This window comes from Eulemur rufifrons, chromosome 8 (assembly GCF_041146395.1).
Source record: "Eulemur rufifrons isolate Redbay chromosome 8, OSU_ERuf_1, whole genome shotgun sequence".
Taxonomy (NCBI): domain Eukaryota; kingdom Metazoa; phylum Chordata; class Mammalia; order Primates; family Lemuridae; genus Eulemur; species Eulemur rufifrons.
This window is the reverse complement of record NC_090990.1, coordinates 114601221-114673309: the sequence shown is the minus strand read 5'-3', so window position 1 is coordinate 114673309 and position 72089 is coordinate 114601221. Positions and strand designations below refer to the sequence as shown.

General features: G+C 39.5%; 3 protein-coding genes across 6 annotated transcripts in view; 1 reads left to right on the top strand and 2 right to left on the bottom strand.

Annotated features, from left to right (window-relative positions):
• Nucleotides 1–19633: 19633 nt before the first annotated feature.
• On the top strand, nucleotides 19634–27030 carry RBM15 (RNA binding motif protein 15). 3 transcript variants are annotated; one of them, XM_069479014.1, is made up of 2 exons: nucleotides 19634–22528; nucleotides 26621–27030. In XM_069479014.1, exons 1-2 carry the CDS (start codon nucleotides 19663–19665, stop codon nucleotides 26641–26643), a joined length of 2889 nt encoding a protein of 962 aa, XP_069335115.1. In that variant the 5' UTR covers nucleotides 19634–19662; the 3' UTR covers nucleotides 26644–27030. The 3 variants fall into 3 exon arrangements, with proteins under 3 accessions (XP_069335115.1, XP_069335113.1, XP_069335114.1); XM_069479012.1 differs by having other exon boundaries at nucleotides 19663–22532; XM_069479013.1 differs by lacking the exon at nucleotides 26621–27030 and adding an exon at nucleotides 25860–26215 and having other exon boundaries at nucleotides 19663–22528.
• A 13933-nt stretch (nucleotides 27031–40963) lies between these two features.
• On the bottom strand, nucleotides 40964–62292 carry SLC16A4 (solute carrier family 16 member 4). Its single transcript, XM_069479010.1, is given in 8 exon segments — nucleotides 40964–41016; nucleotides 41019–41066; nucleotides 48056–48149; nucleotides 49914–50125; nucleotides 54164–54325; nucleotides 54485–54628; nucleotides 55713–55845; nucleotides 62206–62292. Coding segments are annotated over 8 exon segments (933 nt in total).
• Nucleotides 62293–70079: 7787 nt separating this feature from the next.
• Nucleotides 70080–72089, bottom strand: part of LAMTOR5 (late endosomal/lysosomal adaptor, MAPK and MTOR activator 5) — a 4526-nt gene continuing 2516 nt past the window's right edge. For both annotated transcript variants that reach the window (XM_069479008.1, XM_069479009.1), the window contains exons 3-4: nucleotides 71929–72046; nucleotides 70080–70178 (exon numbers count right to left, since the gene is read on the bottom strand). In XM_069479008.1, the coding sequence (XP_069335109.1) occupies nucleotides 70118–70178; nucleotides 71929–72046 (179 nt within the window). In that variant the 3' untranslated portion in view covers nucleotides 70080–70117. The remainder of the gene's footprint in view (nucleotides 70179–71928; nucleotides 72047–72089) is intronic.

The window sequence follows — 72089 nt, the reverse complement described above, 5'->3', positions numbered from 1 at the left end:
ATTATTTACCTACTCCTAGGAGAAGCCCTAAATAACACAATGGGATCATTCTTTAATCACCATTTGCACAGTGTTTTAGAGTTAGAATTTATAAATCTCCTTCATAAGCACTATCTCAGTGAGTGAAAGTGTTTTTATTACAATTTCAGGGATGAGGAAAGTGAAGCCTCAGAGAGGAAAAATGCTTTGCAGGTGACCATAGAGGAAGCAAGAGGTAGCTGGCCCTCAGATCTGCCCTTTTGATCTCAACGTCTGCCATCCTCTCTACAAAAGCATTGCAGCTTCTGCCTCTTGAGAATATGAAAAGAGAATAAGGCAGAGAACAAGTATTGAGCACTTACTGTATGCCAGACACTGTTCTAAGAGCTTAATATGTCTTAACTTAACGTTCAAAATGACCATGTAAGGTCTGTCCTATTGTCATTATAATTCCCACTTTCTTTTTCAGAGTCAGTAAGTCCAAAATCCAGCACACTAACCCACCCATGCGATTCAGCTCCAGAACTGGCCCCTAGCTGCACCACCATGGCTCCCATGCTTGCTGAGCTTAAGCATACATCTTTGCATCTCTTCTTGCCTCTCATTCACCTGACCAATGATGCTACGGAGAAAGTTAAAGGAGAGTTCCCTAGGGGTGGCAGTGGGAGACCTTCCTTCAAAGGCAGCTTGGTGTGATGGTCAAGATCCCAGAGGCTGGTTCAAATTCTGGCTCTGCCACCTTCCAGCTGAGTAACCTTGGCAAAGTTCAACCTCTCTCCCCGCCTCAGTTTCACTCTGTATATAATGGGAGTTTCACTAGCACTTATCTCATTGGGTTTCTGTGAATTCTGAGTTAACATTTTTGTAAAGTGCTTAAAGAAGTGAATTTTTATTGTTAAATTTGGACCTTGAGCTGTTTGAGGTGACTGGGGAAAAGTCTGGAGGGCAGGTCAAAGCAGGGGCCAACCTGTGGGAACACGGAGGGAAAGAGTCCTGGAGCGCAGATGAAGAATGGGCTTGTGGGAGGTAGGGGATGGAGGAGAGAGGAACTGATGGAGGACCTAAATGACTTGTGGTGGGACCTGACGTTTTTGTGGATTCTCAGTTTCTCTGGATTAAAAGGATCTTGGGTCATCTAATCCAACCAGGCCATGGAGCAGGCAGGAGTCTCCAGTCTCAGCCAGAGGCCCTAGAAGACCAAAAATTCCTGCTTCCTAAGACCAGGGACACACTGCATTAAAATAAGTGACATTTGGGGGGCTGGAGTTGAGGCAGGTTCTCTTTGGCCTCTTGAAGAAATTGACAGCAGGGATATAGGGTCCAGATGCCTTTACACCTGACCTAAATTTGGTTTCATATTCTGTTCTCAGGAACAATACAAATCTGCAGCAGAATGTATGAGTTCCAAGCTGATGGCACATTGATAATGATAGCTAACATTTATGAGGGATCCTCATGCACTAGACACAATTCTGAGCACTCACTTGTATTAACACATTTAATCTTTACATCATTGCTTTAATAGTATTAGCCCCACTTACCCAGGAGGAAATGGACACACTGAGAGGTTAAGGCACTTGGCCACCATCATGCAGCAGATCGTGAATCAAGTCAGAGGGTGAGAACCCGATGCTCTGGCTCCAGGACCAGTATTCTTAACCACGATGGAAAACCAGTCATTACTTTCATCTCAAAAATAATTGAAATCATGTAGTTAAAAATCTTAATTTTGTCTGAATATTTACCTGGATCTGTAGAGGTTTTAGAGAAGCAGGTTTATCTCATAGCTTACAGCAGCATTTTCTCAGAACCAAGTGGGGCCATCAGTAGCATCCTGCATTCCTCCAGCAGGTATCTGGGTGCTTGTTCCATGCTAGGCATGGTATTAGGCCCTGGGGATGTTGCACAGAGTGACACAGACGCAGTCACGCCCCCATAGAGTTCTACAGTCTGGCGGGGCAGAGATACTAGGCAAATAGTCACACCAATATATGATCCATACCACCCTGAGTGCTGAGAAGGAAAAGCCCAAAATGCTCTGAGAGAGTACATGATGGGCAGCAGAAACTGCTCTAGACCGAGGGGAGGCAGGGGAGGAGGGAGGACATGGGTTGGGAAAAATTTTGCCTCCACGTATGTAAATGAAAGCTTTTCTTATGAAAGAACATGTTTTTCTAAGGTTATTTCTGTGTTAGTGTAAGTAATAAACACAGACTCAAACTTTGCTCAGGCGTTCAATACTTAGACACAGAAAAGCTTCACGAAGAATCTTCTGAGACTCCATAGTCCCTGAATTAAGAGGTGAAAAATGCTTCTCTGGTGTCCAGAGTGAGCTGGCATGAGGAATCTTCATTGATCCTAGGACCCTCCAGTGTCATGATCTCCTTTATAGAAGTGACAATTCCTACACATTTATGGCACACTCCAGTATTCAGTAGCAGAGTGATGTTAGGAGCCTTGGTTCTGGAGTCAGACTGACACATGGGGTAAGTTATGTAATTCCCATAGGCCTCGGTTTCTACTCTATCAAATGGGTTAATAATAGCATCTGCTTTTAGGTTAATGTGAAACGCAAATGAGATAACACACATGAAGCATCTGAGAATCATGCTGGACACAGCAAGTGTTCAATGTTAGCTTGTGTAGCCTCCAACTTTGGCCATGAAAAGTTAGGGCAGTGACATGAGTCTGTATTTATCTCAAGATATAACACAGAATTTCATTTCTTTCTTTGTAAACCATTGCTAAAGTTGTTTCCACGCTTTGGTTTCCTTCTTTTCTTCCTTTCCTATTTACCTATCTGTTTACATCACTTAACTCTATAAACCTTCAGAGAAAAAGGTCACACCATATAAAATTGCTTGGTGTTTCCTATATGAAAAGAGAAGGAGAATATGGAAATTGAATTCTGTTCATTATTCCCAATGGTTATTTAAAAAATTTACCCAGAAGGAGAAACAGAAGTCTAAATATAAAAATCATGTAGAAATTTCCATTTAGGGAGCCCCAAGTGCTTTATTCTGAAGGTATTATTATGATTGTGGAAGCTATTGTTAAATTTCAGACACTGTGGGGTGGCAGGAAAACCCCCAGGTGAATTTTGCCCACAACCACTCTGGGGCCCAGGGGAGGGGGGTGCCCATGAGTGGCCTTCAGAGACCAACCACACACTAAAGCTGCCTCAGGGGTGGCTCCAGGCAGTGCACTTCAGAAATGCCTTTGCCTCTCCCCAAAGCAGTGATCAATCTATAAAGAGAAAGATGATCCTATGGGGGATTCCTGCCTAGGTGTGCCCTGGGTGTATAAAAGTGGTATCCAGGGTCCTGATCCTCTGAGGGCAGGAAAATAGCTCCTGCTCCCACGGTCTCTAAGAGGACACACTACCACTTATCTCTCACCCTCAACAATGGCTGGAATGCTGCCTCTCCAGGCAAAAATAATTGCTCACCATAATTATACTTGGCATTTGGGCAACATTTTATAGCCACTAATTAGTTAAATGCATGCAGCACCCTGTGAGACCAAGAAGGATCCTGGCTCTGCTTTGTTGAGGGGAAAGATGGGGTGGGTGGTAGGCCGGCAGGTACAGCCCAAATCAGAGAGACCCTGCTCCTGGCCCTAGACCAGGCACAGCAAGCTCTGGGCAGGAGAAATGGGTTTTAGCTTTCTTTTCCCTCAGAAGACAATGAGATGATGGTTCCCTAAACCATTTCTTCTGCTACAGTAATGTAAATAAAAGCAGTACACTCTGAGCAATCTCTACATCAATTGGAAGCCCCGATTAACTGACTGCCAAGCACCTATTGAGCTCTACCTGTGCTAAACATAGTGGGGAAAAGGCATGCCTCCATTCCTTCCCTCAAGGAGCACATAACCTAGCTGGGCTGGGGTGAAGCAAAATAACATACATGAAATAAACAAAGGGTAAGTTAAAGTGGAAAGAGCGACGTGCAACGGAGTTTTCTGAAGATGGAATGAAGGAAGAACTTGTTGCTGGGAGTGCTGGGAGTGGACAACCTGCAGTTGTCACCTGCTCAGGGATTTCCTCAACTGCAGAGAATTCCTTGCCCAAGCTCATGCTCCTTTCCACGGTGGCCCATCTAATGACTGGAAAATGCAGAAATATAAAGGCTCAGTCATCTCAGCTTATCTTGGGACAACTCTGAAGGGTTGTCCCCATGGGGTTGGCTGAGGCTGTTGTTGGATCTATATTGTAGCTCTACCTTTTCTCCTTCCCTATTCTGGACCCTTTCCTTCCTTTCCACAAGTGTCCTTCTCAAAGTCACTCCTTAAGAAGCATATCTTGCATGCTAAGTTCTGCCTCAGAATTCACTTTCCAGGGAACGCAATATTAGAAAGTTAGATAAGTGGACTTCCATTAGGGGCCCACTCCAGAAAATGGGATGTTGGATTTGGAAAAGACTAATCAGGCTTGGGTATATAAAACAGGTGGGAGCAAGGGAGAGGATGGAGGCAAGAAGATCAGCTGGGAGGCCAAGAGATGAGGAGGGGCTGGACCAGGGTGATGGCAGGGGATGAAGAGAATCCATGAGCCAATATGAAAGAAGAAGAAAAGATAGGACTTGTTAGTAGATTATTTTCAGAGAAGAGTCAAAGATAAAAAGGTTTTAGTCTATTTTTAAAAGTTATTGCCTAACAAAATAATCTTATTAGGATGGAAGGTTGTTGTGATAAATGCTGTTTTAGACTTGAATTTGAGTTGACAATAAGATTTCCAAGAGGAGATATCTTGTGGGCAGATGTATATACAAAAGAAATCAGTTTGGGAGCCTATCAGATTTGTTTTTTAATTTTCCAAAGATGGCCACAATGTCCTCCATCCCACATGCTCTTGTACATTGTGAACTGGCCACTGCCTTCATCGAAAAGTGTAATCTAATTCCCCTCCCCTTGAATTTGGACAGTTTTTGACTGCTTCAGCTATTAATAATGGAGTATAGTAGAAGAGATGTTGTGTGATTTCTCAGGCTAAATCAGAAAAAGCCATGCAACTTCTGCCTGGTTCTTTTGGAATGAAACCATACGCCCTGTAAGAAGTCTGACCACCCTCAGGCTACTCTGCTGGAGAGGCCAAGTGTAGCAGATAACAGTTGGGATCAACTGCCAATCATGTGAAATAACTGCCTTGGATATTCAGCCCAGATAAGATGACTAAAGCCCCAGCCAACATCTGACTGCAACAATGTGGGAGATCTCATGTATGAACCACCCAGCAGAGCCCTTCCCAGATTCCTGACCCAGAGTTGTTTTAAGCCACTCAGCACTGGGGCAAATTCATTATATAGCAACAGTAAGGGTAAAAAGGTTATTAGCAGAGAAGAGAATAGAACCTCATCATTGTGTCCTGCACAATAACTTTCTATTCTCCAGTCCTGTTCTACGTCCCTCCCTTGCCTCACCTGCCCTCCCCCATCACCATCTATCTTCCGCATAGCTGCCAGGGATCCTTCTTAAGTACTTCCCAGCTAATCTGATCAAATCACTCCCTTCTGGAAAATCTTCCATGGTTCCAAATTGCCTGCAAAGGTCCTCAGATTTCAGTATACATTATATGCGATGGTTAATTACGTGTGCCAACTTAAGGGTGCCCAGGCATTTGGTCAAACATTATTCCAGGTGGGTCTGTGAGGGTGTTTCTGTATGATATCGCCCTTTGAATTGGTAGACTAAGTAAAGGAGATTGTTCTCCCTGATGTGTGTGGGCCCCATCCAATCAATTGAAGACCTCAATAAAACAAAAAGGCTGAGTAAGAGGGAACTCCTCCTGCTTAACTGTTTGAGCTGGGATGTTGGTCTTTTCCCATGTTCAGACTTGAACTAAAAAATTGGTTCTTCTTGGGTCTCAAGCCTACTGGCTTTCAGAGTGAAATGAACATCATGGGCTCTCCTAGGTCTCAAGTTTGCTGACTGCAGATCTTGGGATCTCTCAGCCTCCATAATAGCAGGGGCCAATTCCTTATAATAAATTACACACACATACACAGTCATGAGCTGAATTGTGATGTTTTGGTCAACAATGAACCACATATATGGTGATGGTCCCATAAGATTAAAATACTGTATTTTTACTGTACCCTTTTTGTTAGATACACAAATACATTGTGTTACAATTGCCTACAGTATTCAGTACAGTAACATGCTGTAAAGATTTGTATCCTTGCCGGGCATGGTGGCTCACGCCTGTAATCCTAGCACTCTGGGAGGACAAGGCGGGAGGATTATTTGAGCTCAGGAGTTCGAGACCAGCCTGAGCAAGAGCGAGACCCCATCTCTACTAAAAATAGAAAGAAATTAGCTGGACAACTAAAAATATATATAAAAAAAATTAGCTGGGCATGGTGGCACATGCCTGTAGTCCCAGCTACTTGGGAGGCTGAGGCAGAAGGATTGCTTGAGCCCAGGAGTCTGAGGCTGCTATGAGCTAGGCTGACGCGATGGCACTGTAGTCCAGGCAACAGAGTGAGGCTCTGTCTCAAAAAACAAAAACAAAACAAAATAAAAAAAGACAAAAGATTTGTATCCCAGGAGCAATAAGCTGTACCATACAGCTCATGTGTGTAGTAAGCTATACCATCTAGGTTTGTGTAAGTCCACTCTATGGTGTTCACACGATGATGAAATTGCCTAAGGACAATTTTTCAGAACATATTCCCATCAGTAAGTGATGCATCACTGTGTGTATGTATATGTATATATACATATATGTATATATGTGTGTATATATACATACATATACAAAATATATCTCCCATTGGTTGTTTCTCTGAAGAACCCTGACTAATACAGGTGGGGTCCAGGAATTTGCTTTTTCTTTTTTGAGACAGAGTCTCACTCTGTTGCCTGGGCTAGAGTGCCATGGCGTCAGTCTAGCTCACAGCAACCTCAAACTCCTGGGCTCAAGCGATCCTCCTGCCTCAGCCTCCCGAGCAGCTGGGACGACAGGCATGCACCACCATGCCTGGCTAATTTTTTTCTATATATATTTTTAGCTGTCCAGATCATTTCTTTCTATTTTTAGTAGAGATGGGGTCTCGTTCTTGCTCAGGTTGGTCTTGAACTCCTGACCTAGAGCGATCCTCCCACCTTGGCCTCCCAGAGTGCTAGGATTACAGGTGTGAGCCACCATGTCCGGCCCCAGAAATTTGCTTTTTAAAACAAGATCCCCAGGTGATTTTGATTTTGGTTCTGACACTGGTCGACAAATATTAACCTACAGAATGCAGTCCTTTACAACCCAATATTCTACTCCTTCTTTTGTTAAAAATAAAAAACTCATCATCACCCTCAGGAGAACAATGGATTTGCAGAACCTCTGTACCGTCTATATTTATCAGCCAGCTCTCCTAGTTTGCTTTAATTTCTGTAATTTGTATTATGAAAACAATTTTATTCTCATTCTTGATAAGTGTATAAAATCAAATCTATAAATTAATATTTTATGTAATGTGGTTTCAAATATGCATGTGCATAAAATTTATAAATTAAATAGCAACAGTAGGAAAAATATATTTTTCAGGAAAATGTTATTTCCATCACTACCCTCCCTTCCAAGCCCCCAGAGAATCAAATACTCTTCCCTGCTGTGTTGGAAACTACTACTTTAGCCAGTGAGGGCTCTGTAACAATTCCATTGGTGCTATTCTTTCTGCCTGGAAGGTGTTTTGTTCCTTTGACAAACATTTACTGAAAATTTAGCACAGGCTAGGCACAATGGTATGCAACATACCCCTTCCCCCATAGAGAAGTAATTGATTCTTTCTCTGAGGGCTACAGGTCCTGAGTGCACAATTCTATAAAAGCCTCACCACTCCATGATAAAGTTAGCTGTCTCCTTCACTAGACTACAGCTCCTTAGGTCAGGGACTACATCTTGTTCACCTTTGTGTGCCAGTCAGTGGCCTAGGGCCTGATTCCAGGTATCAACTCAATTAATGTTGATGAATGAGTTAATAAACCAATGATGATAGCCCAGTGTCTGGCACATCACAGATGATCAATAAATATTGGTTGAAATGAAATTGAATTGAAAGTGCAGGTCACAGAAATGAGGGCAGAATTTCAAGAAGGAGAGGTTTGTAAACACTGTCAAAAAGATACCAAAAGATCAAGGAGAGTGGGCACTGGGGGAAAAAAGAGAAAAAGAAAACACTGAATTTGACAAAACAGAAGTTAATGTTTAATCCTAGAATTAATAGCAATTGACAAAATGCTTATCACAAAACCAACAAGTGAAGATCAGTAATTACCCTGAGTGTTTGTGGTACCTCTTTAAATCCAGTTGCTGAGTAAATTCCTTTGAACTGCAGGTTAATTATGCTACATTCTTCACTACCTAGCCAGTTAAATAAAATGCCTACACATTGGCTATCAACATTTAAAGATCTTCCACTCACACTTGAATTTTAGATTTAACCACACAATTGCCATTTCCATGAAAAGATGTGACTAAGGTGTCATTACCCCAGATACTCTCTCCCTCCATTCATTCAACAAACAAGTATTTATTGCATTACAAACTGTGCTGAGTAGAGTCCGTTCTTCAGCTAATGGTGCAACTTTCTATTTGTAGAGCTTGTTTGTGCTTTGTGGCTCCATTTTTGAAATCTTAAATCCTAGACTTGCCTGGATTTCCAGGGCAGCTTAACTTCTGGGAAATTCCTCTTAGGAAACATTTAGAACTCTTCCTGCTATTTGCTGCTTCCAGAAATAGCACTAGCATGGGCATCCAGGGAATCCCCCTTGAGTAGAGATGCTGCCCAGAGTATGTCCTGGGGAACCCTGGTTTACATCCTGTGGTCAAATCAGTTGAGGACTTCTTTACTCCAGGATTTGCCTGTCTTTTTGTAAAGGTGGAGAGCTCACTAGGTGCTCACGGCATGAGTAGCGAAAGAATCCTCACACAAAGATTAAGATATAAAGAAGTAAAAAGTTTATTTTACTTTATTGAGAAAGAAAGAATGGGAGAGAAAGAGAAAAGGGAAATGGCACGATACTGAGAGAAAGTAGGGAGGGGTGTCAGCAGCTGAGGAAAAGCGGCTCAGGCTACTAAAGGGTAAAAATGGCTTTTTTTTTTCTTGCTGCAGACTGATAACAGGAGGCAGTGGGGTACCCTTTCTTCCTCTTTTTCCTGTTCCAGAGACTCTCTTATCTCTGGAATGTAGTCAGCCTGGTCTGATGAATGTAAAGGAGAATTTACACTTTTCTTTTGTCTGCTCACCTCCTTTTAGTTGCTGTGTAAACACTCTCAGCAGGTAATTAGTTAAGCTTAAAAGACAGGTAATTACGCTGCTGGTGGGACTGCAAACTAGTACAACCTCTACGGAAAGTAGTACGGAGATATCTCAAAGAACTAAAAACAGAAATATCATTTGATCCAGCAATCTCACTACGAGGCATCTACCTAAAGGAAAGAAAGTCATTTTATAATAAAGACATCTGCAGTTGAATGGTTATGGCAGCACAATTCACAATTGTAAAGATGTGGAAACAACCCAAGTGCCCATCAATACATGAGTGGATTAATAAAATGTGGCATATGTGTACCATGGAGTATTACTCAACCATAAAAAACAATGGCAAACTAGGACCTCTTGTATTATTCTGGATAGAGCCAGAGCCCATTCTTCGAAGTGAAGTAGCACAAGAATGGAAAAACAAGAACCACATGTACTCATCATCAAGTTGGTACTAACTGATCAACACTTAGGTGCACAAATGGAAGCAATATTCATCAGGTGCTGGGCAGGTAAGATGGGGTGGAGAGGATGGGTAAATTCCTAACTAATGGGTGTGGTGTGGACTATATGGGGGATGGGCACCCTTGCAGCTCTGGCATGGACGATGCAAAGGCAATATATGTAACCAAAATGTTTGTACCCCCATAATATTCTGAAATTAAAAAAAAAGAAAAAAAAGAAAAGACAGGTAATTAATCTTGAAAACAGCAATGGAGGGAAGTTAAGGCAAGGTCCCCTTCAATCAATCTTGCAGACAGCAAGTTACATAGTTATTTTCTCTGTCAGATAATTCATTAGCAAAGCCATCCTTTCACTTTTCTCTGCAAAGATTCATGGGGGTAGGGATGGCGGCTTGGGTAACATGGTTCAAAGTGTTTTCCAAACTCACTTAACTTTTTTTCTTGGGTTCATTTTATAGGATATTGGGAAATATTGACATAGATTATGTTCATTCATTTACTCAACAAAAGTTTCTGCATGCCAATTATGTGCCTGGCAGTGTGCTGAGAACTGTGGTAAAAAGGTGACTAACCAGACATACAGTCCTGTCTTTATGAAGACCTGGGGGGAGATAGACATGAATCAAGTGGACTAAACTGTAAGTCAAATAATCACAACAAAGGTAAAACTGTAAGTGTGAAGGTTCAAGAAGAGGCACATCCCATAGCCAAATGAGAGCCTATAATAGGAGGTTTCAGTCTGGTCAGGGAAAGCTGCCCTGAGGAGGTGAACTGGAGCTGATCTGAAGCATGAGTAGTTCACATGTGGAGGACGGTGGAGAAGAGCACTTGCTCCTAGATGGGAGGGAGCTCCTAGATAGACAGAAAAGCCAGTGGAAGGATGGGGAACAAAATGAGGCTAGAATGTTGGGAAAGGCTATGCCATATAGGGCCTTACCGGCCATGTTGGGAATTTTTGTCTTTACCTGAGGAGCAATGGTGCCATCAGTTGCGTGTTTTTGAAAGATCATTCTAACTGCAGAATGGAGAACTGATTGGAGGTGGCCCAGAGTGAACCTAGGTAAGCTGTTTAGAAGGCCATTAAAGTGGTTCAGGATGATGGTAACTTCCTGGCCCACAATGATGGTGGTGGAAGAGATGCTAAAAATAATTCATTCTCATGTGCCAAGATCAAGTCTCTCTTCTCATATAAAGCAGCTGAACTCACCCAGAGCTGGCTTTGTAAGAATTTATACTTCACCAAAAATCTCCCCTTCATACCTGAAGGATTGGGGGTGGGGTGAGGAAGGCAGTGGTCTGCTCTCACCTCAGTTCATTCAAACAAAGCATTGTGTAGAAATGCTTTGAATTAATTGTTTTGGAAGGCTGGATTTCCTCAAAGCTGGTCTCTTCTAGCTAATAGTGGGCTCACAGAGATAACTTGTGAGATCTCAGTAGTTGATTGCATTTGTGTAATAGACTGTGCTAAACACCCCAGCAAATATCTGCATCTGCCACTTTTGGTCCAGTGGAAACACAGTTGGTGACAGAGGATTCATATTCCATCAACTCCATAACAATATGTTTTTATAGGTGGTGAAATGTGAGATGTGGGAGATAGGAAGACTACATAGAATATACCCTCACGAGCTCTTTAAACTGGAATTTCCAGCAGACACTAGGAATAGCAAGAGGATTTTGCCTAATACCCAACAAAGAGCCACAAATCAGCCTTTTCCTGTCTCTGACTTTAGAAGCTTTGTCCAATAAGTGAGAGTCCCTGAATCCCCATCTCCTTTTCAAGACACCTAAGTTTTGCCTCTAAACTGCCTACAATCAAATGCAATATTAATACTCTCTTGTGGTTGCTATAAACTATTGAGGTTAAAGCAGGCAAATATTAACATAGTCACTATATATTTCCTTGTTACATTTAGTGACCTGAGGAATTGCCTGAATCACTTGTTAGCAAATTTTCCCTGTTAAAGTATTGTGCCTGTTCACAGCAAAGAAGGGGAGAATGGCAACCTGTAGTGTCACCCATAATATGTAAGGATGACTTAAAATCAAATGCTTTGCTGGTTGTGGGGGACCCTCCATCGTATTATTCTTAAATATTTACAAAGTATATTAGATTTCTGAGTCTCAGTTTCTTTATCTGAAAAAAGGGGGATTATAAGCCTACCTATCTCCTGGCATTGTTGTGAGGGTAAAGTAAGTTAATGTTAGGAAAGCTTTAGCAGAGTGTCTGACACGTAGTATGTGCTCACTAAAGGCTGGCTTTTATTTTTATTATCTACTGGTGAATAAATCATGTAATAAGACTTATTTGTTCACATCTCTACTTGTGGGAAGGAGAGCCTGCTGCTGAAGAGCCATGTCATTTCTAACAACCTGGTCACAAGGGATACAGTGGAAAGTATCCCATGGTGGTAGTCTGTGGACCTGAGTTCTGTTCCAGGCCTTGAAAATTATGTGCCAAATTGGAAAAGTCACAGAACATAGAATTACAGGAATTTATGGGGGTAGATTCTGTCTATAGAACTTAGGACTTCAAAATGGTGCTACTGCTCTTTTCCTGTTGACTCTATTGCCTCCTTTAAAAACAAAGCAAACAAATAAATATCACCACCACCAATAACTGTAATTAGCCTCTCTTAGTTTCCTAATCTGCAATTATGATAATCATATTAACTCCTATGATTATGAGAACCAAATTAGATAATGTAAGTGAAATTATGAAATGACATGTTTTAGTTGAATCCTACTAAGTACCACGAGCTTTACATGCATTGTGCCATGCAATTCACCTAGTGGATAGTTGTAGAAGAAACTGCTAGTTGGGCCCAATGTCTGCTCTCTCCCTCTTTTCCTTAGAAACAAGACCTCTCTGCTTTTCAGCTGGGCTAAATTAAAAATACACCTCCCGAGCCTCTCTTGCAGCTAAGTGTGACTAGTATCTCCATTTTGGCTTATGAGTAAAAGTGGAACGCTGCTGTTCTTCTCTTCTTCCTTGTTGGCTGACTGGAATGCTTATAATGGCTGGAACTTGAGAAACATAAGAATTGCAGACCAACAAAAGAGAAGAGAATGATCCATTCCTTCAAAGTTTTCTGAATGATTTAGGGGAAGTTACAGATATCCCTTTACCTTTAAATATTTTAGCATATGTCTCTGAGATCAAAGGCATTTTCTTAATAACCACAGTATAATGATCAAAATCAGGAACTATAATATTAACACATTACTATTAACTAATTCACGATACATATTCAAATTTCATTAATTATCCCAGTACAGGATGAGCATCCATGATCCAAAAATATGAAATTCAAAGTGCTCCAAAATCCTAAACTTTTTGAGTACCGACATGATGCTACAAATAGAAAATTCCACACTTAAGTACTTAACACAAACTTTGTTTCATGCACAAAATTACTTAAAATATTGTATAAAATTACCTTTAGGCTATAAGGTATATATAAAATACAAATGAATTTTGTGTTTAGATCTGGATTCCATGCCCAAGATATCCCATTATGTATACACAAATATTCCAAAATCTGAAAAAAATCCAAAATCCAAAACACTTCTGGTCCCACACATTTCAGATAAGGGATGCTCAACCTGTTTTGTCCTTTATAGCTTCTTTCCCTATCTAGGATATAATGTAGCATCATGCATTGATTTTATTGACATGTCTCTTTAGTTTCTTTTACTTTGGAAGAAATTCAACATCTATTTATGATTAAAAACTTCTCAGCAAACTAGGAATAAAGTGAATTTCCTTAATATAAAGGTAATAAAAAACATGAAATAAATATCATTTTAAATGGAGAAACATTAAAAGCATTCCCTTTACAATTAAGCACAGGCCTGGCACAGTAGCTCATGCCTGTAATCCCAACACTTCGGGAGGCCAAGGCAGGAGGATCTCCTGAAACCAGTTCAAGGTTACAGTGAGCTATTATCTGGCCACTGCATTCCAGCCTGAGCTATCGAGTGAGAACTTGTCTCCAAAAAAAATTTAAAATAAAAAGTAAACTAATAATATAAGAGTGCTCATTACTATTCTTTCTATTTAACATTATATCAAAGATTCTAGTTATCACAATAAGACCAGGAAAAAAAATCATAAGGATTGGAAAGGAAGAAATACTCTTATTATTTATAGATGATATTATTGTCTACATAGAAATCTAAAAGGGATCTATACACTAAATCAGGATAAATAGAAAAATTTATCAAGTGGCTGCATTTTGAATCACTGACAACAGACAAATAAAAAGCATAACTGAAGAAAATGGACACTATTAACAACAGTAATAAACCATAATAAAAGCATGCAAGAGTACTGATAAAAGTATAAAAACTTTGCTGAAGACAATTAAATAAAAACATACTGCTATTCACTGAGAGGAAGACCTTGTGTAAGGAAAAAGACTTTTTTAAATAATACTTTTTAAAAAGGAAGGCTTTTTTATAATTTATAAGAAAAAATAAAAGTTTAATAAAGGCAAATACTGGTGGCAGGGTTGGAGGAAGTGATGAGGATTCCTTAAACAAGATACAAAAAGTGCTAACCATAAAAGGTTGATAAATTCAATCTTATTTAAATTAAGAACTTCTAAATATTAAAAATCAGCTTAAATTAAGTGAAAAGATAAGCCACAAGTAGAAAAAGATATTTGCCACACATACATCCTACAAAGAAATAGAATCAAGAATATATGGAAAACTCCTACATATATAAGAAAGATACAACTTAATAGATGAGCAAAAGAGATGAATAGCTCATAGATGAAGAAACATATATGGCCAGTAAACTTATAAAGAGATATGCAAATTTACGAGTACTCACACAAATAAAACATCGAAACCATAGTGGGATTCTGTATTTACACCATTTGTTTGGTTAAAAAAAAGGTATAAAATGCCAGTGACATGGATCAATAAGATCTCTTATACTTTGCTGGTGAGATTGTAAATTGCTAAAAACTACTTTAGAAAACAATTTCATATTATCTTGTTAAATTGAACGTTCAACATAACCTTTAATCCAGTAATTCCACTCCTAGGTATTCCTTACCCTCCACCTCTCCATCCTATGCCAGACAAAGTCTTCCATGTATGCCTCAGGACACATGAATAAGAATCTTCATAGTAGCACTGTTCATAATGGCACAAAAAGTAGAAATTATTTATATGCCCATCAAAGAAAGAATATATATATAAATGATGGTCTATTCAATATAATGGAGATTTTACAGCAATGGAAATAAACTATGTATAAGCTATGTATGATAGCATGGAAGAATCATAGTAATACATGGTAATATACAGAATGAAAAATGCAAATCTCAGAAGATTACATGTACATAAAACATATAGTATGTTATTCAAATATAAGTTCATATAATGTTAAAAACAAGTGAAACTAAAATAATATACTTTTAAGGTATGTGTGTGTATATGTGTGTAGGCACACACACACATATACATTCTTTAAAATTCCTTTAAAAAATTCTTTAAAGTCTTTAAAAAAGCAAGGATTGCTAAATATTAGATTCAGGATATCTACAATGGTGGGCAGTGTACAAGACAGAGGAGCAGCATTTAGGTAGAGGTAAATTATTGGTAATTTCTATTTCTTTGAGTGCTGGATTGAGTGCTAGGTTCATGAGTATTCACTATGTCATTAATAAATAATGAAAAGTTGAAAGGCCCAAAGACAGACCATTGATGATTGTATGACATGAACTAAGGATTATAATTAAGCTAATTCTATGTACCCAAGTTCAAAGAGAAAATATATTAGTGATAACAAACATTTATATTGTGCTTACCAGTGCCTGACACTATTCTAAGCTTGTGGTATGTTTTTTTTTTTAAATTTTAATTATTTGTTTTTCTCTTTTTAATAAGGCACCTTCCAGCGGAGCATGGCCTTGTTATATGTTTTAACCCATTTCATTCTTCCAGTGAAAAGATTCTATGATTATTCCCATTTTATAGAAAAGAAAACCAAAGTCCCAAAGAGGTTAAGAGGAACTCCTGAGCCCCAGAGCAGAGCGGGGATTTTACCCCAGCCTGGCTGGTTCCAGAGCATGTACTTTTATTCACTACCCTATAAGGTGTCTATGTAAATGAAAGAGATAATTATATTAGGACTTAGTCAAGTAGAATTTAGAGTGCTTTCTATAACAATATTAAAGGAGAAACTATATGTGCAGCTTTTTAAGTATACTAATAACCACTGAATTGTATATTATAAATGGGTGAACTTTAGGGTATATAAATTATATCTTAATAAAGCCGTTTTAGAAAAACGCACCAACCACAAACAAATAAGTGACTTTAGAATGCAAACTGGGTCCCAAATGATTGTTTGCTATTTTAGGGATTTAATATATGTCTATGGGTAAAATACACACTTTTTATTTAAGCCAAACTAAATAAACCTCACTGTTAAGAGACCACTCACTTTATGAAGGGAGATGAAATAGAAAATTTTCTTTCTTTTTTTTTTTTTTTTACAAGTACTAGGAGCAGCAGAGAAGCCAGAAAATTTTAATCTACTATTATGGGTGGGAAAAATTTTCAATTCCCAGCTTTAGCGTTTTTGCATCTGCCAGGAAACCAAATGACTCTCAGCTCCCAAGATAAATTTCATATTGCAATCATAATTGTCTGCATGTGTATTGAGGATACACAAACAACAAAACCTAGGAAAGAAGAGAGTGGAAAGAGGACATCTGATTGAAACATACTGATATTTTTTTAATTGTGCAGTTTTCTTCCATGTGTATAATTTTTACTTTTTCCTTTTAAACCTAAAACTGATTTTAAAGGAGATGGAAAAAAAAGCACCTCATATATTAATAGAAAGCTAGTCGTGAGTACTGGGCTGTGTCCTCAGGGTCTTTAAGTTGTACAGCTCCAAGGGGCCACCACTGATGCCAACAGGGGCTATGCCAGGTTTTTCTCAAAACTACTTCTTGGTTTTTGGCAGGGCACTAAAGGAGAGATTGATAACATACTTCCATGATGCTCAGAGAATGTTGGTAGCTTAACTTTGTTTTCATGACCACTGAAAGATCCTCCTCACCCAGGTCGGCTGTCCTCATAAATCTGGCCATTGAACACAAGAAGACTAGATGAAAATGTGGATTATACCTCAACAACTCCATCACCTACACCAAAAGAAAGGTTGTAAGTCTTGGCCCTCTAAACCATGGGTCACTTTTATCCACTTTTACCCGTGCCCTCTCTAAAGCACATGTGTAAACACAGGCTGATAAAACCTAAGCAACTTCATGCTTTAAAGAACACAAAGGACAACAAAATTAATAACTATTTTAACCACAGCATGGATCCAACATACTGTCATTATTCAGTTCTGTTATGAACACACACACGTATCACAGGCTACATTTTGGCTCTGTTCCTGGCAATGGAATCTAGGCCTTTCCCATATAATCATTAAACTTACTAGTCTTCTTGGCTTGAGCTAGGCTACCAGTCCCCCTAAGCAAGCCTTCCTACTACAGCCAGCTGTGGGCAGTAGCTTCCATCAAGCTCCTGGGTATTTCAAGTGGCAAGCCACTAAGCCTGGCATGCCTCAAGCATTGCCACATGTACTGCTACCCGTTCAGCTCCCCGAATTCTCTCCCACAATCCCTATTATGAAGTTTGAGAAAATATACTGATTTGGTCTTATCTTTTTCTTTGATCAGTGAGTCACCTAAGCAAATCAATTTAGGGCAAAAATAGTCATTCTGGAGCCTGGTTTATCTGGATTGGCTACTGCATTGAGTAAGATAATCAGATAATGGCTTAACTTCAATTTCCCTTTGTGTTGTATTAGTACAACCTTGAAAAAGATTAAAAACTCCTATGTAAAGCTTTTTCTTTATTTTGTGCTTTTACAAATAATGTGTTTGTGTGTTTTTATCCCCAATATCCAGATTTGTATCTTTAAATACCATTTCCCAGGCCGGGCGCGGTGGCTCAGGCCTGTAATCCTAGCACTCTGGGAGGCCGAGGTGAGCGGATTTGAGCTCAGGAGTTCGAAACCAGCCTGAGGAAGAGGGAGACCCCCCATCTCTACTAAAAATAGAAAAAATTAGCTTGGCGTGGTGGTACACACAACTACAGTCCTAGCTACTTGGGAGACTGAGGCAAGAGAATAGCTTGAGTGCAGCAGTTTGAGGTTGCTGTGAGCTGGGCTGACGCCACGGCACTCTAGCCTGGGCAACAGAGTGAGACTCTGTCTCAATTAAAAAAAAAAAGTCTTCAAAACGGTTTCAGTTTTGGGGACATTATTGTTACCTTGAAAAACGTCATGTTTAAAAACACCTCACATCCTCTACTGTAGACTGGATCTTGAGAAATGTGGTTGAGGACAGGATCAATGCAAGAATCCTCATAAACTCTGTCCCTGCCAGGCCGGGATACTTAAGAAAGCGTAACTTCTGACCAACTCAGCATTACCTCCCTTCACAAGACGGTGAGCGCCAGGGCATAGGCTGTACCAGTCTAAACTCAATCATGGAAAGAATTAAAGTTGAGTTTCGAAGCGGATAATGATTGAAGGATCCAAACGAGGTGGACTGAGAGAAGCAACAAGACGGCTGTACTATAGGTTCTAATATAGAATACCTGGGACGTCAGGGGGTACAAGAAGCCACACACAAAAAAGTGACATATCTGCATGGAGCGTAAATTTCACTTATTTTCAGGGTAGAAGCATTACATATAAAAATAAACAGCTATATTACTCGACAACACAATAAAAAATCAACCGGACTCGCAACATGAAACAGGCCGCCCTAAGACACGTCCGCAGCGGCTGGACAGTTCCGGCCACGCCCGCGGGCCGCAAGACTGGGAGCATTGGTCACTCCCCTCGGTTACCCGGGGTCCTTGGGCGGGAACAGAAGCACCCGGGAGAGCCAGACTCCCTCGTAAGGGCTGTCTTCGCTGCGCTGCTTCCTAGCACTCGGGGTCCACCGCCCCAGAGAGTCAGAGTAACCTGGGGCTTTGTGAGCCCCGAAATCCCGGCCCCGCCGGCCCCAGTGACCGCGGGTGGCGCTTTCTTGGGCACAGGGGGTGGGGCTCTTTCAGGCTGTGCACGCAGCGGCCAGAGGTACTAAGATGGTGTCTGCTGGGCGCCCCGGGACGGCTTCCTGAGGAATTCAACGGCCCGACAGCCGAGGGCTAGCCCAGCCTTTGGTCCGGCACTGTAGGACGGTGGGCAGACCAGAAGTTTCCAGCTCCAAGACCCGAAGCACAGCCAAGTACGCCACGGGACCAAACAAATGTTGGAAGGGAGAACGCCGAAAGCGCAGGGAGGCGGAGCAGGCTTACGGTCACCCTCTCGCGACATCTAACTGTTGTCGCAAAGCAAGCGCGTGTTCTAGTCTTTCACCTTCAGGCAGCCTCCTCAGTATATGGGAAGCGAATGATGGACAGTCATCTCAGCCTATCAACATCCTTGTTAACACCCAATCAGATTCAAATTTCATTTAGCCGCCGCAGGAGTTGGGAGAAGGGGGTCGAAAGAGGGAGCACTACCTTTCTCGCGAGATTACGGTGAGCCGGCCTCTCAGGAAAAAACGCCAGAACGGATGGCTCAACTTCCCAAATAGTGGTTTAAAGGACGGGGTCACAAGCCAATGAAAGGGATGCGGAGGTGGGATCGCTGCTTTCACCGCGCAAGAAGTACCGTTACAGGGCAGACTTTTTGTCCAATCAACGCCTCCAGATCTTGGGTCAGGTGACTGTAGAGTGCGAGGGGCGGAGCTACAGCCTGGCGCGAGAAACCGTTAAGATAGACAACGAATGTAACCAATAAGGTACTCTGACTCGGGCGTTGGGAACCCAATAACAGTGGTTGGGCGGGCCCCTTCCCGGAGCGCGGGGAGCTGTGAAGACAGACAAATGGTTTTCCCAATCAGACTGTAGAAGACAGAGCTAATAGACCAATGAGGAGTGCGGGGCGGGATCCTTTGCCGCGGCGGAGTCCAAGATGGCGGCGTGCGGTTCCGCTGTGTGAAACGAGCGCGGGGCGGCGGGTTAATCAGCTCCGCGGAGACGACCTCCTACGACCCGCAACAATGAAGGGAAAAGAGCGCTCGCCAGTGAAGGCCAAACGTTCCCGTGGTGGTGAGGACTCTATTTCCCGCGGGGAGCGGAGCAAGAAGTTAGGGGGCTCTGGTGGCAGCAATGGGAGCAGCAGCGGAAAGACCGACAGCGGCGGCGGGTCGCGGCGGAGTCTACATCTGGACAAGTCCAGCAGCCGAGGTGGCAGCCGCGAGTATGACACTGGTGGGGGCAGCTCCAGTAGCCGCTTGCATAGTTACAGCTCCCCAAGCACCAAAAATTCCTCGGGCGGGGGCGAGTCGCGCAGCAGCTCCCGGGGTGGAGGCGGGGAGTCACGTTCCTCAGGGGCCGCCTCCTCAGCTCCAGGCGGCGGGGATGGCGGGGAATACAAGACCCTGAAGATAAGCGAGTTGGGTTCCCAGCTAAGTGACGAGGCGGTGGAGGACGGACTGTTTCACGAGTTCAAACGCTTCGGTGATGTGAGTGTCAAAATAAGCCATCTCTCGGGTTCTGGCAGCGGGGATGAGCGGGTAGCTTTTGTGAACTTCCGGCGGCCAGAGGACGCGCGGGCGGCCAAGCATGCCAGAGGCCGCCTGGTGCTCTATGACCGGCCTCTGAAGATAGAAGCTGTGTATGTGAGCCGGCGTCGCAGCCGCTCCCCTTTAGACAAAGATACTTATCCTCCGTCAACCAGCGTGGTCGGTGCCTCAGTAGGCGGTCACCGGCACCCTCCTGGGGGTGGCGGAGGCCAGAGATCACTTTCCCCTGGTGGCGCTGCCTTGGGATACAGAGACTACCGGTTGCAGCAGTTGGCTCTTGGCCGCCTGCCCCCTCCTCCTCCGCCACCATTGCCCCGAGAGCTAGAGAGAGAACGAGACTATCCGTTCTATGAGAGAGTGTGCCCAGCGTACAGTCTTGAGCCAAGGGTGGGAGCTGGGGCCGGTGCTGCTCCTTTTAGAGAAGTGGATGAGATTTCACCCGAAGATGATCAGCGAGCTAACCGGACGCTTTTCTTGGGCAACCTAGACATCACTGTGACAGAGAGCGATCTAAGAAGGGCTTTTGATCGCTTTGGAGTCATCACAGAAGTAGACATCAAGAGGCCTACTCGCGGCCAGACTAGTACTTATGGCTTTCTCAAGTTTGAGAACCTAGATATGTCTCACCGGGCCAAACTAGCCATGTCTGGCAAAATTATAATTCGGAATCCTATCAAAATTGGCTATGGTAAAGCTACACCCACCACCCGCCTCTGGGTAGGTGGCCTAGGACCTTGGGTGCCTCTTGCTGCCCTGGCACGAGAGTTTGACCGATTTGGCACCATACGCACCATCGACTACCGAAAAGGTGATAGCTGGGCATATATCCAGTATGAAAGCCTGGATGCAGCTCATGCTGCCTGGACCCATATGAGGGGCTTCCCACTTGGTGGTCCAGATCGACGCCTTAGAGTAGATTTTGCAGATACAGAACATCGTTACCAGCAGCAATACCTGCAGCCTCTGCCTTTGACTCATTATGAACTGGTGACAGATGCTTTCGGACATCGGGCACCAGACCCTTTGAGGGGTGCGCGGGATAGGACACCACCTTTACTATACAGAGATCGTGATAGGGACCTTTATCCTGACTCTGATTGGGTGCCGCCCCCACCCCCAGTCCGAGAACGCAGCACTCGGACTGCAGCTACTGCTGTGCCTGCTTATGAGCCACTGGATAGCCTGGATCGCAGGAGGGATGGCTGGTCCTTGGACCGGGACAGAGGTGACCGAGATCTTCCCAGCAGCAGAGACCAGCCTAGGAAGCGAAGGCTGCCTGAGGAGGGTGGAGGACGGCATCTGGATAGGTCCCCTGAAAGCGACCGCCCACGAAAACGTCACTGTGCTCCTTCTCCTGACCGCAGTCCAGAATTGAGCAGTAGCAGGGATCGTTACAACAGCGACAACGATCGATCTTCGCGTCTTCTTCTCTTGGAAAGGCCCTCTCCAATCAGAGACCGGCGAGGTAGTTTGGAGAAGAGCCAGGGTGACAAGCGAGACCGTAAAAACTCTGCATCAGCTGAACGGGATAGGAAGCACAGGACAACTGCTCCCACTGAGGGAAAAAGCCCTCTGAAGAAAGAAGACCGATCTGATGGGAGTGCACCTAGCACCAGCACTGCTTCATCTAAACTGAAGTCCCCTTCCCAGAAGCAGGATGGGGGAACAGCCCCAGCAGCAACAGCCTCTCCCAAACTCTGTTTGGCCTGGCAAGGCATGCTTCTACTGAAGAACAGCAACTTTCCTTCTAATATGCATCTGTTGCAGGGTGACCTCCAAGTGGCTAGTAGTCTTCTTGTAGAGGGTTCAACTGGAGGCAAAGTGGCCCAGCTCAAGATCACTCAGCGTCTTCGTTTGGACCAGCCCAAGTTGGATGAAGTAACTCGACGCATCAAAGTGGCAGGGCCCAATGGTTATGCCATTCTTCTAGCTGTGCCTGGAAGTTCTGACAGCCGGTCCTCCTCTTCCTCGGTTACATCAGACACTGCCACCTCTACTCAGAGGCCGCTTAGGAACCTTGTGTCCTATTTAAAGCAAAAGCAGGCAGCCGGCGTGATCAGCCTCCCTGTGGGGGGCAACAAAGACAAGGAAAACACCGGTGTCCTTCATGCCTTCCCACCTTGTGAGTTCTCCCAGCAGTTCCTGGATTCCCCTGCCAAGGCACTGGCCAAATCTGAAGAAGATTACCTGGTCATGATCATTGTCCGTGGTGCGTCCTAAAGTCCATGTGTAACTTGTATTTACTACTTTGACATGGTTCCTGTTTTGTGATATGTAATGGGATACAGCATCAGATGAAATTTTCTTTTTAATTAGTTGTTTAGTTGTAGCTTTTTCTTTTTTATATTTTTGTAAACCTCTTTAAATAGCAGTCAGGACAGTTTAGCTATTAAATAAAAGGGATGCCCCGCAGGCAGGTGGATTTGCTTTAATTAGGAGTTCCTACCCTTATTAGTAACTTTTTTCCTCTTTTTCTTCAGTTTTTTTTTTTTTTAACCTGAGCTTCAAAAAAAAATCCTCGAAGTTACAAAACTAAAATTTTGAAGTCAGAATCTGGAGAAAAGAGTCAAGTGTGTAAAAATGGTGATGTCCACCTAAAAATGGCTTAATTGGTGTGTAGGTAAATAATTCTTGTACCAGAAATGTTATTTGTGTGACTAAAATTTGATCAGGGATCTCAAAAGTATATGCTGGTAAATTGTATAGCAGTGTAATTATTTTAATCAGGTATTTGAGTATTTCTCTTAGGATACAGTTTATTCCCAGAGTTTGCTTTAACATGCATTTTTTTTTTCTTTTTAATCATTAGTTCTTGAGTTCTGTATCCCATATATGCACTTTTGGTTTGTAGCTGTAACTGTTGAGTAAAAATTGAGGACTGTGTTACAAACCATATGTCTTACGCTTACACTAGTATGCAAGAAGTGAGTAGGTGCTTTTAAAATCAGAATTCTTTGGTCAGTTATTGGTGCGTGGTGGTGTTTTTACTGACTTTTTCAGAGCGGTGTAGCAGATACAGTTCTCATTTAATTGTGCATATTTCAAAACTAAGTGTTCATCAAAGATGAGTTTTTGTATCCATTCAAATTTCTGGTTTCAATAATAGAAAGAAGAGTTGTCTGCAGGCTCATAAGTCATCTTTTGTTTCAGTGGGCATTAATCAGCCATATCTGGATTGCAGAATTTTTTTTAAAGTCATCAGAAAATGCCTTTGACATACTCCTTTAAAATTTTGCTTGTATTTTTATATCTAAACAGTAATGGTGACATTACATTATTGAAAACGTTTTGAATTATCTTTGAAATTTCGTGTTCAATATTTTCACTAGTGTCCAGCCACAGAGAATTGAAATGTCAGTGTAGGGAAGCTGTTTTTTTATTGTTTTGTTTTCCCAGACACCTGGAATTAATACAAGATCATTTAACACACCTTCAGTGTTTTTTTCCAAAGCTGACAATGATAATGACTTTTGCTTCTCAGCAGGGCTTCTACAGCTTAATAGTGATGGATGATTTCTTGCTTTTTGTTTTTTCACCTACTCCTACACCCCCACTTGTAGTTTGTCAGGTCTTTAGTAGTAAGTATATTTTTCTCCCTTGGGTTTTTGGTTTTGTTTTTTTCCACCCTCACACAGTTTGATCTCCCTTGATTTAAACGCTGAGGACTTCACCTAAGGCCCTTGATATTTAATTATGATAATATGATTAGAAACTTTAGGACCTTCTGGATCATGGTCATGTTTCTATTCTGTGAAAGTGACTTATTCGAAGCCTGGCAGAACCCAGCTGTTTTCTTTCTGTTATCAAAGCTGGTGGTTTTGAAATAGCACCAATAATAACCCAGGGAAATGTCATATAATTTTTATATTCCATTATGACAGGTGTCTAATGCATGTCAGCACGAAAGCCTCATCACTGCTGTGTCATCCCTTTGGGTTTTTGCTGTGCATTTATAAGTTTGGAGGTTTTTGTGGGGTTTTTGTTTGTTTTTAAACTGGAAAAACTAGCTATTTTGAGAGAAGGAAGGTACTGGCCTATGAGCACAAAGGTCATGGATGTGCCTGTAAGGGAAAATACCTGAAATCCTACAATTAAGACTTGATGCTTTTTGCTTTCAAAAAGCAGTGCTTGGCATAAGAGTAGACACCTGTTCAGAAACTAATGCAAGTGTAGAGTCTATGCATACATGGGCTCAAAGTACAATTTGTCACTAGATATTTTTCCAGTTTAAATAATTTCACTAACCATTAACTTTTGAATATCTTTTGATAAGATGGTTGGACAAATGATTTTGCTCTTTCGGAGAGTGAAGTCCATGATATCTAATTTTACGATAATCCAAAATGTGTGTGGTTTTTCCCTTTTTTCTTTTCCTTTTTTTTAAAATTCGTGTGACAGCTTACTGAAGAGTACTGTGGTTTTTGCTCCATGTTTGTTTGAATCCTTATCTGACATTGCTTTATTTGTTAGATCTGGGCAATTTGTGCTTCTATGTTTTTGAAACAATGGCTTGTTACCATTTCTAAATGTGTGTATTATAAAAAAACTAATTATGTTTAGTTTGGTGCTTACCTACAGAGTGCCATCGTCCAGATGAATTTCTTATATGTGTTGCCCGTTCTATTGTGCGGGTTCATAGTATCCATAAAGTGTCTACTTAAGCCTTCAGAATATGAATGAAAGCGAAAGTCTAAAACTGGTTCTAATTCTCATTGGCCAGAATCCCAACATTGGGTGTTCTTTGTAACAACCAATTTTTTTTCTATCTTTTCTCTTTAATTATTTTAATATAGTTGATTTTTCTGGAACATAGTTAAAATGAATGGGAAGAAAATTTCTTCAGTATATCATTTAATGACTTATTAAGTATTATTGGTAAAAACAAGATAATTAAGACTTTTAGATCACAACTTTCAAAGTTTATGGAAAAGCAAGCAATCACTCAGCACCTAGCCAATAAATAGTTCCACTTAATTTTTTGGTATTATTTTGTTGATAGTAACTGGGATTCCCAGAAAGAATTTTCCACACGAAAATTTAAATTCCTGGTTTAAGATGTGTACTTTGACTCTCAACTGAGAGTGGATAGAGTTTTTCTTCAAACGATTACATGTTAAAATGTCCTCCTCTGGCTGTTATAAGCTTTTGTCACATTTTGAAGGTAAAATATACTCTGGCCCTTCTTGACTCACTTAGATCATTTGAGGTACAGTAGTGAAAGTCAGATGTTTGGTGGTTGCTTTCAGGGTCAGACATTGTTTAGGTTTATTTAAGAACTAGATTATGAGCAAGTTTTCACTGATAATGCTTTTTTTTTTTTTAAATTTAAGTCCACTTGGTTTAGACAGTGAAATTGCTCAGTATGCAGGTACAGCTTGAACTGCAGTTTGTGTCCATGTAAGAACCATTCACCAAAAACTCTGTGGTAACAATTAGGAAATCCTCTTGAGAAGAGGGCCTTAATGACCTTTTATGTGAAAAAATTTCCTGCAGAGAATTTCTGGACTTTTTTTTTTTTTTTTTTTCTCTCTCTGCCACAGTGTTTGGTTTTGAGATAGGAGTTAGGTATGAGAACAAGAAGAGATGACAAGTGGAGCTGACCCTGTTATAGTGGTTATGGTGGTGTCCCTAAAGGGAGAAAATGGTTTCAGTTAACCACAGTGAAATGTTAAGCTTAATGAAGAGTTCTATATGAATGATCTAAACAGAGTTAAAAAGTGAGAATCCTGAAGTGTTCTTTGGCTGTTTAGCAATTATTTGTATGAGTGTTTTCTTAAAATAACGGCTGCTGTCTTTGGTAACACAGATGAAGGTGGATTTTTAAACGACTTTGTATCTTGACCCCTTTCTACAATAATAGTTGCTCCATGTAAGTTACAGAATGACAATAGATGGGGTAAAAGTTCGACTAAACGTCACCTTTTTATGGTTTCACTTTTTAAGTTATATTTAGAATATATCGATAGATTATAAATTGAATGTGAACTTGCTTTTTTTGAATTTTTTTGACATGTTTTACTCAGTTAAATGAGTATAAAGGATATTTTCAGTCCTATAATCCTCAATTGCAGTCTTTAAAAAAACCCCACCATATTGTTCTACTTGTTATTTGTCCATTCATATAGTAAATTCATTTGAAGGTTTGTGCCAGTGGGTATTATTGGTGCTTTTTGAAGTCGAGGTGGACTATTCAGGAAGGTCTTGTTAATGTTATGTTCATCTAAAATGGCATAGGGGAAATATATATATTTTTAATATTGTAAACATTTGTACTGAATAACCTTTTTTTCCCCCCCGCAAGCAAAACTGGTGAACAGCGGATGAAGATTTGGAATGCAAAGCTATAATGGACCTTTTTGAAGAGAAGTTGTGGCTTATGTGGAGTTTACATGGGCCGCTGATGGAAGAAAGCTAATCTGTTTAGTATTTGTGCATTTTACTAAAATGGCAGCTTAAAGTTGTGTATCTGCTATTGTGATGCCAATGCCGGTGTTTTAAGTGGAAAAAAATGACCTCTTTGCTTTGTGCTGTGTACACAAGATTTCTGGAAAAGTTAAAGAAAAACCCTTTTTATGGCTCACACAGCTTAAAAGTAGCTGTCACTCAAACATGCGCTCACAGTTGAGCTGCTTTTGTTTTATTCTAAATAAATTGTTTCTTTTGAGGAAAATGTTTTTCTGCCTGGAAGTGAATTGACGGCAAACCTTTGACCCCTTTGTTTGCAGCTGAGGGGGTACTTGCTGCTGCTCAGATCTTGTATGTCTTGAGCAAGAAGCAGGGAGACCATCAATTTCATTTTGACTATCAAGGTGTGTCAATTCTGAAGGATCACTAGTGTTACTGTGACCCCCTTTGTTTGCAGTGAAGGGGATCATTTGCTTCTCGGTCCTCAACGTGATGAGGAAATGGTGCTGTTTGCTGGCACGAAAGAAGCCGGGGCAAGCACCCTAAACCTCACCACAGTGCACGAGTCGGGGGCTTTGCTGGTTTGAAGAGCCGGAGTTGCTGAAATTTAAGTTTTGATTTATTTTGTTCACCCATCACGTTTGGCCTTAGTTTCGTTTTTAATTTGAAGAAAAGTTTGAAATTGCTTTATCTTGCACTTAACATTTGCACCAAATTGCCAAAAGAAGGAGAAATGCTCCGTTTGCCTTTTAAATGTTAATGATGTTAATAAAGCCTTTCCTGACACATTTGAGGAGCTCCTCCATCTCCAGGGGCTTCTTACCAGAGTTATGCAGTGATGGGTTTAGTTCTGAATGGATGAAGAGTTCCTGAGAGCTAGCGTTTGTAATTAGAACCGTTACTTGGTATCTGTGCCTTATTTGACCTGTGGTTCCACATGCCTTGGATGTGCATGCACCGTGACGGTTTCATAGGTACGAACGCACACTCAGGCCCGGTCACTTCGGTTGGTAGTACAGATTGTGAGGAAAAAATGGAGGCATCCTTAAGGAGGAAAAGTATTTGCCTTTAGTTCCTGCATTATCCTGTACAGGGGCTCCTGAGCTTTGGAAGCCTGTTCCCAGTACAGGAGTACAACTCCCCTGTTTGCAGCAGGAGACTTCGGTGCACAGTGACAACGCTGGAGTTCAAGAGGAAACCAGCAATGCTGCACCATTGGCTTCAGACACCATTGTTGTTTGCCAGTTTTAAACTTAACTAGTTGCAGACGAAGACCACCTTGAAATGCAGGCTTGTTGGGCTTGTTTTGAATTTTAACCTCGGATGGAAGAGCCCTAGTGCTGTCTGGCTCCATGCGGGATGATGATTGCTAGGCAACAGGTGATTATCAACAAAGGATGCCACGGTTATACTCTGCAAGGTGGTGTTCCAGTGGCAAACAGCTGTATAAACTCTTGTAAACAGGTAAGAGGGTTTTTAGAGGTCAAAATGCTTTGTAATTAATAGGGTGAGGGCTTTCAATGTTTTGGGTCTGTTTCTCTAGATGGAAGTCTTTAGACACTGTGCTGCCATTACTGGCTTCCATCCCTTACCCAAAGTGTTATATTTACAAAATTCTAGGCCAGAACTTTTGTTCTACATGATATTTTTATTTTTTAATTTATTTTAACATTTGAAAACTTTCTTTTAATGGGGAGCCAAAGTTTTAAAATCTTGGTTAAAGAGTTGGGAACTACAGCCTTGATGTCCTTAAAATTTTGACGTTTTCCATTAACCTTGGCTTTCGCCCTTAGTTGTGATTTAATGTTGCAGAAGGATTTAATGCTGTAAAAAACATTGCTGTTTACAAACACTGATTTCTAAACTTATAAGGGCATTAAATTGTATAATAACAACAAAAGAAAGTATGCCATCAGATTGGGAATGATAGATATTTTAGCCAAAATGGTTACTCCCGCAAAGAGATTATAAAATTAGGTAACAGCAACTTTAGGGAATAGACAGTGTTGAGTCTGGCTTTGGTTTGCTGTTAACATTTTCATTGTCCATGTAGTTTTACCAGTCTTCTAAACCCTTTTGTTCCCACCATTAATCAAGTGTGGCTTTGGCAACTTATCACAAGCACAACTTTTTCAGTATATAATACAAGGTTTCCTTGCTCTGTTCTAAGTGAGATCAAAAATTGTGAATAGAATTTTTCTTTTTTGTCTCTTTCTGAAGACATCAAATATCTGGTGACTACAATAGCTGATCTGTACTAGCTACTTTTTCCACAGGTTTGATTGAGCTCCTTGTGTTGTTTATGTAGCTGGACAACTTATGTACCCATACTTTGATATAGTAAAAGGGAAAAAGCAAGTACAGTGGATTTTTCAGGTTCTCAATGTGTTATAAGAGTTTAAAACAGATCTGGTGTAGAGGTGGCTGCCATCTAAGGCTTTTTTTTTTTTTTTTTGAGACAGAGTCTGGCTCTATTGCCTGGGCTAGAGTGCAGTGGCATCAGCTTAGCTCACAGCAACCTCAAACTCCTAGGCTCAAGCCTCCCGAGTAGCTGGGACTACAGGCATATGCCACCATGCCTGGCTAATTTTGTCTATATATATATATTTTTAGTTGTCCCGCTAATTTCTTTCTATTTTTAGTAGAGATGGGGGGGGTCTCGCTCTTGTTCAGGCTGGTCTCGAACTCCTGACCTGGAGTGATCCTCCCGCCTCGGCCTCACAGTGTGCTAGGATTACAAGCGCGAGCCACCACGCCTGGCCTATCTAAGGCTTTTCTAAATGATCTTTCCCCTGCATTTCTTTAAGCACTTTGTATCTGTTAGAAATGTCAATTTCAGTGTATTTTATTTTTCTTGCTAGTCCACACCATAAGCCCATTAAATAGTTTTTCCAATTAGTAAGCAAATATTTTAAATTATTATGGAGATTTAGGAAGATTACCTTATACTTTCTACGAATTTCTGCATGTTTGGTATCTTTCTAAGGTCTCAGGCTTCATCTCTCTAGTAAGAACAAGAAAAATGTGTTGCAAACCAGGTAATTTGTGTATTTGTATGTAAAACCGTATCATACAAAGTAGGAAGGTACACAGCATGACAATTTTTTGAAATTACTTGTGAAATCATTTTATTTATTCCCAGCTGCACTGTGAAGGAAACGTTAACTGGGTTGAGTGTTAGATCTAGAGTTCTGATTTTATAAATTGGAAATTACCCTTTTGAAGTATCAGTGTCTTTCATATGATCTAAATTTAGCATTCTTTAAGGGAAATAGTTCCAGGAACACCTCCTAACTGACTTGGGCTCATTTTGAAAAGTTTGGCTGTGCATATTAACATCGAAATAGGGGTTACCTTGACTTCAGTAAAGCAACCCAGATTTTACAACTTACCACTTCCATAGTTTAAGTCATAATTGTTTACAAGTTGTTTATCTGAAACAATAAATTTAGTACTTATGGCTTGTACAGCATCTGCTTTTCTTTTTGCAACAGTCTATCTGATTATGGCTGCTCTGACCATCACCTTCATCTCCCATTCCAATTAAGTCTTTTTGAGCTTCCATCTTTAAAAGATCATTTCAATTAATAACTTGAATTATAATCTAGTTTTAAATTCTTGGCGGAGGAATTTATTGAATAACAAAATTTCTTTAAGCCTCAGACAAGGTTGATCTCAGCAACCAAGAAGAGATTTTAACCGTGAAGTAAAATTACTTAACATACTTCAACCCAAGTGACTAATATTTAGCTTACAGTTGGGATTTTGCTATATGTTAGGAACTAAGATGCAGAGGATGTAGAGGAAAGTATCAGATAGTCGCTATCCCTTTCAGCAACTTATACTCCAATTGGGGAAACTAGGTATAAACAGGTAAATAGTTAAATATCAGGGAAAATTTTAAGACAATTATAGGAAAGTGTCATAGGCCAATATTTGATTAATTGCTAATGGAGTTTTACGGGTTATATTGGTATGTGAATGAGTATATGAACAGGTTACTTCAAGCTGGGATGGTCAGGAAGGGCTTTACAAAGGAATTTTTTAGTTGGAGAAGGACATGGAATGGTGGAGGGAGGTTGGGATCAACATGTCAGACAGATAAGTATGAGTAAGACTATAGCAGCTTATTGGTCTATGGAAAAGATGCGATGCAGACTGAAGCCTGGAAAACTAGTAAGGATTGGGTCAACCAAAATAGGGAATTCTGGAGGGCAGGCCAGTTTGAGGAGGGTGGGAGTAGAGATGGATGAGCAGTTGGCATATCGATACCAGTCATTTATTGAATAGAATACCCACTTCAGGGCAAGCATTCTGTCAAGTATTGTATATACATTGTGTCATTTAAGTCTTACCCCAGACCATAATTTGACAGTTTAGTAAGTGATAGAGCCAGGGTTCTAACCAGTCCTTTGTTCAATTAGGGCTTTCTCTTGGTCACTGTACTGTTAAGCCTCACTATTTTTTGCCAGAAGGCTAAGGATAGGATTAAAGCTGCGAACTTGAGAAAATGTGTAGGCAGTGGATTTCAAGCTGTCGAGTGTCAACATTGGCAGTATTTGGAAAACATACAGGCCCTTCGCTCCACCCTCAGACATTCTGGGATTTGTTAGGACCAGCATGGTGGAGGAGTCTTTGCTCTTTTACAAGCTTCCTGGGGTAATTCTGATGTATTCCATAGTCAGTCAATGGGCCATGTGTTGAGCATCACTGTCCCATAGAGAGTAGAATGCTGAGGTGTAAACCTGGGCTAATGTCATAGTCGAGGCACAGGAAGAGAAGATGGTGCTGGTAAAAGCCTAGGTAGGAGAGCAAGAATAGTGTTGTCTCAGAAGCTGAGGAGGAACTTTTTAGAAAGTAACTTCAGAGATGCTACAGCAGACAGGAAGAACAAAACTGCAAATGCCATGGAATTTATTACTTAAAATTGTCACTTAAATAACAGTTTTGTAGTAATTGTGTCTCCAAGGGACTCAGTCTAGTTTATTTAACTTTTCCTCAAAACAATGTGTGAAGAAGGGCCACTCTTTAGTTTATGAAATGCTAAAGAGATGCCAGAAAAGTTTTGTGACTTGGCTAAGGGATACGTAGCCAGGAACTGATTGAGGTATCCCTGAGTTTTCAGATGTTATCTAAAAATGATGTGACTTTAGTCAAGTATCTTAAATTAAAATTGAAAGTGATTCTGGGATTGTGTGTATGTGTACGTACTTGAAAGTTGTTTCCATTAATGGACCGTCACCTACATCTACTACCTCTTAACTAACCAGTAGGATTGAGACAGAAAGGAATTATAGGTAGTATATCTTTGCCCTGTAAATGATTGAAAGATTTCCTAATTTGAATTACAGTATCTATACTGCATTTGTGTTTGATAAATGTAGCTAATTGATTCTTTAGACATTTGGTTATGTATTATATACTAGGCATTATTCTAGATCTTGGAGTATATTGGTGAAAAAAACTAGACAAGTGTCTCTTTTCTCACAGAACTTACATTCTGGTGGAAGAAGGGAGGTGGTAAACTATAAATTAGGGCCAAGTGGCCCTGGATGAAGGGTTTGGACTGTATATTTTAAATGCTTATTGCTATGGGAAGCCATTGGAGGTGTTAAGCTTGGGGTGTGATACGATTTGGTCAAGGTTTGACTAACTGTCTGAGAAAAGTAACATAAATTTCCTTCAAATGCCGAGGGAATTATTAGCATTTCAGATTCTCTGCAAGACTATAAATATGTTCTTGTTCAGAGATCAACAGTGTTCTTTTTAAATACAATATTAAAGATTTTATTTCTAAGGGCTCATAATTGTTGACCAACCTGAGCTTTCAAAACAGTCTTCCTTCTAATACATCCTCATTTTCTCAGCATGCTGCTTCATATTCTTTTCTGCTTTCAGTAAACTCATGACAGTTTCCATTGTACTCATATGTAGTTTCTGATGTAACACACTGACCATGCTTTCTATATTTCAGAACTTGTGATTTTTCTAGTGGTATCAAACCAAACTCCCACACTAAATCTTGAGAGGGTCTTTTTGTGGAATGGCTGTTATCCTGTGCAAGCCAGATACATGTGTATATACAATTTTTAGTGCTGAATTTGTTATATGACCTTTCTCAGGTGACTAGATTTCCTTTTTACCTAGTAGGAAAAGGACTTAATGAAAAATTTTATGCGTAAGCATAAGTTATTACATCAATGTCAACAATAGAACTGTTATCACAAGCAAAATTAACACTTTGAGGTGCTGTATACATATTTTTTATTACACATTTTAAGGCATATTGGGAAAATTGATGTCCTATAAAATTGATTTGCATTTTAGCATATAGAAGTTAAATCTCAGTAGTCTTACCTAGCTCCCGAGATAAGTATCTTAATATACTCTAGTTGTGTATATTCTTTTTATACAGAAACACTTGAGTAAACTGGACTCCTTAATTGGAATTTTTCTGTATTCTATAGCTGAGGTCTTAACCTTGGCTGCACAATGGGATCACCTGAGGAACTTCGGTACCAATAGCAGGGGCTCTCTGAGATTCATTTAAACTGATCTAGGTCAAGTGGGATTCTGCAAAGGCCCAGGTTTGTTTTTGTTTTAAATGTCCTTGGTGATGTGATGTGCAGCCAGGGTTGAGAACCACTGCCCTAGAGACAAATTTTATACGTACTGTCTCTCTCTCTCACACACACACACACACACACACACGGAATCAAACTTTTAAGGATTGTTTAAAAATCAAAACCAAAAACTCTCAGAGTGTAATTTGGGTTCAGTACAATATGTATATCACCTAGTATTTTCGACAATAAAAGTAGGAACAAAAGATTTCTTAGGTAATAAGCCTCAGGTGACCAGAAAATTACCAGAGGTGTCTCATCACCAAGATGGGGAGGGGTTACTATTCTTGCCTATCCTAGTTGGTTGGTTCCTGATTATTCTGTTATACTTACATTTTTTTTTTCTCTCCTTCGAATCTGTCCTGGTCACCTCTCTTCATTGTGAGATAGAACATGTTATTTATTTTTTTTTTTTTTATAGGTACAGGTGAGGATATTTGAGGCACTGTTTGTTAGGTGCCCTAGAATTTAGGAAAATTGGTAGAGGTAGGTTTAGAAGTTTATATGGGGGAATGGATATGAGCAGGACTGAGGAAATGATTCCTAATTGCCTTTGTTTCTCAAATGTAATGTAATACTAACTTCATAAATAAACCGGTTTTCCTCACATGGCAATAATAATCAAGAATCTAATTCATATTAAAGTACACAGCAACAAATAATATAACAATTGCTAAGATTCATATGTATTAAAGGGAATGGTTCAGTATGAATGTTCGGAGAGTACTCTGAATTGCACTATGTCAATTTAGATACAGAATATTTTAGATGTAAGCTTTTATTTAAAAAAATTAAATTTAAATTTAGAATTTAAAAATTTGGAATTTTAAATTTGGAATTTAAAAAATTCCAAAATGCATTCACCGAGCAACCATATTGATATCAAATGAAAAACTGCAGCTGAATTATTCTCACATCCTACAGTTTTAAATTTTTTAAATTGGTATATGTGATTTAAAGGAATTTTTCATCAAGCACAGTAATGTCACCATCTATAGAAAACCTTTCAAGGGTTCATTTGTGATTTATAGGTTTCTCCTGAGTAATGAGAGGTTTGTTTTTTGTGGAGACTTAACCTGTATCATCATTTATTTCTCCTGACAAATTTCATTTGTGACGTTTACTCTCTGCAGTGTTATAGTCTTACTGAAAATTCATTCCACATAAGGAATGGATTCATCTGAACTTTAAGGTTTGATTATTGGAACTACTTTATTTCTGTGATACATGAGTACTATTTTCCTTTAATGTAGTGGCTTAAAGGTATTTTGAACCTTCAAGGACATTTTTTCTTCTATTTGCTGCTCCTTAAAGTTTAGTGATGTCTGAAGCCCTAACAGATTTTTTTTTTTTTAACATATGTGGCTTACTTTTTAATAGCCAAGTTTAGAGGGAGCATTTCTAACAGTAATTGGTTAAACATCTTTTTTCCTCCTGGGTTTCTTTTTAGGAACTACTGACAAAAACCTATAGCCGACTTTGGGATCTGACTTTATTATTCAGCAACTCAAAGATGAGTTCTAATTGGCAGACTTCTGGCACTGGCACTTGTCCTCCTGTTTCTATAGAAACTGGGTTGGAAGTCAGAGCTGCACAAAGGGAAAGGGTAAGTTTCTTTTAATTCCATATTTATAAACCCATATCTTATTAACTGTGGCATGGTGTCAGTTTTCACATAAGGAATATATATCAGTGAACCACAACTCAAATATGTACTATTAATTTTCACTTGAGTGGAAACTGACATCAAGTCATTAAATATAATAGGAGGGTTTAAATATGGATTTACTTTTCTTGTGACTCTGACTTCACATTTCTTAAGACAATGAACTCAATATAATTCTCACTTTCAGTTATTTTTAATATGGGGGGGTCATAAAATTGATTTTTATGCTCTTCGGTCTTACTGTGTTGTACTTTTCTGGTGAGTGAAAACTGGGATATAAAATGTGTACAGGGGACATTTTGAAAGTCTGCATGAATTATAAGTCTCTTTGTAGCAAAAGTCCGATTCTTTCTATTATAAAACAAGTACTATATTACTGACCAGTTTTTTTAGCCTCTCTCCTCTCTTAGCCAAACAGGATGAGTTCGTCTGTTGGGGCACATACATTTGTTCTCATCCAGGCAGATACCCATTATTCATAGAACCTAAGACACCTGCCAGTTGGTGAGTCATCTTATTGCTGTGGCTTCAGAGGGCTGTGCTATACAGCTGGAGCATTTAGGCTTGAAGTTATTTCATTATGAAAAGCAAACTCCTCTGATTTACAGGTTAGTGTGTGTAAATAACTTTTTTGAATTGTGACTAGCTTTGAGATATTGGCAAGAAGACAGTATTTTCTCTTGCTTTTTGAAAGTTACCTCACTTACTACTTTGGTCCCGACATAGTACTCTTAAGTTTAGATGAACTTCCTTTTTTCCTGATAAAAGAACGTTAATGTTGGTTGACATAAACCAAACGGTGGGACACCTTGGCTTTATTTCTGCTCAAATTGTCACTTGTAAAAATAGTACAAGAAGTAAAAGTTGGAAGTTGGTCAATGGGGAAAGTAAACTCATTCTTTAAAATTTCACTTCACAAGTCCCTGGCCAGTTGATATACTGAAAGTGGATTCTTATTAAAAATGCTATATGCCGCTGGGCGCGGTGGCTCACGCCTGTAATCCTAGCACTCTGGGAGGCCGAGGCGGGTGGATTGCTCAAGGTCAGGAGTTCGAGACCAGCCTGAGCGAGACCCCGTCTCTACTAAAAATAGAAAGACATTATATGGACACCTAAAAATCTATATAGACAAAATTAGCCGGGCATAGTGGCGCATGCCTGTAGTCCCAGCTACTCGGGAGGCTGAGGCAGTAGGATCGCTTAAGCCCAGGAGTTTGAGGTTGCTGTGAGCTAAGCTGACGCCACGGCACTCACTCTAGCCTGGGCAACAAAGTGAGACTCTGTCTCAACAACAAAAAAAAAAATGCTATATGCCTTCTTTGTTAGTTTTTATTTTGCTCACTGGGGCTTGCATGAGGTAAAAATAGAATTGAATTTGTGATTTTTTTTTTTTTTTTTTGGAAGGTGGCTAGAGAAAATGTTAGCCTTTAGCTGTATGCTATCAAGTATCCAGACATGTTCTCTACTCCTTAATGAGAGTGGCCAACTCGTCCTGGTTTTAAAACTGAAAGTCCTGTGTTTTAAGAACTTTCTCATTTCTGGCCAAACCCAGACAGTTGAGCATCCTAATTTAATTCATTCTCTGGATTCCTAAAAAGGCTTCTTTCAGTAGGTTGTTATTGATCATCATTTTGTATAGAAGGAGATTTCACAATATGCTAGCTTATGTCAGAATGTACCAGGGATTAGGTTTTCTTTTTTTTTTTAGAAGTGACTTTTTTGTCCTAGTGATCCAGCTAATACCAGTTTTCCACTCATAGAAATAAAACATGAAGAACTTTAAAAGGATTTTAAAAGTTGGCTCCAAGCACTTTAGTTATTTTTTGTTTACGTGTATATGTTAAGACCACAGGTGATAAATGTGAAACAATTGAGTAGATATGGAGACTTAAAGCCTCATACAAGATGTTTCTGGCTTAAGAGAAACATTCAAAACTTTTTTTAAAGTATTGGGCTTTGGTTTTGTATAAGTTCTTCAAAGAAACCACTGTTCAAGTTTTGCATTATGTCTCTTAAAAACAACTAAAATAATAATACATGGGACAGGTGCTCATGCCTATAATCCTAGCACTTTGGGAGGCTGAGGCGGGAGGATAGCTTGAGGTCAGGAGTTCAAAACCAGCCTGAGCAAGAGCTAGACCTGTCTCTACCAAAAATAGAAGAAATTAGTCAGGGACGTGTGGGTGGCTCAGGCCTGTGGTCCTAGCTAGTCGGGAGGCTGAGGCAGGAGAATCACTTGAGCACAGGAGTTTGAGGTTGCAGTGGGCTATGTATGATGATGATGCCTCTGTTAGCCCGGGAGATAGCCAGACTCTGTCTTAATAATATGGGTTTTTTCTTCTTATATGGAAAAAGCTGATTTTACAGTTAAGCAAGTTTATTTACTGAGGAGCTAATTTTTTGCAAGCAAACATAACATCACATATATTAATATGCCTAGATTTTTTGGAAAAAATCACAAAATTGTCATTACAGGCCATTTAAGTATAATTGTTGCTTTTAGTAAATTTAAACTAGAGAATTATTAAAGAGGAAAAGCCAGGGGCCATGAACAAATCAGCAACAGTAATTAGGTTTTAGAATTGGCTTTGTTAAGGCCTGGCTTTATAACTTTAGGCAAGTAAGTTGGTCTTAATTTCCTTTTGTTCCTTATGTATAAAATAGGAATAACAATACTTACCCATACGTCCTCACAGAATTGACACAATAATGAGGTTATAGACTATAGACGGGAAAGAACTCCAAAAAGTTAAAAATACTATAAGGTAGAGTTTTAGTATCAGAAATAGTGTTTTACAATCAACATATATAGAAAATTCCTTCTTTTATAACGATGGTGTGGCATTTTCTTAGAGAAGAAAGAAATGTTATCTTAACAGTTTTAAATCACCCAAGAAATAGCTAAGAAGAAAGTATACTAAACTTTTATGTTCAATTTATCATAGCTCTATTAGAGATAATGTTTATACATATATTTATTTATATATTAAGGCTTATGATTTATAAACATTCCAACTAATTCCATATTAAGGAATTATAAGTGGCCTGTACTTAGGCATTATCTTCTTTAATCGGGTTCACTGAATATTGGAAGACCTAAGAAAGTTAATTATCTTAATAATTACATTATTGTTGTATTATAGCAGATATGTTTTGTGGTTCTAATTTTGCTGGGATGGGGAGGAAAGGGGGAGGGAGTGAGGGTGGTTTTAGGTACTTTGTATTCTCTTTTTTATTTCAATCTAGAAATTAAAATTTTAGGCCAATTAGACTTAGAACAATTTTATTATAAGTTAACTGTTTTCAAATAAATTAGCTTCTTAATCTGTTGATGTTGCCAAGAAACCAGGGTAATACATAGGGAAAGTGTAGGGTTTTGTGTCAAATTGTGTTTGAATTATGACTTCACTACTTACTGGGTATTTAATTTCTTTGACCTTCAGTTTATTCATTTGTAAAATGGGCATCATAGTACAGTGTCTACATCTGCTTCTGAAGGTTATTGTGAAGATTAAATAAGATAATATATATAATGTGCCTATCTCAGTGATTGGCATATTATTAAATGTTGAAATAAAGTTATTCACCACCCTACCACCCCAAGCGCACTTACTTATATAATAAGTCTAATATTTGTTTCCTCTTTGTCTCATAGTGATTTCTTGAGGGGGAAGGAAAAAGAAAATCAGTGACCATTGTGTTTTTCTTGAAACCTCAAATATATCTGGGATGATATTCCTGCATTATGTATTCCTAGAAATGTAATACACTGAACACATTAGTTATAGACATCTTTAGCTTCCTGTAGTCTAGAGATTCAGGCTTGTTTAATTTATACCACCCAGGTTTAGGGGGCTATTCCATTGAGTAGGATGAAGAACTTCTCTATTATATAAGATTAATAAAGCCTGTCTAAGAATTCAATTTGGAGTTCTTTAAGTTGGTCCCACTTAAAATGTACAGTTTGCTTAGATAAGAGGAAGGAATCTAGTTGTCTTAGGTGGTTAAAGTCCCTTTTGAAAATAATTACTGCTCAAAAGGGAAGGAGCAATTAATGAGAGTAGATCCTAGTAAGTCATTGATTTCTTTTATCTTTGTTTTGACATAGAAAGCAGAAGAATGGAAAATAGCAGCTACTGTGTATGAACGATATTTTGCCTGATGCAAGTATATTTTCACTACTGTGGCTCCTGCCTGTAACAGTCTGAGCTACTCAAAAGGCTGACGCGGAAGGATTGCTTGAGCCCAGGAGTTTGAGGCTACAGTGAGCTTATATTGTGCCACTTTACTCCAGCCTGGATGACAGAGTGAGACCCTGTCTCTTTAAAGAAAAAAAAAAGATGTATTTTCATTTAATCCTCACAATACATTTATGAGGTAGGTTGGTAGTATTATCCCCATTTTACAGGGGAGAAAAATGGGGCTATTTTCGCTATTTGTGTGTGTAAAGGTGTTTGGGATTGTAGCAGATGGCAAAGCTTGCATAAAGGCTTACATAGGCAGTGACAGAGTATGGCAGCGTATAGAGCTCAGCCAGGCTTTCAGGTTAGGATTTTTCTCTATAGGGAATCAATAAGACATATTAAAGCAGAGAGGATGGAAGGATGGGATAATGATGATGATGACGACGATGAGATGACGACAGTTTAAGGAACATTCTGAAGGAGAGTCTCAGGGAGGTTGGTGTTGCAGAGAACTATAGCTCGTTTTTTTCCTCTTAAAGATCACCCAAATATTGAAAGCCTCTCTATTCATATATAATTGCTTTGTCTAAGTGACATTGTTAATTCGTCAACATAATTATTTCATACATATTTAATAAGAAATGTCTTAATTTAAATATATTTCCCATTAAAACTACCTATTCAACTTTCATATAAAACTTGCAGTTCTAAAGAGATATCTAGGTATTTAATGTGAATATTTTAGATAATTAGATGTAGTAAAAAAGTAATGTTGATAGGCAGAAATGTTCAGTGATCTTGAAATAAAGGACTTTTAGGAATTTTTATTTACTTTTTATTACATAGCAATACATATAAATCATAGAAATTTAAGAAACAGTAATAAAAAGAGAACACGGATTATCTTTAATCAATAAACAAAGATAAATTTTTGGGGGGTATATACCATTCTAGTCACTAAGCAGGGTTCTCATATTCAGATTGCAGAGTGCTAGTCAACCAATGGCAATATTTAATATTTCTTTTTTTTTTTTTTTGAGACAGAGTCTCACTCTGTTGCCTAGGCTAGAGTGAGTGCTGTGGCGTCAGTCTAGCTCACAGCAACCTCAAACTCCTGGGCTTAAGCGATCCTACTGCCTCAGCCTACCGAGTAGCTGGGACTACAGGCATGCGCCACCATGCCCGGCTAATTTTTTTTTGTATATATATATATTTTAGTTGTCCATATAATTTCTTTCTATTTTTAGTAGAGACGGGGTCTCACTCTTGCTCAGGCTGGTCTTGAACTCCTGACCTCGAGCGATCCACCCGCCTCGGCCTCCCAGAGTGCTAGGATTACAGGCGTGTGCCACCGCGCCCAGCCTATTTCTTTAAATTAATAAAAGCGGTTTTCCATCTTCATATATTTTAGTGACTGGGTTACCAAGTCACATTTGAGAGTTTGGATTAATTTATTGTAGTACATTCTGATTTTCATTTAATACCTAAGGTAGCTGCTTCAACTGATTAAAATTTTAGCCTATTTGATTAAATACTAACAATTTAAGTTGCCATTACTTTTGTCTTACTACCAATTAGACATTCCTCAGAATGCCAAAGCAAGAATGAACCTTAAAAACTTATTTGGTTTACCTTCTCATTTTACAAATGAGGAAACTTTTATTCCAAGCTTTTGTTTCCAGTGACTTAATTAGTTTAGATTTTCTTTTGTTAAACTCTCTTGATTGCAGTGCTCTTTCTTTCCGGTGAGACTGTTTTTCCATCTCTCAGCCAATGGTACAAAAAAAAAGGAAACTGAAGACAAGAGATAGCATATGCCAGAGAAGTAGAAAGAACCGGTGTATGTCTGGGTGTAATCATATAACCAGCCTGGAAGGGAGGAACAATTTTTATTAGTGAAGCAAATCTTTTCATTAGTAATTCTCAGCCATGAACGCCTTCTCAAAGGAAGCAGCCCCTTGTACATACCTATCTGTATTTGACCCATTAGAAAGGTAGTCAAGCTTCTTATTTGTCTTATTTTTCATTGATAAGGTTGAATCAGTTCCACCTGAGTTAGGGACTTAACCCCATGAAAAAGTCATTGTGGACTCAGACTTCATCTCCAATCTTGTAATAGAAGTTGGAGAAAATTAGGGACATACACTATTTCATGTTACAATGAATAATATTAGAGGACCACTATTTTTACAAAGAATATAATCATGAATTACCATTTTCCAAAGAAAAAGTGAGAGAACTGATTATCTTGTTCTTCCCTTCACTGAACAAATATTTGAGTACTTACTGTGTTCTTGGCAATATGTTAAGTGCTGAGGATACAATAATGAGCCAGAACAGACATGGTCCATGACCTCACAGAGCTTACAGTTGAGTGGGGAGATAGGTATCAACCACATAAATTATTCACTTGTGATAGGTGCTGTGAAGGGAAGGTGCAGGGGGCTCTGAGACTATATGAAAAGGAACTGACTGATCAAGTGGGTTTAAACAAATGACTAGTTCCCTCTGAAATCTAAATGCTTTTTTATAGCAGAAGTGACAGGGTACTCAAAATCTTTTGGCTAATGGCACATATTAGAGCTTCTTAAGTGAAACTTTTTTTTTTTTTTTTAAACTGAGTGTATGGTGGCAAAGAATATTTGTGTTAAGGCACTAGCACTTAAACGTTGTTGCGAAAGTCAACACTGAAAAAAGCAAATAATGTCTTAGCATTATTATAACAATAGTTTTGGTCTTGTGGACTTCCTAAAGGATCTCAGGGACCTCTGGGGTCCACTGATCTCACTTTGAGAAGTTCTTCTCTAGAATATTATATATATTATGTCTGATCACTTACTCAGAAAATTTTAGGGCTGTGTGTCAGCACAGGTCCGCGTTGTGGGGGTATACCCACAAACAAAATAGATGAAAATATCTGCTCATCAAACTTTACATTGTACTTTTTTATTTTCCTTTCTGTATTAGCTCATGATACCTCATGGGATGTGTAGAATATACCTTTCTTTTTTTTATGGTTTGGTTCTCTCTTCTTTGTTCTCTTATTGAGATCTGATATAGACTTAGTTTTTGTTTTAATAACTATATTTTAATAATGTAAAATATAAATGATTGGAATGCTTTATAGCCTCTTAAATTCAACTAACTTTAAGTTGCTTTTTACTTATTGACTTCTTGTTTGATCAGTGACCTCAAATATTTCTTGGAGTTAAGTTAGAAGTGAGTGAAACTAACTAGGACAAGCCTTTATATTATGTTGATTGTGGTTGACCTATAGATCTCTAAGAAATAAGTGACTAATTTCTGAACTCTTTTAGAAGTTTCTAGCAAGGAAAGAGTGGAAGGCAGCAGTTCCCCCTCACCCATCCCTTGTTAGTCTTGCCTTAGTTCCACCAACACAGTGCTAAAACATTAAGTATTGAAATATACAATCATGCACCACATAAGGATGTTTTAGTCAAGGACAGACTGACCACATCTATGACAGTGGTCCCACATGAGATTTCAATGCTGTATTTTTTTACTTTTGTACCTTTTCATCTTTAGATATGTTTTGATACACAAATACTTACAGTTGCCTATAGTATTCAGTACAGTAACATGCTGTACAGGTTTGTAGCCTTGGAGCAATAGGCTATACCATATAGCTTAGGTGTGTAGTAGGCTATACTGTCTAGGTCTGTGTAAGTATACTCTGTGATGTTCATACAACTACAAAATTAATCCGACAGCAAATTTCTCAATATATCTCTGTCTTTAAGTGACTCATAACTGTATTTAATATATTTTCTTATCAGGACAGAGAATCATTTAGCATGTTTTAGAACTATTTCCATGCACAATTAGATTAAATAAAATCTATATGAAATAATTGTTTTAAATCATTTCTCCCAATCATATTTGATAATTGAGATATTAGTATTTTTTTAAAAATTCTAATTAAGATCCCATTGCCATTCAGTAGCATGGCAGTTGCGTTCTGTAGCATTGGATCAGCACATGCAGTTGAGGAGTTTTAAGATGCTGTTTATATTAATAATAGCAAATATGAGGTCAAATGTAGGATGCAGAACTATATCATATTGTTTAACTTATGCAAGTATTAGCTGTCATAATCAAGCTTAGATTTAAGAGGCTACTAGGTAAAATTTTGAGCTTCATTACTATCAAGACATCTACTCTTTTTGGTGGGAATAACTAGCCTTTTCTCTACCAGTGATAGTAAAAGAAGATTGTATATTTGGTCTGATTTTTATTGGGCCTCTATTTTTTTTGGTAGCAGTATAAAAAAATCTATAATTAGATACACTTACTACCCTAAACAGTTTAATGCTTCTAAGTAAATATTTTTAAAAGAAATTATTGTTGGTATAGTAGAAGCCACTGTATTCTTACCATTTTAAATGGATGCACAAATATTAGTTGACATTCAAAAGACTAGATTCCTTTATGGTCATAGCAAAAGCATCGTGAAAGAGAAAGATGAGATTCATTACCAGCTACAATCCAGGATGATATGCAAGCATCTGAGTGTTCACTCCATGCTGAGTATTACTGTATGTAGCCAAGGCTCTGACAAGAAAACTGGCAACTGATGCAGACTTACTAAGCTGAGGACCTCTGTAAGCATTTCCTCAGTGTCTCCAGACTACCCGCATCAGATTCATTTGAGATGCATGTTAATAATGAAGATTCATTGGCTTCCCTTAAGCATACTTCATCCTGGATGACACTCAGTTGATTCTTATGCACGGTAAAATTTTTATTATTTAATAACATTTTCTTTTAAATTATTAGTCCAAAGCATTTTCTTATATCTTTGCCTGTAAGAGGTCATAGTTGGTAAAAGATGGAGCAAGGACCAGATGGAATTTTTGTTTAATATTGTATGTAAAGTGAGGATGGAATAGAGAATGACCGGTCATTTCATGAGATGTCTTATCTGTGTTGATGGGACAAAGACTAGTTTAGAGGGATAAATTTCCATTTTAGCTATTGTCTTTTTCTATAAAGCATGAATAGAGTTGGTGTAAAATTACCAGTTTCACTCCATGGTATTTCTGATGAGATGTGAGATTGGTAAATAATAACGATAGAAAGAGAGAGGCACTTCTTTAGGAGCTAGTTAACTTTAACTTATTCTGGAGTACAATTGACTTACAGCTATTCAGAATTAGAAATGGTTTTCCTAGGGTTTGTTGGGGGGGAAAAAATCACTTTTGTGAAATACCTGCTTAATTTAGTTAAACTTCAACTTTTTAAGGCTATTATTATCTTATAGCTCAAAATGTCTTCAATTAAAGGTAAGAAAATGGAGTGATGGGGTTACAGCAGCTTAATCAAATTTTCAATTAATGAAGTGGAAGAAGAATGCAGATTGTAATAATTATCAGTTTTAGAGATTCTAGACTGTTGTCCTTCATATGAAGTTCTGGCAGTGTATGTGGCAGAGTGAGTGCCATGACATGGCCCAGTGAGCTATGTTGAGAACTTTAAGACAGTAACTTTTGTCTTCTCTGTGTCCCAGATAGCATCTGACAGAGTGCTATGCTAATAAGTTGCTTGATAATTATTGAATGAATACTGAGTTATAATCAAATAATTACTTAACGGTGTTTTAAGGGACTTTTCAGAAGATACTTGTAATTGATTTAAGTAAATATATGTGTGTGTGTGTTAGCATGATGTATGCATTTGTCAGTGGGGAATGGGGAGCATATGGAGAAGAGGGGAGCTGCATTCAGTTTTGTTTTATTTTCATAGGGAGCTAATATGGGCCCTTGGTAGTTTTATTTTTAAATGAAACTGAGTCTTTAGCATTTTGAACTTACATGTCAAATGCTTTGGATGCAAGATTAGGAATTTCACGTAAGTAGTTTACATCTGACTTGTACGTTGGAGAATATGATAGTATATATTGCTTTTCTGCCCAAGGCACTGTTTTTATATTTATATGGTTTTCTGCAGGTTTACTTCTGTTAACAGAGTTCTATGAGAAATAATAATAATGTGTTAAAATATCAACACTTTTCATTTTTCCACATTCTTCCCAGGCTTCCATCTTGGTGCCAGTGCGTAGTTTTGGATGCTGTGTACCAGCAAAAAGCAGCAGTTGGGTTTGGATGGGCCGTGACATTTGACTTACACTTAGGTTTGCTGACCACCCTGGTCAAGGAACCTAGAGCAACCCTAAAGCTGACCTAGTCTAATGCAGGCTATATTATTATATAAAATTGAATTTGTCACTGAGTATTGGAAAGTGAGGGATAGAAGGGACTGTGGGATGGAGTGGTGCTTTACTGAGAAGGTACCTGGGTGTAGGGAGGTAGGTTTTAACTTTCATCCTTTCAATCCCTGTCAGTCGCAGCAAAAATCTGATAAAGAATGTCGTTGCTACCATATTTCTTACATTCATGATTGAGAATGGTATATAAATAATTTAATTGCCCATATGCTCTATTTACATTTTTAAAAAATTGTATACTTAAAGAAAAAACAGTTACATGATAACCTGTGGATTTCCTTTGCTTTTTTCTTTCCTTGAATTACTAAAATATGTTGTATAGAACTTTTTTCTTTTTCATTTCCATACAGGAAGGAGAGAAATATTGTTCATGTAATGGATGTTATCATTTTTAACGTATTATGACTGAGGATTATTGTGAAATAATTACTGTTTGTTAGATTCTTTAATTAAAAATGCCTGTAATCTTTTATAGGAATTTCAACTTTGCAGTTTGGTAATGACAGATCCAGGTAAGTAAAACATGAGAATCTCATACAGTTCTAAAGATCTAAGTGTGGTTGAGAATTTAATATTGTATCACCAGTAAGCCTTTGGATTTAGTTAAAGCTAAAGACGGTAATGTAACTGCGCACTCCTGTTGAGAACTGAGTTGATCTGTAAATCAACATTTGTGATGTTTCTTGGGTAGTTGCTGTAGGAGTTAGAAGTTAGGAACAAATCTAATGGCCTTTGTAAAGTCCTCTTTGCTATTTTACAGAGAAAGCTCTCCTGAAATTTCTTTCTTCAACAGGATGCTTAGCAGCACAATGTTGCAGTCAATGAAAGATTATGATATAGAGAATGAATTAAACTGAATTATTATCATAATCTTGTTTAAGATACTGTGAGCACCTCCCAGACTAAAAATCTATACATGAGCTTTCAGCAACAGCCTTATTACTTCCTTTGACATTTTTGTAGAACTTACACAATTTATGATTGCCTAAGTAATATTCTCAGAATCAGTACATAAAATTATCATGAGCTCTCTTTATCCTCACATATAGTGCTAGGGTGTTTTGGCCTTTGGGTAATAAAGGCTTGTAAACTTTTTTTTTTTTTTTTTTACTAATTGACAGAAATATTTTATACTCATATATTTTACATTACATAGGGGTGTGTGTATGAACTAAAAGCTTCACAATAAAATGATGTATTCTGTTTTCTAATCTCTGTTGTAGTCTATCCTTTTTTATTAAAAAAAAAAATAAAAAAGATCATACCCCAACAAATTGATTTCAAAACTCACATATATACCTATAACTTTATCTTTTCAAGTAATGGTCCTTACAAAACTTGCCTTCTCATATATTGAACTCTTTATAAACATTTTATTTTAACAAGTATACGAAAACATACAGAACATTAAACATGTTATAGTTTTATTACTTGCCTTTATCATTTGAATAAGGTATTTGGTGGCTGATATTTGTTACTTCCCTGTACTTTTGGCCTAATAGGCTTGAAAAGTGCCAAGGCACCATTGAGACAGCTAGTGAAGAAGGATCAGATTGAAAAAAATGCATCAGCAAATTATATTTGAGCTCTGTTTTCTGTATCTCACTGGCCTGGGTACTAGCCATAGAGTAGGTACCTCTGGTATTTGCCCTTCTTTTACCAGTCCCTATGTAACAGTTCTTGGCTCAACTTTAAAATTCTGTTCTGCTTTCCAGGTATTGAAGTGTAGGCTAACAGACAACACGGGAAGAGGTGTGTTCCTAAATGCACATAAGACAGTTGGATAGTTGTATGCATTTTTCCTTTAGAATAAGTATGCCTAAATTGAATCTCAAATAGTGATGTTTTTCTTCCCAGTAATACTTCTTGTTATCCTGTTTATATTCTTTTTCTTTTAATATTTTCCTTTTCTAAGTCTTAAGGGGAGGTATAAATTTAACATCGTTTTAAAATTTAGTTTGTAAAAAATGATAGGAGGGCAAGATTGGATCCCTTCTCTGTCTCACTTCAGGACTAAAAGAAGCAAAAGTCTAAAAAGCAAAAGAGTAAATGACCAGTTAGGTAAAAAGTGAGTGTAAAACTACACTTCAGTCTTAAAGTTGACTTACATAATCAGAACTCTCCCAATATTTACTGTACTTATATATAATGTTTTCCACTGGCCCCAGATAGCCTCTCCACAGAGACTCTAGCCTTTAGGCCAAGTATCTTCCCACCATTGGTATAGATAGAACGGGAAGGGCCTTTATTCCTCTTTGAACAGAACAGATACTAGGCATCCCTGAACCATCTGTATGGCACATGAGAAGAACAAAGATATTAGGCTTGCAACTTTCAAGCTCTGTAAAAGTGATTCCTGTTTAGATACAAGATGCTAGTTTTTCTTTTTTTAAAGCATGGGTCTTTGAGATTCTAATAAAACTCTGGCACGTCTGTTGAATTAACAACCTTCTGATTTTCCTGTATTGGTGATGGAGTGAGAGTAGGTATAGGAAAGGCAAAAATACCAATTTCTTTTAACCTGATACTGTCATCATATGTTAACTAGTAATCTTGGATCAGTGTTTACTTTTTTTGCTATTACAATTTGCTCAGAATGTGGCAAAGCTGATACCTGCTACAGGTGGTCCAGCAAGGATAGCCATCCCAGCAAAGAAACTAGCCAGTCCCAAAAAACTGTGTACTGTAGAATTTATAGACAGGTCAACCTGTAGGAATTAAAATTCAGAGTTAGCCATTATTAAGGGTGAAATTCTATAGAGACCTATTCCTAAAAATGATAAATACTGTTTATATCATCTCAAACTGAACAGTTTGACTTCTGAGCTGATTTGGATGGCCTTTTCCCCCAATATTATGAAAGAGAGTGGAGGTCAGATAGGGAATAGTAACTTTGCTAGGTAAGCAGTATTTTCAATTTATCAGTCAGGAACACTGGATTTTTGTTTTCATTTTTTTTTTTTTTTTTTTTTTTGAGACAGAGTCTCACTCTGTTGCCCGGGCTGAAGTGAGTGCCGTGGCGTCAGTCTAGCTCACAGCAACCTCAAACTCCTGGGCTTAAGCGATCCTACTGCCTCAGCCTCCCGAGTAGCTGGGACTACAGGCATGCGCTACCATGCCCGGCTAATTTTTTGTATATATATATTTTAGTTGTCCATATAATTTCTTTCTATTTTTAGTAGAGACGGGGTCTCACTCTTGCTCAGGCTGGTCTCGAACTCCTGACCTCGAGCGATCCACCCGCCTCGGCCTCCCAGAGTGCTAGGATTACAGGCGTGAGCCACCGCGCCCGGCCTGTTTTCATTTTTTAAAAAATTTTTTGGCTGGGCACGGTGGCTCATGCCTATAATACTAGCACTCTGGGAGGATTGCTCGAAGTCAGGAGTTTGAAACCAGCCTGAGCAAGAGCGAGACCCCATCTCTCCTGAAAAATAGAAAAAAATTATCTGGACAACTAAATATATAGAGAAAAAATTAGCCAGGCATAGTGGCACATGCCTGTAGTCCCAGCGACTCGGAAGGCTGAGGCAGAAGGATTGCTTGAGCCCAGGAGTTTGAGGTTGCTGTGAGCTAGGCTGACGCCATGGCACTCTAGCCACGGCAAAAGAGTGAGACCTGTCGCCAAAAAAAAAAAAAAAATTTGTTTTTGGTGGTTCAGGGATTATTTCCCCCCCCCCCCAAATCTTGTTGATTTTCACTATTTAAAAATAGTATTTATAATATGAGCTGACAGTGATGGCATTCTTGAATCTGCCTGTTGCTAAGTAATGGCCATTGGTTTGTAAGAAATCAGATACTGCAAGGAGTTGATTTCAGCTTTAGGAAGTTTGATTTTTCTGCCCAAGCCTCATATGGTATCCTGTAGCAGTTATGCTAGTATTGATTTGAGAGCAGAAGTTTCCCAGGGATTCTTTTTCAACATGTTGAGCACATGGTTCTAAGAAGAATCCATGGGGTTCCAAAGGGTTCCCAGGACACAGAAGTGTTTGTGTAAGTATTTAAGTTCTATTTGGGTTCAGGACTTTAAGTCAATTTGGGGTAAAAATCGAGAGGAGATAAAAAACAATGTCCTTATCGAAGTACACAGGACCAAGGCAATAATTGCAGCAAGAAAGAAACCATACTGGCCAGGAAATCCATTTTTCTCTTTAAGAGTTCTTAGAGAACTCTTTAAGATTGTGTCTTAGAAGGAGCCATTTCTGGGGTGAACACAAGCCTAATGTTTTGGGAGACTTATAAGCAAAGTGAAATCCTGCTGATCCCTTTTTTGCTTTTATTTCTTTCCTGTCCCATGTGGATAGTTCTCACCAAACTACCCCTCAAGGTGAGATGAATAACTGAACAGGATATAGCTATAGGTTTCAGAGGCATTTGGTATGATTTTTTTTTAAAGTATGTATTCTGTTTTGGGGAGGTTGTTACTAATACTTTTATTAAATGGTTTAACAATGCTAATGAGTGCATCTACTTACCAGTACAGGAAGTATCAGTGCCAGGTAACCACCAGCAAAAATGGCAAAGAAGACGGTATAGGTCATAAGCAGTGGAAATGTGGTGGCTAAAGGAGCAAGCAGGTTAGTGATGCCACAGAGGATGAGGTAAGACTTGTGGTAATGGTACTTCTTGATCCAGTTTTGGTCAGCAACCCATCCAGAAATAATCTGACTGACTGTCTCAATGATACCTGGAACAGTATTGAAAAAGTCTTATGAAGTCCTAATTTCATTTTCCTACCCAATTGGAAAAATATGAATGCATAGACATCTTTTCCCAAGTAACATAACCTCATCCTGAGGCCAGGATATGTGAGAAAAAAAAGTTTCATTTGTCTGTCAATAGGCTCTATCATTTATTTACCTACTCCAAACATATTTAATAAAATACCCCAAAAGGCTTTTCTAGGGTTGGGTAGAAGACACATCAAGTTGCCAGGTGTGTTTTCTGTGTTTGGAGAGCTCATGCCACCAAACTGGGAATCCCTGGTTACAGAGGACCCTGGGCTCTGGAGGCCAGGCAGTCTCTTCCTCTAATAGGTCCTGCAGGTGAGAAAGTGAGCTTTCTAGAGGATTGTAGACCCTTAGGTCAGTGTCTTAGGAAAGGCATATGGTAGAATATAGAAGTATAAATAATAAAATCATGTGTTAAAAAAATAGATGTTGGGATTCATAATTGCATATGAAGCTCTAGGAATTAAGTCTTTCTTTAAAGGTCATTATGCTTAATTTGAAAATATGTTGGAAGTCTGGAAATGGAAGATCATATTTTGAACATTGGAGCTATGGTGTAGCTTGAATAAAATTTAAGAACCACACTTTTCACTTAGTTTCATGATAACAGAGCACTCTTACCCTTTATCCTACTGTAAGCTAATGTAGCAGTTAAAGGCTGAAAGATTTTCATTGAGGGTAGCATGAGTTCAGTTGTTTTGTTCTTTTAATTTTTTATGTGGTTCAAACATAAATTGCTCCATTAAAAAAAGGAATAAAAAATGCATGCTATCATTTCTATGTCTATTTTTACAGTTACCTCCTGGAATACATATTAAGACTTTAGTATGTTTTTTTGGTCCCATTTTATAGCCCTAACCTGATATAAATTGATACTACCAGACATTTTAGTGAAAAAAGTCAGTTTAGCCCTGTGTCTTTGTCTTGTGTACACAAGCTTTATTTGACTAAAGCAGAGTATCTTTACAGTTGGAACCATTGAAACCAGGTGTGGTGTTTTGTAAGAGTTTGGTAAATTCATTTTTTTTTTCAAGAAATTAGAGAAAAATTAATGTTGAGCTTCTGAGCATTTCCAGATAATTAGAGCAAACCAGTTCCATCTCCTCTCTTAATTTTTTTGGACTCCCTATTTTGTCAGTTGAGAGAATCTATATCTTCTGGATCAAGCATTCTGTCTCCAAACATTTTTATGACTATTCAACTAAAATGATTGTTTTTAATGTACATTCTAATTTATTTTAAATATCAGCCAATTCATGAGTGACTTGCCTTAAGAGTCATATTTATCTGTCTTACTATGGGTTCAAGGGGGAAAATACTTAGCTATAAATATTAATATTACATCATTGAAACTCTATATGTATTTTTTTTTTAATCCTGACAACGTTACGAGGGTAGGTGCCATTATCCCTATATTACAGATTAGGAAATTGAGGCACAGAGAGGGAAAGTAACTTGCTGAAGGTCACACAGCTAGGAAATACAGAGCAGGAACTTGAACCAGGAAAGTCTAGTTCCAGAGCCAATCCTTTCAACCACTGCACTATGCTGTCTACCTGGGGTTTTCTGTTTCCTGGAGTGGCTGTTGGCATTGAGCATCAGCTTTTTGAAATTCAGCATTTATCCCACAAATAATTGATGTCTGTTATGTCAGGCGCTGATATGTGAAGATAAGTAAGACGGTTTAGGGTCTGCTGTCCAGCAAGGGAGCCTGTGTGCAAGGTGCAGTGATAGAGATGTATTCAGGGAAATGCCCAGGTGCTCTGCCTAGCTTCAAAAGATTTGTCCTCCCACAACTCCTCTTTTATTGTCATTTTTCTTCAGCTTTCTAATAAAATTTTGTAAAATCAAGTTCATTTTTCCTTTTGGGTAGGAAGTTAAAGTGGATTTTCTTACCAGCTACAGAAACAAGGTAGGAGGCATCCATGATGTCAATGTCCAGTGTTTTGGCTCTGGCTACCAGGTGAAAGGTAGGGATAAAATATGCTAACTGACTGAGGAGAAAAGACCAGGTAAATATGTAGAAGAAAGGATTCCTAAAGAGAGAAATATCAAAGAGTTTTTGTTTGCAGCTCCACAAAACAGCCTTTTTCTCATAACTTTCTTCATTACTTATTAATAACAGTCTTTTCCTGTTAGGCCCATTGTTCAACTCTTCACTTTGATTTTGTGAGGCCATTAAACTTTTACCAGGTTGTCCAGCCTTCTGCACAGTACTGTCTTTGATGGTAGATTCTTGTGTCTCATTGTAGTTTGTTGTTTCTGTCCCACATGGTGCCTCTGGATCACTTGCAGACAAACTGCCACCTTTATCTTTAATGTCAGAATTGTTCTCACTTTTGATATGGATGGGTCTTAAGAGCATACTGGAAGGCACCAGATTCAGTATGATAGCTCCAAATAATATAAGGGCACCTAAATAGAGGAGAGAATTTGAGAAATTAAGTTAAACCTTTCAGTTCACAGTACTACTTCGTATTTATAGGCTCAGAAGAGACCCTACCCCATAGTCCAATAATTTTTTTTTTGAGACAGGGTCTTGCTGTGTTGTCCTGGCTTGAGTGCAGTAGCGTGATCATAGCTCACTACAACCTCAAACTCCTGAGCTCAAGCAATGCTCCTGCCTCAGCCTCCTGAGGAGCTGGGACTACAGGTGCGCCACCATGCCTGGCTAATTTTTCTATTTTTTGTAAGGACAGGGTCTAGCTGCTGCACAGGCAGGTCTTGGCCTCCTGACCTCAAGCAGTCCTCTCGCCTTGTCCTCTCAAAGTACTAGGATTATAGGCATGAGCCACCATGCCCGGCTCCAATAATTCTTGAAAACACTACTTTGCCCCCTGAATTTGACTTAATTGTTAGCTGTATACACTGCTGTATCTCTGTAAAAACAGAGTCCTTTGGAGATAGAAAACCAGAAAAATGCACCAATAGACAGGATGGAAGGAGAGGTTGTTATTTGTGCTAAAGGGGGAAAAAAAAACGCAAGTTTTTTGGGGGCAGTGTATTTCACATATTAAAAAATGTACAGTGTGTTTTAAGTAGGTATTTTAAATATCCTGAAGTGAAGGTATAGATTTAGGTACAAAAAATATAAAATTAGATGAAAGGAGTCATTTGGAAACAGGTATAGAAGAGGGGACAGACAGCTTTTCATCCTGTGACATTTTAAAAAATTTCATTGAAAGAAAGCTGAATAGTTGATTGAATTCAGCACGTCCTGACAAAAGTTGTGACTTTTGTGTGGTGCGTCCAAAGGTAGCTATAGGCTATAGGCTCTGTTATCCTGTCATGGATTTGTCAGCTGATCCCATTCACCGTGAGACTACTGAATAGTGTTTTATTTGGGAAAGGAAAGACTCAACAAACCTACTTATGTAGATAGAAGTAGGCATATGAATACACACACATGCATACATGTACATATATGTATATTCTAGTAATTTAAGATTATTTTAATCCAAGTGTTATCTCAGGTACAAAGAAAATTGTGGGATGAATGGTTTATTTGTGAAAATTTAGTTGACAGTATGTAAAGGATTGAATATGAAGGAACATTATCCTCTTTTCACCAAAGTATTTTTTCTATATTTTAGTGAGTGTGATGGAGGCATTTTTTAAATGCACGTTTTTTTCTTAAAGGAAAAATGTGAAAAGTGAGTGCTTTGGTGAGGGCGGGGGGAATCTTGTTTCCGCAGGAGTGTCACTTTCACTGCAGGGCGCTTCCAGCTGCACAGTGCCCTCCACCTCCTCAGACACTGAGCCCTGTGGTGATTTCTGAGTTGCTTGTGTGAGCGGGCAAAGCCTGCAAGTAGTTCGGGATCTCTTCTGCTATGTATTCTCTGAGGAAGAGGAGCATGTTTACTTCAGAAATCATGCTCATTTCCTAGCTTGTGAAATCAATTGCTCTAAAAGTCTTTACTTTTCAGTCATCAAAGTGAAAGAGCCGAACATTAAATCTTGCAGAGTTGATAGTTCAGAAATTCAGAATGACCCACCTGTCCAGTCGTACAGATCTATCAGGAATTTTGTAAAGGGTGCCAAGAGAAATGTCAGTCCCATCCCAGAACGGGCAATAGCTGTAGAAAGAGCCAGTCGTTTTTTGAAATATTTGGTAATTACCACAGCAGCTGCTTGGTACAAGAAAGCAGAACCCAAACCTAAAAGAAAATAGATTATAATCACTTTCACATTAAGTGGCTTGGTACCAGATGATATATTCTCCTGGATCTGAGATAATACAACTAGGCCTTTGGACCCAAGAATAGAAGGGAAGGTTCCTGTTCCATCTTTTATAATCATATTTATGGTGAACTCACCAGGCAAAAGTCCCATCGTCACACAAAGAAAGGGAATGCTTGTAGCCCAGCTGCTGATCAGATATCCACCAGTAACAAGGAAAGTCCCAAGAATGGAGGTAGTTTTCTCACCAAATAAGTCACAAATAATGGCAACCAAGGGACCTTAGGAGAAGAAAGAAAGGCAACTCCTAGATAAATATGCTCTTGCATCCCTTACCTCTGTTGTGTAATTTAAATCAATGAAGTGGACTCTACTTTGGAGTATTATGTATACTTAAAAAAAAAAAAAAGGGGCTGGGCTGGGCTTTGCTTTGCTTTGCTTTTCTTTCTTTTTTTGAGACAGAGTCTCTCTTTGTTGCCCAGGCTAGAGTGAGTGCCGTGGCATCAGCCTAGCTCACAGCAACCTCAGACTCCTGGGCTCAAGCCATCCTTCTGCCTCAGCCTCCCGAGTAGCTGGGACTACAGGCATGCACCACCATGCCCGGCTAATTTTTCTATATATTTTTAGTTGTCCAGCTAATTTCTTTCTAATTTTAGTAGAGAAGGGGTCTTGCTCCTGCTCAGGCTGCTCTCAAACTCCTGAGCGCAAATGATCCATCCACCTCAGCCTCCCAGAGTGCTAGGATTACGGGCATGAGCCACCGCACCCAGCCTGTATTGCATTTCGTAATTTTACCAGGTCCCAAACTATTTTGCTTTTTGGAAGGAGAGTGAGTTTGAAACATAAGTGGATTGTAAGTAAGGTTTGAAGGAGAAGCTTATTGAAATGCATTATAAAACCTCCACAAAATGAGGTTGCATCCTCTGACCAATGACTGGAACAAGGTTGAATCACTAGTTTGCCCCTCCACCATATAAAACTAAACGATGAAAAATTGGTTCTATATGTTTTAAGTATACTCAGATGACTAGAACTTCATGGCCTGACTTCCAGGTTGAGGATCTGGCTCATTAAACCTATATTAAAACATTACCAGACTGTGGGAAGAAATAAGACATGAAAATTTGAATCATGGAATTAAATAAATTCTTCCACTCCCTTTATTTGAACCCCAATTTTCCCAACTTAGTTACCACGTCAAGTGGAGGCTAAACACTAATTCCTTACTTTATTAGCATTACATAGTAATAAATGAACCTGAATTTTAGCAACACTTCAGTCTTGAATGACTGACAGAAGAGTCTTCTTGGAGTTGCCCTTTGTGGTTCTTCTCCTTGGACAGCAAGCTGATTGCCAGCTTCATACCTGCAGAAAAGCGAAGCGATGACATGATGGATCCAATCCAGCCAGTTTGCTCTGAGGTGCCTTCAAACACTTCTTGAAAGACCACAAAAAAAATGGCAAAAGTCTTGGTCATCCCCATCACAAACACATTTACCTAAATCAAAGCAGACCACAGTCCAAGTCAGGTGGTGAGTGAGCCATTACAGAAGAGGTTATAGCTGCGAGAGGTTAGGATTCGCCCAGCTCGCTAGTATTTACCAGTTTGCTTTATTGGTTGATCCTCATTTTATGGGGGGGGGGTCATTCCTTTTAGAGTCGCTAAGCACTTTAACTGAAAGCATCGCATTTAATCCTCATTTCAAGGCTTCAGAATAGCCATGTTAATACTGTATTAAAGATCAGGAAATTGAAGTTTAAAGAGGTCAGTTGCCTAAGATTAGGGGTACTGAGCTGAGATTTGAACCCAGATGTGCTGACTCTAGACCAACCACTACTCTACTGTCCTGTTAAAATAGCGTCTGCTATAGACAGCTAATTCTAGTTACTTTTGTGGGAGAACAGCGTTTGTCCAAAATAGGAAGAATTATTCCATAAGAACTTAGGTTAGCTTTGCTTTAACTCTGCTCTTGAGCTGAGTACCCTCCCTCACCTGATATATAAATAGGGTAACCTTATAATTTATTGGAGCGCTTAATTTTGCCAGGACAGCAAGGGTTAACTGGGATATATGGTCATCTTATGGTTATGTCAAGTGCCCCAACCTTTTTCTTTTTGCCATTTAACACTCCTTCCCTGCACAATCCCTCGCCCTCCACTAAGAATCGCTCATTTTGTGGTCAGGTTCTCTTTCTGTAGAAAACTCTTGTTTCTTAGAATACTGATCATCGTGGGGACAGTTAAATGCTATTCTTCCTCCATTTTTGCTTAGCAGCCAAACTTTATCCCTTGCAGGGGTCAGGTGGGGAAACGGAAACTTAAACCTAACCAGGGTCTGCATTCATTCTCAAAGCTCTGGAGCCAAGGTGTGCTCGCTGTCTCCTGGGGCTTCCTAGCTTCCCCTTTTCCTATCCTTGTTTCAGTAGCCTTCGCTTTTCAGCCTGGCCTTGCATTGCCAAGAACCATGGAACCTTAGCTTTCCTGTCACTGATTCACTTTCTCTGCGTACCTGGTAAGCATGTTTCCCCTGCGGTTCTGCACTCTTCTCACTTAATATCTGCTCCCTGGACAATCATTCACTCTCAGGGTTTTAATTACCGCCCACACATACAGTGATGTAGCTGAGTGTGGTTCTGCAATCAGTCTGCCTTAGCTTGCATCCTGGCTCTGCTTTCTGCAGTGGGGCATACCTCGGGCAAATGACTTCTTAGGAGTTGTAAAGTGAGGAGAATGAAAATAACTACCTAGCTCATACATAGGACTGAAGATTGATTTAAAAAAATTTTTTTTTGAGACAGGGTCTCGCTCTGTCACCTGAGCTAGAGTGCAGTGGTGCCGTCACAGCTCACTGCAACCTCAAACTCTTAGGCTCAAGCCATCCACCTGGCTCAGCCTCCTGAGTAGCTGGGACTACAGGCATGTGCCACCACGCCTGGCTAATTTTTAAATTTTTTGTAGCAGTGGAGTCTCGCTGTGTTGCCCAGGTTGGTCTAAACTCCTGTCCTCAAGTCATCCTCCTGGCTCAGCCTCCCAAAGTGCTGGGATTACAGGCAAGAGCTACTGTGCCCAGCTTGTGAAGATCAATTGAGAAAATTCTGATAAGGTACTTAATATTTGGCACTTAATACCCAATTAACTGTGGTTTTGTTAATGTTATCATTCTGCCATCGCAAGAACTTCAGACTTATATAACTGTCTAGTATATCCTTCTAACTCTGGTCAACTTGTCCAAACCTAAACTCATCTTTCCCTTACACAAAAAATCTTCAATTTTTTTATTGGTACCATCCACCCACTCATCTGAGTTAGAGACATACTTTCTCTTAGACACCTTGTTTTCTCAGCCCCTACCTTCTGAATAATCATCAAGACCTTCCCCTCCTTTTCATGCCCATCACTAGACTCTCATTACAGGCTAGTATTATTTCTTGTCTGAAGGCACGGGACCAAGAATTGGTGACGATGTTCAGAGGTTGCAAAAGTTGGGGTGGTGAGGAAGTCCCTTATGTTTTTTTCCCATTCTGATTTTATGGAAAGTACAAAATATTTAGAATGAACAATGCTGTGGACTCTAGGACTATATATCCAAAAGTGAAAAGGACATTTTTATTAGGCCCCCATTCAGGCAATTGGTAACCATAATTTTCCTCCAAGGCATTTCTAGCAGGAAATCAGGCTAGAAAATTATGCACAAATCCCAAATGACCTAGACTGGTTTCCCTTATTACAAAATAAACAGAGTGGTGAATGTGTCCTTCATGAGAAAGAAACACTAAATGTGCCGTTCTGTCAAATAAGCTTTTTTTTTTTTTTTTCTCCTGTAGACATGAGTTTTGTGCTGGTGTCTAGAGAATGCTGATCTCTATATTTTTAACCACCTGAATTTAGCTAGCTGCTTCAGGTCCCTCGAGTTCAGAACCTTTCCTTTCTGGTCTGTCCCTGATATCTGGGTGTGGCAGCAGTGAATGGTTGATTTGTCTCTAATAACTGGGTCTGTGTGTCAAGAACACCAAGGGTAGAGCCTTTGCATCTACCATGCTCCCCTCCCTCAACTTAAAACCTTCCAACTTTGTTTCTGTTTTGACTCAGATATTAAAAATCTCTCCTAAGATCTAGGTTTTCCCTAATTTAGCAGACTACATAAATCTGAATTATCCTTCCTAATCCCACGCCTTTGACCTAGCTTGGTGGGGTGGGTTTCACTTCCTTCACTAGAGCCCACAGCAGATGTTGTAAATGGCCCAGCCCAAAATAAAAACCCTAGAACTTCTCCAGTCCCCTCATTTCCTTTTTGGCTTTAAAAGCAGTTAATTGGGTTGAACCTGGTAGGAATATCTTAATCAGGCCTTCTCCTACCCCCCAGTAAGAGCTCCCTCACCAGACCATTCTAATCATTGTCTTGGGAAAGGGGACTAGATAAGCCTCAGTGGCCCATTTTGAACTTTGCCAGTCATTCTTATTTAATACCAGTTTCCTTCTACCCTGCATCCCTTTTCCAGTATCATTCTAGTTCTTCCTGACCTTCACAGACAAAGCTTCTTTAAAGAATAGTCTATTAGGTATCTCTACTTCCTCTCATCCCACTACACTGAAAAAGCCCTCCCACCACCACCCACTTCACTGTATCAGCTCTTATCAAGGTTATCAGAGACTTCTTCATTGCTAGAACAATAGACTATTGTCATTCCTATCCTATTTGACCTCTCAGTAGCATCTGCTCATCACTTTCTCTTCGAAATTTCTGCCTTAAGCTTCTGTGACACTACATTTCTGGACTGCCACTTCTCTGACTGTTTGTTGGTTTTCTCTGTGGGCTCCCATCCCCTAGACATTGATTTTTCCCAGGGTTATGTCCTAGTCTTCCTCCCTCTCCCTGGTGATTTTACCTACCCTGCCTCGAAGTCCAAACTACTGTCTACACTGGTGACACAGATTTCAGTATGCAGATCCTGTGCTCCAGACGCCCAGACTGTATGTTGAACTTATTATTGGCTATGTTGCAAGACCCTCAGTCTCAGAGTGTCAAAATTAAACCTTCAAAGCCATCTTCAAATTTTCTCCCCTCCTTCCTATGTCTTCCAACTCTGTGAATGGCATTCATTATCCAAGTTGCCCAAGCAAGCAACCGAAGACTGATTGACTCCCTCTTTTTTCCTGACATTTAACTCCTGAGTCTTAAAAGCCTACCTCCTTGATATTGCTCAGGTCTGTGTTTTCTCTCTGTCCTCATTGTTACTGCCTTAATTTAGGGCCCCACTAATCCATTATTCACCCTGCAGCCAGAGCTCTATTTCTGAAATGCAAATCTGATCCCGTCACTCCCCTGCTTAATTTTTCTCGTTAGCTCCTCATAGCCTCAAGATAACCAATGTTCTTAGCATGTCTTACAGGGCCGCTTCCTATCTCCTATTTCATCACCTATCCCCCTTCTGTTTGTTTATTCATAAATGTGTCCATCAGTTCATTCAACTGTCCACCAATAGGTATTTGTTGAGTGCCTACTACGTTCCAGCCTATATCCTAGGGCTGGGCTTACAGCATTGAGTGTGTACTGGTGAGCAATGCAAACTTGGTACCTGCCCCCATGGAACATTCAGTGTAGTGAGATAGACAATATAGAAAGCAATCATACAAATACATATTAATAGTTATAAAGTGTGGTAAGTTGGTTAGAATTAATCCCTTAATTTTTTTTTTTTTTTTTAAGTAGGGAGCTCCCTACTTTAAAGTACATTCAGTTACTTTTCAGTCACCTTTTTAGGAGCTTAGCCATTATACAGGAGAACACTTGTAATTCTTACGAAAACAAAAGCATATAGTCATCCAAATTACAACTGTGGGTGATCAGCCCCTGAGCTCGTTGTTAACATTCTGAGGATCCAGTATATGTATATTTTTGGCTTTAATAAGCAGCATCATACCCCCCAAATGGGACATTGTTTATTAATCTTGTTATTAGGTAGTTTTACCTACTAGCAACTAAACTGGTAAATAACATCCCATCCTCAGAGGATAATATAGGACAAGTAAGGAGTGGTTACTTGGGAAAAACACAGAACTGGAGATCCTCACCTACAGAGCCCATTCGGCAAAGCTTATGATTTGGGGAGCTGGTTCAGCTGCAGGAAGGGCTCTCAGACTTATGGCATTCTTAGTTTCTCTCTTAGTAACATATCTGAGGGAAAAAATGAGATTCCACATTCTTTGGTAATGAAGCTAATGTTTAGCAAATAGTCCTCTGTTTGCTAGGAGTTTTGTATTACATAAATCCTGGCTAGGGATCTCTGCCCCTACGTTCTTCTCTATCACTAGAGAAGAGACATGTTTGCCCACTGTCCTGTTTGTAGAGTTGAGTTATCCACATCGTGGACTAGAGGATTACTAGTAGTCATCAGTACCCTTCCCTGTGAGCTGCTTACTGTGTGTAGGGCTGAGGAGGGCAGAAGCGTCAGGAGGAAAAGGGTGTTTTTGTGAGTACACTTCAAAAGTTAATAGAACTTATGTGGAAATACTTAAGAATTGTGGAGCTGGCTGGGGCTACTCTATAAAGCTGTTTGGGGCACAGCTGTGATGGGACTCACCAGCATTCTAGAATGGGTGTGCTGATGAGCAGATGACCCCTGTCTCACATAGCAACCCCAGGAGCTCCTGGGAAGATGAGGGAAATAAGGTAATTTAAAAAAAGAAATGTAGCCAGGCATGGTGGCTCACACCTGTGTTGCTAGCATTTAGAGAGGCCAGGGCAGGAGGATCACTTGAGGTCAAGAGTTTGAGACCAGGCTAAGCAACATACTGAGACCCTGTCTCTACAGAATAGAAAAATTAGCTGGGCATGGTAGTATGTGCCTGTAGTCCCAGCTACTCAGGAGGCTGAGGCAGGAGGATCGCTTGAGCCCAGGAGTTTGAGGTTGCTGTGAGCTATGATTATGCCACTGCACTCTAGCCAGGATAACAGAGGGAGACCCTGTCTCAAAAAAACAAAAACAAAACAGAATGCCACCAGCCTCGGCAACACAGCAAGACCCCATCTCTACTATATCTATATCTATATATCTATATATAGATATATATATATATTTTTTTTTTTTAATTAGCTGGGTGTGGTGGCACATGCCTGTAGTCCTACCTACTTGGGAGGCTGAGGTAGAAGGACTGCTTGAGCCCAGGAGTTCAAGGGTGCAGTGAGCTATGATTGTACCACTGCACTCCAGCCTTGGGCAGTAGAGCAAGACCCTGTCTCAAAAAAGAAAAGAAAAAATTAAAAATGGAATGCCTAGTCTAGTTGCTTATGGATGAAGGAGAAAAATCAGCCTCCCATTTCAAAATCCACAGCCTTTTCTATTTCTGGAAACATCAGAAATAATAGCATAAGTTATAGTTAGTGGGGATGAGTTGGGAAGTTGACATCAGGTTGAACAGAGAGGAAATGTCCCCTATCCCTCTCAGTGAAGGGGGCTGCTGCCAGCATTGCTACTAGGCTGGGGAACCCACCCCTAAAGCACTTTTTAGCTCTTCCCAGTGCTACTTCTGGGATGGTCCAAAGTATGAGTAGCCCCAAATCCTAATTGCCATGTGGCCAAGGCAGAGTTGCTGGTCATGGCTGGAGCATTCTCTAGGTTTAAGGAATGGTAGGGAGGAAGAGCAGAGGATGGACATTTTTAGCTTTCTCCTCGGTTCAGCAGGGGCCTCTGACTTCAGCTGTTATTTATAATTGCTGGACTTGTTCTGCACCCCCCCCCCCGCCCCAACTCAAATGCCAGGGATTTTCTAAGTGATCTTATTTTTAAGCAGCTCTGCACCTTTCTCCAAAGAGCCCTCTTTCATATAGTAGGAAAAGGGACAGAAAGCAAATTCTTACCAGAAAAAAATGAAACACAATCATCCATCCCCATCCTCCATCCAGGGTTTTAGTGTAAGGTCGGGCCTTCCCCTTCCTCTTCAGCATGATGCCCCCTCTGTTTTAAATGCAGAAGATCCCTGTGACAAATCCAAGACATAGTTGATTCAGTTGACAAACTAGTTTTTAAACTTTATTTTTCTCTGTGGTATAAAACCACTGGTACTGTAATTACCGTCCGCCTTCCAACCCCGTTGCGTTTGAAGTCTGCCTGATGTAACTGAGGACTCGGTTAGCTGCAAAGCCCGACCTCTATGATTGTGGGGTGGCCACTCCTAGAACTGTGCTTGGTGTCCTTCCCCCCAGGTCTGCAAGCCAACTGCTTGGGGAAGCTATGCATCATCCTCCTGGCCGCTGGGTGAGCTTTTGATTTTAGAGAAATAGAAAGGGAGGGAGAGCCTTGAGTTGAGGAATTCCCTTTATAAGGCACATGCTAAATGTAAATATTCTAAGAACTAAATAGAAATGACAAGAAAATGAATACCTGTTCCTTGAATGATGGATCCTGGATGAGGAAAAAAAAGTGTAAAGGACAATTGGAAATTGAAATATGCACTGTACAATAGGGGATACCATACCGAGAATATATCTCTCAGGTATGATGGTGGTGGTCTTGGGGTCCTGCATGAGAATGTTCTTGTTCTTATGGGATGCATTGTAAAATATGCAGGAGTGAAATATCACTAGGCTACTTTCTCACAAATGATTCAGTAAAATAAATCGTATATAGAGAGAGAGCAAAAAGAAAATGGAACTGTTCCGAGGAAGGGGTACAGCACTCATTATTTCCCCGTCAGGTTGAAGGCAGGCTGTTTCTTAGGAAAGGAGAATGAGCTGGCAGGGTGTGTGGAGTGGCCATCTGGTGAGCAGGCTGGACGGGGAGAAAGATGCTGGTCATCCAAGACGTCGTAGAAAACCAACCCAACACACGATCTCATGTCCATCTTACCTTTGATGCGGTGTTTCAGCAAAGGAATCCTCCACAGACGAGGCAATTTGGGAAGAAAAATAAATTATTCTGTTTTCTAGAATGTTACTTTTTCTAAGGCATTTTGTTTTGCTGCACTGTGAAAACAAGTGAGCATTGTGAGAGCCGAGGAGTGCAGATCCGGTTTAGGCACTCCTGCCAGTGGACTTTACTTCCTGAGGGGAGGAGGGACGTCTAGGATTTGATGTCATCGCTGGCCCTCCCTCCACCCACTGTTACTCAGAAAGTAGAATTTTTCACCCTGGGCTCAAAAACAAGCAGCAGAGTAAACCAAGGGGAAAGTCCTTTTGGTGACTGTGCTCAAGGCAGGGGGGTGGGGCCCCAGAACTCTAATACATGGATCTGTAGAGTTCCTCAGGGAGAGTCTCTAGACACGCTTATTTTATAGAAGAAATACACAACTCTCAGAGGGAGGACAGACATTTTCTGGGCCACAAATGGTGATCTTCAGTAAGTTTAGCCCATTGGTGTGGCCTTTGTGTATTTACTAAAGATTCTGGTTACTAATTTGGGATTCCAGGCCCCGTTTTAATTGCATTTTTGTTAACTTCAAACACTTCCCACAAAAGATGTATATCGTAGTGATGTTAGTGAAACTTTTTTTTTCTTGTTGCATTTTGAAAATGGTTAAGGCTGAGTCTCCTAGAAAATTACTGGGATAATTCAACTTTTTTTTCCCATTTCCTTCCTCTGTTCCACCCTCCATATTAAAAAAAAAAAACAATCAACAAGAAACCGCCTTTCATCTCCTCACACCAACATTCCAGAATTTAAACTAGAGTGTAATTTAGGCCAAAGTGCATATTTTTTGTTTTATCTGGAAAGTCTGCACATATGTATGTTCCTTTTTAATAAGCAAGGGGCTGCTCAGGTTCTTAAAACCAAACTCTATAATACCTTTTGATCAAAATGCTTGCGGAAGGGCAGCTTAGTGGTTTGGGAGGTTGCCCTGTAAGTGTAAGCATGCAAAGATTATGCAGTTATGTGGTGCTGGTGGTAGGGATCAAATAAACATTCAGCAGAAGGCAAAAACCCAAAGAGAGAAGGTGAGTGCTTTTCAGAGAGCTGTTTGTAATTACTAACAAACTCTAGAAAACTTTTTGTAGGAAACGTCTATAGAATTGATTTTTAAATTTTTTTCGTGGCATGCTTGTTGCTCTTTTAAAGCAAAGCTGTCTATGATTCTAACCACAGGATGAAATGAGGCTAGGCTGTGTATTGATAGAGAACTCTGACGCGAAGGTCTGGGTCGGATTTGAAATGTGACAGAACAGTGAGTCAGTCATTCATAGGGCCAAGAGGGCTGCAAAGTCCTCAGAGATGAACTCCTTCAAACATCTTTCATACAGCTACAGTAACAGGAAGCTTCGAGATGTAGTGGGAAATGCAGACTTTGTTAGAATCTCAATTTTGCCATTTTTTAAGCCTGGAGACTCTGGGCAAGTTGCCCTGTCTTGTTCCAAAACTGTAAAATGTAATTAATACTATTTTGCAAGGTTGCTGTGAGGATTAATGAACATGTGCAAGGAGACGGCATATTAGGCCTACTATTGGCACTTAGTTTATTAAAAATAATTCTTTGTAATCAGATGGAGCCTAATAGCAAGAACAAAAAATTCTTAAGCCACCTTTGGGATATTAGTTAACATTTTGGCATCTGTACCCAATTGACTTAATAAAGCTTTTAGAGTCTTTAAACATAAATAATTCCCTCAACCTCTAATCTTCTAACTCTGGCCCTAAAGCTATTCAGCAAAAATGCAGCATGATTTCCTCGGTCACTGCTATTACCCTTATTCGACTGTCAAATACAGCCCATGGATAATTTTTAACACTTAGGGACTTAGAGTTTAATACAGCACTACCATCTAGAACTAAGATTTTATGTTTAGCTGAATCTTTACCTGCCCTCATTCAGTCCTTGTGGAGAAGAGTTAACACAGCTTTCCTGAGACTCCTATTCTTTGAAAGTCCTGCTTACATGGTTGGCCTCTGGCTGGCAACTGAGACCTTAGATTTTAGGAGGGTTCCCCCCACCCCCCAAATGGTAGGAGTGGATCACTGCCTGAACTGTGCAAACAATATGGTTTATGCTAAACACTTGCTTTCCTTTTTGGAAATGTGGAATTTTGATATGTGCTAGGCAGAGGGCGCTTGGATGACCAGCCCCCTTGGCCACTGACTCTCTAATGAGCTTTGCTGGTTGGCAACATTTCACATTTGCTAGAGGAGTGAAATGCATCCTGTGTGGTTCTATTAATGGAGAATTTTTGGAAGCTTGCACCTGGTTTTGTCTGGTCTTTGCCCCATCTTCCTTTTTCCTTGGCTAATTCTGCTTTGTATGCTTTCTAAATGCTCAGTCCTGAGTCCTCCTAATGAATCATCAAACTTGAGAGGTTGTGTTAATGTGTGTTCTTCAGAGAAAGAATAGGATATTCTCCAGAGCAAGAAACAGTGGGGGGTGTGGGGAGATAATGAGATTGATTTACTGTTGTTGACTGAAGAAATGATAAGGTTCATAAATTTGAAAAGTAGAGCTTTATTTCTCATAAAGGTTGCAGCCTGCAGGGTGGCCGTTCTGACAGGCTGGGCAGCATAGCGTTGGGCAGAAGCCAAAAGCATGTACTTTGAGGGAGGAACAACAGGAATAGGAATTTATGCTGAGTACGGTGGCTAAATATTATACATATTTAACAAATTATAGGACGAATCATGAATATTTGTGAAGGTAAAAACAAGCATATGCACAATTGAGCTTCATGCTCCTTCATGGGGTCCATGTTCAGAAAACGGCAGCGTTCGCATGATCCGAGGGTGGAGCTTTTGGCCTTCTGTGCAGCAGTGTCAAAAGGTGAAGCAGTGGACATGAAAGCCCTTACTGTGCATACCCTGTAGGCTGGTCAGAACCTCTCCATGGTTCGTGGTCTCTCTCAGGAAAAAATGCTGTTCAGTTGCAGTGTGGAAACCGCAGAAAGGGAGAAGTGGATCACAAGATAGGTTTGTGTTTAGCCCTTAGGGAAGAAACCCTGATGGCTGTTACTGAGGGAGGGAGGAGGTATAATGAGGCATGTCTGATCTCTCATCCCATCATGGCTGGGAACTCAGTTTTTTTTTTTTTTTTTTTTTTGGAGGCGGGACTCAATTTTAAGATTTCTCTGGGGTCCCCTTGGCCAAGAGGGGGTCTGTTCAGTCGGCAGGGGCCTTAGGATATTTAGTTCACACTGTGAGGAATTGGCTCACCTGATTGTGGAGACTAAGAAGCGCAAGATCTACAGTCAGCGAGCTGGAGACCCAGGAGAGTCAATGGTGTAGTTCCAGTCCGAGTTCCAAGGCCTGAAAACCAGAAGAGCTGGTGTTGTAAGTTTTAGCTGGAGTCACAGGGCCTGAGAATCAGGAGAACCAATAGTAAAAGTTCCATTCTGAGTCTGAGTCCAAAGGCAGAAGACAGATAGTCTGGCAGAGAGAAGGAATTCTTTCTTAGCCTTTTATTCTATTCAGGCCTTTAATGGATTCCATGAGGCCCACCCACATTGGGGAGGGCTATTTTCTTCACTTAGTCTACTGATTCAAATGTTGATCTCATCTAGAAACACCGTCACAGACACACCCAGAAATAATGTTTAACTAAATATCTGGGCACTCCGTGGCACAAGATATTTTGTGTGTCAAGTTGGCACATAAAATTAACCATCACAGGAGTGGTCTTTGGAAACCCTCATACAATCATAGTTCAGCTTTAGCTCTGTACAGACTGAAAAGTCAGCCATCTCCAGCCTGGAGCTCTTTCTAGCACAAGTCTTACGTGTCACCAATAAATTAGGTACACTATATCCTACCTAAAAGAGTGGTTGCGAAGAACAAATGAGAAAGTATGTTAATTTATTCATTTCATCCTATAAACAGTTGCCTCCTATGTGCCAGACATGCTAGACAGAGAGAATATGTGTTAAATAGAGGGTGGCATGAGATGTGGCCCAAGAGGCGGGCAGGGGCTGAATCATTCAGGGCTTAGGAGGCCATGATAAGAACTTCAAATTTTATTCTAAATGCAATGGGAGGCTCCTGAAGGAAGGTTTCGCACTATGCCTGGTACATAATGAGCACTCAATACATTTTTGTTATGAGGATTACCACCAGGATGCAGAAATTCAGTTTCAAAATATCTAAAATCAAATCCAGTCATCTTTTCTTTGTAATCCTTCCCTCTCTTTGAGTTGACTGCTTTTTTCTAAGGCACCCCATTTTTCCTGTCGCCTAGATTAGACAATTCAATCATCTTCTTCATTCTCTTTTGTTCTCTTTCTGCCAGTTTCCTTTTTGTCTCTCATATTTGATCCTAAGCTAATTATCTTGCTGAGTGTATTTCTTCTCTAAAATGGTGATAATACTTTTTAAGATTGAGGATTAAATGAACTAAGTGCATGTAAATCGCTTAGATGTGTATAGCATGTAGCAAAAACTCCCTAAAAGTTGGCTTTTATTACTTTGGGCTAGGAATTGTGTTACAGCCCAACCAGGTTCATTGCCCACTGCTCAAGAGGAAGCCAATACAGTGAGACAGCAGGGTTTACAGCGGAGAAAGTTTAATATTACAGGCGCCATGTGAGGAGATGGGAGGAATTTCTCAAATCCATCTCCCCAAAAATTTGTGAGAAAGGGATTTTAAAGATAGTTTGGTGGGCAAAAGGGTAGGCAATTGGGTCTGTTCATTGGCTGGGTTCAGGGCGGAACCATAGGGGTGCAGAAGTTGTCTTCTTTGTTCTGGCTGGTTCTTGGGTGGGGGTCACAGTACCTGTAGTCAGTTCCTTGGTATGGGCCATTGATCTGGGCGGGTCAGCCATTCCACTGGAATGCAGGGCCTGGAAGATGCCTCAAAAACTAGCCTTAGGTTTCACAAGGGTGATGTTATTGATAGGGAAAGTTAAGAATCTTTATGACCATCAGCTATGTGAGTCCTGAGTAAGCAATTATAGGAAAGCAAGCTAGGGGACAGTAGCTGGTTGTTATTATGCTTAGCTATGCCTGCACTTTTGCAAAGTTTAGGTCCTTACTACTGTTCTTGCCTTGCACCCCTTTATTAATTTGTAAAGGGCAGTTTCAATTGGGAAATACATGGATGAGCAAGAGGAGGTTTTTCTTCTTAAAAAGATGTGCTCTGTCTACAGTCTAGTCTCAAAGTTCCACCTTTACTGTCCCCTGCTCCAAAACCCATTCTGCTAATAGAGTAAGGCCAGGATTCCTAACAGATAAATAAAGTTCCTTGAGTTAGCCACTACCTTCCAGCTTTTTCACTTCCTACTTCATAAACTGAAGCATTTGCTATTACATATTCATTTTAGTTTATCCTGTCTTTGTCATTGCCATTTCCTTTGCCTGTAAACTCCTTATTCCTTTTGTTTCAAGCATCATTCTATCTTTCGAGGCCCAGGCCATACCACAAAACTCTCTTGTATTAGTTATATACTCGTCTATTAAGCAATTATGGTGACTACTGTGTACTAGGAAGTACTATGTTATAGGTGCTTGCAATAAATCTGTAAATAAGACAAAGCTCCTATCCTCAAAATGTATACGCTAGGGAAGAAAGACAATAAAACTAATATATGTAACTGTCACTATTGGTAAGTTCAGTGAAGACAAACATACATGCATATCCCTTCTATTAAAGTATAAGCTCAAGGGCTAGAACCATGTCTTATTCAAAAATCTTTGCTATCCTCACATAGCACCTTATATTGTAGATGCTTAGTATTTTTGGATAAATAATATTCTGGAGATTTTTTATACTGTCAAATGTTGTTAAAAAGAGCAATTACAAATTCAACAAATTGAGGTCTTGTGTGCCTGCATGTGTACAATTCTGTTGTTGAGAAATATAAAGGTTGAAGAGAACGTTGACCTATACATTCAAATGGTAAGTTGTTGTTCTGGCCAAACATACCAATTTCCTTGGTGGTCTGGGTGCTAAGAGTACAGGCTCTGAGGTGGAGTCCTGAGTCCAAATGGTGACTCTGCTGGTCCCTATCAACTCATACTTGGATTTTCTTCCTCCTCTGCCACCCACGAGACAGCAAGACAACCCCTCCTGTTCAGCCTTCTCGATATGAAGATGACAAAGATGATGACCTTTATGATTCACTTCCACTTAATGAATAGTAAATGTATTTTCTCTTATGATTTTCTTAATATTTCTTCTCTAGTTTACTCTAAGAATACAGTATATAATACATGTAACATACAAGATGTGTGCTAAATGAGTATTTATTTATCGGTAAAGCTTCCAGTCAACAGTAAGCTATTTGTAGTTGTTTTTGAGGAGTCAAAAGTTATACATGGATTTTCAACTGTGCAGGGGGCACAGGGGTTGGCACCCTAAAACCTACGTTGTTCAAGGATCAACTGTTAACTACTTAATGATATTAGCTATTATGTTGTTATCATGAGGTAGGAGTATGCTAGATTTAAATATCCATGGAGACTCCTGAGAGAATATAGGCATTTCGGGAAGCTTCTGAAAGACAAGCCAGAACCAAAGAACTTTTTGAAAAAAATTACAACTTGATAATTGAAAAAAAATGAACATTTCGTAAGAGTTTTAAAAATCCAGAAAAGATCCAAGTTTTCTTCCAAACATTTATTGAACGTAACAAAATTCTATATGCAAAGTGACCTGGACCTGCTGCTTCAAAATATGATCCTTTCTTACTAATATCTTGGTATGTCGGTCCACAGAGTGCTAAGAAGCAGCTTGCTCTAAAATAAATAGAAAAGTGCCCAATATCCATTAAATGAATAGCCTAACTCTTGGAACTTTAGCAGCTCTGTTAAGATAATTAACATCGGCAGGATCGAGTCCCTATGAAAGGCTGCTAGAGAATTGATACGTCAAGAGGCCATTTTGTGCACTGCCACCGTGATGCCATCATGCTTCTGGATCATAATGTTCCTGAAAGGCAAAGAAGAAAATATTCAGTGAAATGTTACAAGTGGGACTTTGGCGTAAGATTAAAAATGTCTAGGACACAACTGAAACAACAGTATCATTTTTTTTGTATGTATAAAAGCAATATATGAACATAACATTTGGGAAATGTAGAAAAATATAAAAATGAGATAAATCCTTAATCCTAGTACATACAACTACTGTTAATATTTTCCTGATTCTTTTTGTATTTGCATGTATACTATATAGTCATGCAACACATAACAATGTTTTGGCCAAAGATGGACCGCATATATGATGGTCGACCCATAAGATTACAATGGAGCTGAAAAATTCTTGTCGCCCAGTGACTTTGGGGCCATCTTAACATCGTACTGCAACACATTACTTATGTCTGTGGTGATGCTGGTGTAGACAAACCTGCACTGCCAGTTGTACAAAAGCACATACAATTATATGCAGTACATAATACTTGATAATAAATGAGTGTGACTGGTTTATGTATTTACTATAGTCTACTTTTTATCATCATTTGAGAGTGTACTCCTACTTAATTATAAACTTCAGGCAGTGTTCTAGAAGGCACTGTTATCATAGATGACAGCTACATGCCCCTGAAGACTTTTTGGTGAGACAACATATAGAGGTTGAAGACAGTGATATTGATGATTTTGACCTTGGGTAGGCCGAGGCTAATGTGTGTTTGTGTCTAGTTTTTAACAAAAAAGTTTAAAAGGAAAAAAAAAAATTAAAAATAGAAAAAAAGCTTAAATAAGGATATACAGAATATTTTTTGGTACAGCTGTACAATGTGTTTTACAAAAGGTGTTACTACAAAAGAGTAAAAAAGTTAAAAAATTAAAAAGCTTATAAAGTTAGAGAAAAAGCTTACTATTGAAGAAAAATTTTACAATAAATTTAGTGTACCTTAAGTGTACAGTGTTTATAAAGTCTACAGTAGTGTATAGTAATGTCCTAGGCCTTCACATACACTCACCACTCACTCATTGACTCACCCGGATCAACTTCCAGGCCTGTAAGCTCCATTCATGGTAAGTGCCCTATTCAGAAGTACCTTTTAAAAAATCTTTTACACCATATTTTTACTGTACCTTTTCTATGTTTAGATACACAAATATTTACCATTGTGTTACAACTGCTTAGAGTTTTTAGTATAGTAACATGCTGTACAGGTTTGTAGCCTAGGAGCAATAGACTATACCATATAGTCTATGGGTGTAGTAGGCTATACCATCTAAGTTTGTGTAAGTCCACTCTATGATGTTTGCACGATGACAAAACTGCCTAATGACGCATTTCTCAGAATATATCCCCATCCTTAAGCAATGCATGACCGTATATATGTTTTTTTCTTTTTATAAAACTGTGATCATACTGTGCGTAGTTTTGTATTCTTTTTACTTATTATCCTGAAGACCCTCACTTGGAATATCTTTACTGTTACTTTAGAAGTAATTTTTATTCTCTGATTAGTTTTCCTTTGTGCTATTTATTACTTTTTTTTGGTAGACTGATAGTTCATGAAAATTTTTACTCTTTGTTTAAATATCATTGTGGCCTGAATGCACATTAGAGATTGATATATCTGCTCCTGTGGTCCAAAGGATAAAGAACCTTCCCCAAAGTACTTTGAAAAAGAATCACTGATGAACACAGGCCGGACTCCAGTCAGATTTACCAGAAATTTTTCTGAGCAAAAAGGAAAGGAGGGGATCTGCTGAAATCTACTCACCCATTATCTGATTCTAGGCACACCACGGGAATATCAGTGGGGTCGGAGGTTAGCTTAGCTGCTTGCTGGGCTAGAACAGATACCACTCCAGCATGTTCATCCGACAGGGTCCCACGGCCTGGCAATGAGAGATGATATCATGTCATCTGATTGTCCAAAAA

Excerpts from the sequence above, each read along its gene's own strand:
- RBM15 (XM_069479012.1), top strand. The coding sequence starts at position 19,663 with ATGAGGAGTGCGGGGCGGGATCCTTTGCCGCGGCGGAGTCCAAGATGG. Across the intron at positions 22,533-26,620 it reads ATGATCATTGTCCGTGGTGC|CAAAACTGGTGAACAGCGGA; the intron begins GTCCTAAAGTCC and ends CCCCCCCGCAAG.